The sequence below is a fragment of the Megascapheus bottae genome, chromosome X (genome assembly GCF_031878675.1).
Source record: "Megascapheus bottae isolate mThoBot1 chromosome X, mThoBot2.hap1, whole genome shotgun sequence".
In the NCBI taxonomy this organism is placed as follows: domain Eukaryota; kingdom Metazoa; phylum Chordata; class Mammalia; order Rodentia; family Geomyidae; genus Megascapheus; species Megascapheus bottae.
In genome coordinates, this window is record NC_143547.1 from 61,541,868 (window position 1) to 61,613,956 (window position 72,089).

The window sequence follows — 72,089 nt, forward strand, 5'->3', positions numbered from 1 at the left end:
TTTCTGTTTGCATATATATAAAAGCAATATATACATAATTATGTGATCTATTTTCCTCATGCAGAAATACATTTTTGTGTTAGGCACTTCCTCAGTGACTATTCAAGTAGACATATTTTGTGGATTTTTCCTATTTTATTTTTGTGGATATGGCTGTGTATGCAGTTTAGTCATAGAGAAATTGTCTATTATGTGTAAGGTCCTGAATTCAATCCTTACTAGCATATCCATATGCTCCCATCACATATCCACATCTGTTTATTCCCATAGCCAGACTTCTAAAAGAAGAATTTCTTAGATAAAATCAGCCTAGGTGCTGGAGTTTGGCCTCTGGCAGAGTGCTTGCCTGGCTTTCACAAAGCCCTGGGTTCAATTTCTTGATACCACATACAAAGAAAAAGCCTAAAGTGGTGCTGTAGCTCAAGTGGTAGAGCACTAGCCTTGAGATGAAGGTCTCAGGAACAGCACTCAGGCCTGGAGTTCAAGCCCCACTACTGACAAAAGTAAGGAATATCAAACTATTATCAAAAATGAATTCACTAGTATTCAGTCACATAAAATTTCTTGGTTTTACAAATACTGTCCTATCTAAAATGCCAGAATAATATATTAATTTTGAGCAAATGCTGGAGATACAGTAGAGATTAACCTCATGTATACAAAATGATTAGCATGGTGTCTGACAATCAACAAATAATTTTCCCTTATGAATAGTTAATATGAAGGGATATATTTAAGTTAGTTATAGACATAGTTTTTGTTGTTAGTTTGTTTTTGTCGTGGAGCTTGAAATTATGGGCCTGGTCACTGTCCCTGAACTCTTCAGTTCATGGGTCTACCACTTGAGCCACAGCACCACTTCATATACAAAGTTTTGTCTGAGAAAACCAGATTGAAAAAAATCAGCATTTTCATATGGATTAAGCAAGATCAACTTTATTTTTAAGTATTTCATGCTGATAATAAGTATTCATCTAGGATTCTATTAGCAGATGTTCACAACACCTCAAAAGGTATGTACATACAGTTATATAGGATGAAGCTAAGTGAAGTGAACTCCAGGATATGGAAACAAGAGGTTTATTTTTGTGATTGTTGTTTTTAAGGTACTATGTGAAGTTATGTCTCTTTTTTTGTCAGTCCTGGGGACTGAACTCCAGGTCTGAGCATGGTCCTTGGACTTTCTCAAGGCTGGAGCTCTACCACTTGAGGACAGCACCACTTTCAGCTTTCATCTAAGTATGTGGTACCAAGGAGTCTAACCTGGGTCTTTCTGCATGCTAGACAAACACTAGGCCAATCTCCCAGCCCATGAAGTTATTACTTTTCTCTTTTTTTCCCTTATGGTTTCTCTCATGTTGTTACTGTATCTGACATTGGAACTTGGTGTATTGTATATATGTGCATTTGTTAATTTGAAATAGTATGGGAAGGGGAAAACAAGATGATTGGGGTGGAAGGAGGAAAAGTGGAATAAAAATAGGGGAAGGGTTATTAATGTTCATGAAGTGTATGTACTACCTGGTAAGTTTAACCCCTCTATACATCACTGTGACAAAATACAATTAAAAAATTCATGCTGTACCTCTCTCATACAGTATGAAATCTAATTTGAGTTGTCCACGACTAGGTTGAGCCTAAAGCTAAACCCCTTACTCAAAGGAAAAGCTGTGCCAATTGGAGCCATTTGATGATTATGAAATCCCTGGTATTTGTAAACCAGTTTCACTCTAGGTAATTTTTACTCTAGCATTTTATTAGATCTCCATAAATTAACAGATTGCCATGTGTCTTGGTGCTTATATATACTTCTATTTTTTTTGGCCAGTCTTGGGCTTAAGCTCAGGGCCTGAGCACTGTCCTTGGATTTTTCTCAAGGCTAGAGCTCTACCACTTGAGCCACAGCACCACTTCCGGCCTTTTCTAAGTATGTGGTACCAAGGAATCGAACCTGGGTCTTCGTGCATGCTAGGAAAGCACTCTACCACTAGGCCAAACTCCCGGCCCTATATATACTTAAAATAGCAAAAATATTTCTATAAAGAATTTTTGCTTAGATTATTGAATTAAGAACAATCACAAAGATAAACCTATTGTTTACATATCCTAGAGTTCATTGCAAGAGGTTTATCTTTGTGATTGTTGTTCCCAATGTACTATGTGAAGTTATTTATTTTCTCCTTTTTTTCCCCTAATAGTTAATCTCATGTGGTTATTGTATCTGACTTTGTTACCTGGCATATTGAATATATGCTTGTTTGTTTATTTGAATTAGAGAAGTGAAGGGGAAAAACAAGATGATAGGGAGGAGGCAAGGGGAGGGAAAAGGGCACAAAAACATGAGAAGAGGTGTCAAAGTTCAAGAAGTAAAGCACCCACTACCTGACAAATGTAACTGTAACCCCCTCTATGCATTACCCCGACAATAAAATAGAATAAAACAGTTAAGAAAAGTAAAAAAAATATTCATGCTGATCAATGGTATTCATTAACAAAGAAAGAGTGGTTTTAGAAGTTTATCCATGAGACTGTTTTCATTTTGCAGTGCATTAGATAAAGTGATTGTTCTATCTTGTGTGTTGGTCATCCTTGTTTGGCTTCTGTAGTGCATATTCTTCTTATGAAGCATAAAAAAAACCAGGAGGAAAATATGGAGGTTTCCTAAGGCTACAACTTAGAGCTAGTCTACTATCCATTCTCCCAATACGACCAGTACTAACATCTAAAAACACGGAAATATATTTTGCTTACAATGAATCTAAGGTACAAGTATGAACATTGGGTTTGATTATTTAACCAATCACAATTAACTCCTCTAGTTATCATGAATCCTGCATTTTTTAGACAAAGTTGTAAGTTAAGAAAAAAAATGACATAAAACTGTCTTGTGTGTCACTTCTTCTTCCTCAATGTCTCAGTAACAGACAGGAGATAAATTTCTTCCATTTTCAATTATCATGTATCTTCTTTATATAAAAATCCAAAGATAAGGTCTGTCAATACTGTTGATTCGCATGAAACAAGGGAATGAAACTAATTTAGACAATCTTTTCTAAAGAAAACATTCTGTCTCACAAAGTATGTTGGTAAGAAATATTATTGTTTTTAAAAATTCATTCTGAGTATCATATATTCTACTCATTACAAGCCACCACCATCCCATCCTTAACTCATGGCAATCACTAATCTATCATTTATTTTTGCAATTTTATTATTTCAAAAAATATATAAGTGAAAACATCCAGTATATAGCCTTTCTGGATTACCCTTTTAAATTTAGAGTATTTATATCCAGGTTGCATGCATGATTAATATGTTACTATTTTATAACTCAATATGACTTTGTAATTTCAGTGTGCCATAATTTAACCATCTGTCTTTTGGAGAATATATTTCAATTGTGGCTTTTGTATTGTAAATAAACAATTTAGCTATTGTAAATAAACCACAATACATAGTTTTGTGAAGTTTTGTGTGAACATTCATTTTTTTCTGGAATAATTCGCTAGGATTACTTGTTGAGATATATGATAGTAACATTTTGAAAATTTTATTGTTATAGTTGTTATGTATTTAAAAGTACAAAGCATCATGTTTGGTATTATATGATGATATTTTAATATTATAGAAATATAATATCATACAATATAAATATTGTATAAATATAATGTTAATTAGTCATAGCCAGGACAATTGATGTTTGCATCACCTCATGTAGTTGCCGTATATGTGTTTTAAGATACTTAAGACATATTCTCAGAAATTTTCAAGTATTTAATACATTATTATTGACTACAGACAGCATGCTATACATTATAGCTCCATAGCTAATTTATCAAATGGCTTTGAATATTTGTTAGTAGTGGTACTAAATTAAGTATTGGGATTTCTTTCCCAGATTTTGGAAAGTTTGTACATACACAATGAGATATCTTGAGAATAGGTCCAATGACTAAATATTTAATTCATTTGCATTTCATGAATGCCTTCTTCATATAATCTGAGGGTATGTTTGTAAAAAATATTTTTAGTGCAATGCATTTTGAAGGCACATGATATCAAACTGTCACATGATGACATGTCAATGCTCAAGAGAGTTCAAATGCCAAAATGTTTTGCATTTTAGAATTTTGAATTTAGATGGTCAAATTTTGTTTTTCTGGATCTAGCTTATTCCATTTAACGTAATGTCCTCCAAATTTACCTAACTGCTACAATGTGTATATCACAATTTCTTTAATCATCTATTCATGGAGTTGTTTTTTACAACTAATTTATTGTGAATAATGTTGCAGAATCATAGAAGTGCAGGTTTCTCTTTAATATACTGGTTTCAATTCTTTTGAATATATACCCAATAATGGAAATTTGATTTTTGAGGGACTTCTAATTGGTTTTCACAACCATTGCTGCAACTAATATTTATATGAAGAGTATTGTTTAGCCCCAAACACAGGATAACCCAGTTCATTTTCCAGTGTACAGTGAGTATCACTGTTTTATTTGCTTGTCCTTATTCCACCTTTTATGTGTCCACTCATGCTTTCACAAATATAAACAACCACCAAGACATATGGAAAACAAAATAAAAACAGCAACAATGGCAACTAAAGAATATTTCTTGGAGTTGATTTCATAGATAATTATTTTATATGATTATCTATATTTAGCTATTGAGCCTTTGTCCAAAACTCCTATGCATGGACTCTTTTGGCCTTTGTTTATTAAAGACTAAGTTCCTATATAATTTATCATGTATCAGTGTGTCAGTGTGTGAGCATATATATTTGAGTATATATTTATGCATATACATTTTGTCATTCAGCATGTTTACATGTAGATTTATAGGCACATTCAAGTTATCACAAATGAAGGAAATCATGCAGGGCCTGTATTTCTTTGGATCTGACTTACTTCACTTAATATAATTTTTCCAGGTCTTTCCATTACTTACAAATGGGACAATATCATTCTTTCTGATACATGGGTAGAATTCCATTGTGCATATATGCCACATTTTTCTTGATTCATTCATCTACTCAGGGACATTTAAATTGATTCTATATCTTGGCTATGCTGCACTAAACATAGTTGTGGCTTTAATGCGGCTTGGTTTGTGATCCATTGGATAAATACCAGGAGTGGAATTGCTAGTCACAGGGAAGTGATATGTTTAATATTTTAAGTAACCTCCATACTGCTTTTCAGAGTGGTTGAATAAATTTACATACCCAACAGCAGTGTTATAGGGCTCTGTTTTGGCCACATCCTTTCCAGAATGGTAATTCAATGCAATAATCATTAAAATTCAAAATTTTCTTCAAAATTTCAAGAAATCATTTTAAAAATTCATATGGAAAAATAAAAGACCCAGAATGCAAAACAATCTTTAATTGGAAGAACAGCACAGGAGGAATATCAATACAAAACTTCAAGCTTTATTACAAAGCCGTAGTAATAAAAATAGCTCAGTACTGGTACAAGAACACATCTGAGGACCAATGAATAGAAGATTCCCAAATAATCCCACAAACATATAGCCATCTAATATTTTATGCGGGAGTCAAAAACACAGGTAGATCCGGGTGTGGTGGCAAACGCCTGTAATTCTAGGAGGCTGGGATCTGAGGATCCAGGTTCAAAGCCAGCCTAGGAACAAAAGGACCTGAGACTCTTACCTCCAATTAACCTCTAGAAAACAGTAAGTGGGGCTTTGCTCAAGGGCAGAATGGTAGCCTTGAGCTGAATTGCTCAGGGACATGGCCCAGACCCAGGGGTAGGGTGGTAGCCTTGAGCTGAAGAGCTCCATGTTCAATCCCCACAACCCACAAACACACACACACACAAACACACACACACACACACACACACACACACACACTCACACACACATACACAGGTAGGTGCTAGTTATATTGGCTATCTATATGCAGAAAACTGAAGCTAGGTACCCATATATCATCTTGTACCAGAATAAAAACTAAATTGATCAAGGACCGTAATGTAAGGCCAGATACTATGAAAATATTACAGGAAGGGGTAGGGGAAACCCTAAGCCTGCTTGGAACAGGGTGAAATTTCCTAAACAAAGAAATCAAAACACAACAAATCAAAGAAGGGGCTTCTGTGTAGCAAAATACAAAGATAGTGATATAAACAGAAATCCTAGAGAATGTGATGAAAATCTTCACTACATATGCATTAGACTAGGACCTCATATCTGAAATATTGTTTAGAGCCAAAAAATTGAAACCAGGTGTGGAAGGTTTTTCTTCTTCCCCCCAACCCCGTGTGGCTTTCGCTCGCACCATGGCTCGCTTCTGGATGACACTACGACCTTTCTGGAACCTGGGGGCCTCCGAACCTCTTTAATGTCAGATTCGGGGCCGCGGGCAGCTGGGACACAGCGCAGGATCAGCTCTTGAGCCTAGTAGGCCTCTAGGAAAGATGACCCTGCCCATCGGGATGTGCCGCCGGGCATTCAGCTATGACGATGCCCTGGAGGAGCCGGTGCCCACGACCCCCCCTCCATCTGACATGGGCAACATTCCCTGGAAGCCAGTGATCCCAGAGCGCAAGTACCAGCGCCTTGCCAAGGTGGAGGAGGGAGAGGCCTGTGTGTCCCCCACTTCCGAGGCCACCGAAGGGGCCCACAAGGTTTGGTGGTGAAGGCTAAAGCCACCCATGTCATCATGAGTTCTCTGATCACAAAACAGACCCAGGAGAACATCCACCGTTTCGAGCAACAGGCAGGGCTGAGAGATGCTGGCTACACATCCCACAGGGGACTCACCACAGAGGAAACCAAGTACCTGCGAGTGGCAGAGGCGCTCCATAAACTGAAGCTACAGGGTGGGGAGCTCGCAAGAGAAGAGAAGCAGCCCTCCTCACCCCAGTCCACCCCAAGCAACACGCCTCCATCTTCCCCTAAGCACAAACCCAGCCTTGCCCAGCCCAAATCCTAGCACCATGGATCTGGGAAGTGGGGATAAGGACAGACACATGTCAGACAAGTGGAGTCTCTTTGGACCAAGAGCCCTGCAGAAATCCGATTCTGGAGGGTTCACCATCCAGGCCTACTGGGGGACCCAGAAACCCAGCCCCATGGAGCTGATCCGAGCGCAGGCCGCGAGATTGGCTGAAGACCCAGCCATCTTCAAACCACCCAAGATGGATGCCCCCATGGCAGAAGGGAACAAGCCACCGCCACCACGGACCCACACCCTCAGATCCCGCGATTTCAACGTGCTCACTCCCACTGGCTTTTAGTCCAGGAATTCTCTCCTCTTGGTTGACATGAGTGGGATTTTCCTACCCAACCTGCTCAGCTGAGTCTGGAGCTAGACACAGGCAGTAATTTCTTTTCTGTTCTTTTTTTTTTTTTGAGCAAAGAGTAGTGCAACTTTGTCCTAGGCTAGAAAAGTTATTCAGTACTGATGCAAGTTAGATGTCAGCAGAGGAGATGTTTGAGGATCTCATGATGTCACTGACAATAGATTTGATCCTGTCTTACTAGGTAAATTATGTTTAGGAACTCCTGAACCCACTTCTCGATTCTTTCCCTGTAATCAACACAACCAGCAGTGTCCATGAGTGCCTGATTTGTTAGGGGCGGGGGCTCTTGTTTGAAACTGGGACAGTAAACAGGCAGACCTTGGCAGGGTCCCCCTTCTTTCTAGGCTGGAACTAGAGGCACCTTTTCTTTTTTTAATCAACCCTAGTGAATCATGACAAAACCACAGCCTGCTCTTCCTGCTTCTGTGTCATTTAAAGTGAAATCAGTCGGATGCCATTTGGTGGATAACTAAGGGAGAAACTAGAGTATTAGTACTATGTTGATGTTGATAAATGGATGCTGGTTCTTTGTGTGTGGGGGGGTATGCTAGACATTAACCAGGGTATTGTGTACTTTGAATAGATGTGTAATTAGTATGACCTCATTTTGATTTTTTTTCTAAGCTAGGGGCATAAAACTTTTTAAAAAATGTGGAGAGGCAATTCATTTTTCATTTTCCCACCAAAACGAGCCTCATACTTTGTGGGAAAACACATCCTCTATTTCTTCCTGCTGTGTTCATTACTGGCTCAGATTCTTGCTTTGTTTTGGGTGGTATTTTGTTTACAGAAGAGTTCCCCTCATAGAGAAGCCCTAGGGTCTAAAATTGTCAGAAAAATTAATTTATTAGTGTCTTTGTTATATCACTTGTACTGACAATAAAAATCCTTACTTTCCCCCCAAAAATAATTGAAACCAAAAAAATATACCCTCTAATTAATAAAGGGGCTTAATAATTAAAGAGAGACTTCTGAGATAAAGAAAAAAGAATGGCCAATAGACACATGAAGAAACACTTGATATCTTTGGCCATAAAAGAAGCAGAAATAAAAACATTGAGATTTCACCTCACTCTGGTTAGATTGGACATTATCAGAAAAACTTACAGTAACAATTACTTGAGTTAAAAAAAATTGTCAGCTCTTGGAATTGAACTTGGGGCCTGGGCATGGTCCTTCAGCATTTTTGCTGAAGGCTAGAGTTCAGCCACTTGAGCCACAGCAGCACTTTCTGCTTTTTTTGTGTATGTGGTACAGAGGAATCAAACCCAGGACTTTGTACATGCTAAGCAAGCACTCTACCACTAGGCCACACTCCTAGCCCTCCTTGAGGATTTTATTCGTATTTTTCCAAGCACTTATGGTGGTGGCCTTTTCCGAACATTATCAACTTATTAGGAAGTCCTAGAAAAAGTATCTATGAGAAAATAAAAACAGAAGAGAGAGAGAGAGAGAGAGAGAGAGAGAGAGAGAGAGAGAGAGAGAGAGAGAGAGAGGAAGGAAAATGAAATGAAGGAAGAAGGAAGGAAAGTTAAACTAAAAGTACCTGAATTAGAAATAAACAAAAAGTTGTTTGATGATTATATGATCTTATATATAGAAAATCCTAAATGAAATTATTAGAACAAGACAATTAATTCATTAAAATTTCAGCCTACAAAGTCGTTATTCAAAAATGAGTTGCATATACACAGCAACAATGAACTGTTTACAAGCAATATTAAGAAAATAGTCCCCTTTACTTAGAGTCTTCTCTGAAGAAGAAATAAAAATGGCCTATAGACACATGAAGAATGCTCATTATCTCTGGCCATAAAAGAAATGTAAGTAAAAACAACTCTAAGATTCCACCTCACTCCAGTTAGAATGGCCATGATTAAGAAATATAATAACAACAGATGCTGGAGGGGATGCGGCCAGGAGGGATCACTACTACACTGTTGGTGGGAATGCAAACTTGTTCAACCACTATGGAAAGCAGTATGGCAGTTCCTCAAAAGACTAAACATAGAGCTCCTCTATGACCCAGCAATTCCACTACTTGGCATTTACCCAATCATCCAGAAACAAGTACATACTAAATCAACTAGCACAGCGATGTTCAGTGCAGCACTATTTACCATAGCAAAGATATGGAACCAACCCAGATGGCCCTCAGTTGATGATTGGATCAACAAGATGTGGTATTTATACACAATGGCATTCTATGCTGCAGTCAGAATGACATTGCCCATTTGTAAGGAAATGGACAGACTCAGAAATAATCTTATTAAGTGAAGTAAGCCAGACTCAAAGGAACATAGGTTCTCTGGTTTCCCTCCTTTGTTATAATCAGTAGAAACCTATGGTGAATTTTTGGTAGCCGTCAAATGTAGTTCACAAATAATTACTATAGTATAATCAGTTATGCAATTTTGTTGTGGGGCTTGGCTCAAGGGTAGGTCAGTAGCCTTGAGTTGAATAGCTCTGGGACAGTGCCTAGACTGAGTTGAAGTTTTATAACTCTTTCACTAATTCATTTATATCTACTGAACACAATGAACAACAACAGTATTCCACTGCAATCTCTCCAGTTTCTCAAATTCAAAGAAACCAGCATATGCATTCATGTCATTGCTCCAGTCACTATCTGTGAAATGAGCACCAAAGAAATTTAAATTGAATGTCAAATAGTTTTTAAGAAAATGATTTCTAAGGAGATTACTTTAAAGAAACTGATTTCTGAAGGCACGACATAAAAAAGACCCATTTCCCAGTAATTTTCTTAATCTAATCATCTCCAGAAAGAATTGTTTCTTCCACAGGGTACATGTTTTAACAGAAAGATATATCATGATCACAGCCAAGAAAATGACAGTGTAAACTATGGAATGAATGTATCTGTACCAGTGTGTTAGAACATATTTTAATTATTACTATCAAAGCATGCTGTAGTTTGCATTACGCAATGCTAATTTTTTTATTAATTTTACTGTGCATTTTTACAGCTTAAAAGATAATCATATGGTATGCAGGTATGCATTTACACAATAAAATGATCACTATAAAGAGAAGGGGGAAAACAAGATGATTGGGAGGTAGTGGGAGTGGGAATTGGGAAGAAAATCAGAGAGGGGGTGGCAATGTGTGAGAAGTGATGTACCCTCTGGCAAATGTAACTGTGACCCCTCTATACATTACAATAAAAAATAAAATGGTTGCTATACTAAAGCATCTAATGCATTTATCATCTCTCATAGTTACTTCTTTAGAGACTTTAGCAACTAAAACCTATTTTAAACCTCTGAACAATATAATTGTATTAATTTTATTCTACTAGTAAACCTAGATCTCTAGACTTCTTCATTCCAATGTCTTTTATTTTCTGTCCTTTTAACTGTATCTCTTAAATTTCCTTACCTACCCTATCAGAAATAATCACTAATTTATTTTCTCTTTGTATATTTGCACTCTTAAATTTTTGTTCACATAATAAGACAGATCATAAAATATTTTTTCTTTAAGTGTCAGGCTAATATTTTCTAGAACTTCCTATGTTGCGGCCATCGGAGAAAATGCCCTCCAATGTATATATTTCATTATATACATGCACATTCACACATATATGATTTTGTACTACATAATTCTGCATTAGTAAAATTCCATTTTATCTATGATGATAACTCCGTCTGAGAATACTTAGTGGAATTGCCACCATATTATTGTGTGTAAGAACACTATGATATTTGTGTATTAATTTAGTTGCCTATGGATTTCTCATCATTTATTCAAAGTATTGAATAATTTGTGAATACCAAATGTTCTCTAGCCACTTGTCTGTGGATAAGCACTTGATTTGCTTTTTTATCATGACTATTGTAAATGATGCAAAAATGAACATGGGCTAAGATGTCTCTTGGATAAAGTTATTGCATTTTCATTGAATAGATATCTAGGAGAAAACCGAATAAATATGGATTACATGGTAGTTCAATTTTTAATTTCATTAGTATTCTCAAAACCATTTTCCACAATAACTATGCCAATATACCTTTCTTTGAACACTATAATCAAATCCTTTTTCTCCATACTCCTAAAGAAATTTGCTCTATTAGTGTTTTTTTGTTGTTTTTGTTGTTTTTGCTTTTTTGTGTTTGCCAGTCCTAGGCTTGAGCTCAGGGCCTGAGTACTGTCCTTGGATTTTTTCAAGGCTAGAGCTCTACAATTTGAGCCTCAGCACCACTTCCGGCTTTTTTTTTAATGTATGTGGTACTGAGGAATTGAACCCAAGTCTTTATGTATGCTAGGCAAGCACTCTACCACTAGACCAATTCCCATCCCCTCTCAGTTTTTTTTTGTAGTAGCTACTTATACTGTGTGTGACCTCATGGAGTTTAATTTCCCTTTATTTGTGGTATATATTGATTATCATATTCATTTTTCAAAAATATTTGTCCCATTTCTGATTACTTTTTGAAAAATTTACTATTCCATTTTTGAATGAGCTTTGAGTACTCCTTATGAATTTTGATATTACTTGTTATTAGATATGTGGCTTACAACAATGTTTCCCAGTTCATAGTTTGCCTTTTCATTCTCTTGGTTTCTTTGCTGATACACAGGAATCTTTCAGTTTGATATATATCTACTTGGTGATTTTTGTTTTTATGACATCTGCTATTAGTGAAATACTTCAAAGATCATTATAAAAGCCAATGTTGTGCTCTACTTTTATGTTTCAAGTCATACATTTAGGTGACAAGATTGAAAGGGGTGACATTCATCAAGATATATTGCATTAATAAACTGCTTTGTTAAATGGCAACTCATTTGTACAGCTACTTAAATATAGTTTTTCAAAGACGTATTTCTAATGAAAAGACTAACATAAGTCAGGAAATTTTAAAATTCATGAATCACACAGATAAATTGAACCTATATTTAATTCTAAACGCATGAAATTTTCTCACTAACAAAAGTATAAAAAGTTCTTATTTATTTCTCTGTGTGTTGCAAGGTTCCTTTTCCTCTTGTACCTATGTTGTAGAACAGGAAAGGTGATGTACTTTTTCTTACCCATCATCTGGGTCATAGTTTAAAACCCCTGCAACAAAAGACAGGTCGAGAAGAGGAAAGTCTAACAAATTTATTTAATCAAACTTTTATAGGACATGAGAGACTTCAGAAATAGAAACCAAAAACTCCCAGGAAAACTATTTTTATGCTTAGATACATTGAAGAATGGATAATTTTTAAAATGTGATAGGACAAAAGATATTATGTGATGGTAATAAAGAGAGGGAAAATAAAGCCAGAAAGGATTGACTGTTCAAATTATTGTTGTCCTGTCTTATAGCATTTCTTCCTCCCAGGGATGGGGCAGGACCCTGATGAAATGAATCTGCACTGGGGAAAGGAAAAGTGGAAGAAAGCGATTTTTCTATGTTTTGTAGGTTGGTTTTGGACAGAGGAGTAGGGGGCAGGAGTAAATGTGGCCTCTGCAACTCACTTCAGGTGGAAAAAGGATCAGGAGACAAAACTGAAAGAAAAGCAAAGGATACCTTGCTGAGGGTCTCCTAAAGTCTTTTAATTCAATTTACTCAGTATGCCAAGGTATGATATATTAAGATATCATATTCGGCATTCTCTGTTTCTCTTTCTCTGATTCTCTCTCTCCTGGCCTCTATCTTTCTGTCTCTATATCTCCTTGTTATTAATTTACAGACAGCTTCACTAAATTATTCCCAATGTAACAGCATGCCTAATTGATGAAATACTATGAGTATTTAACACATAAATAATGTATTTGGAATTTTGAATTATGAACAAAAAGAAATAGTATCAGATCTCCCTTAAACCATTAAAATATATGCGTGAAAAGAACTTTACACTGCCTGAAGTATTGATAATTTGAACCTATAAAACTATCATAATAGACTGGACATTAGTGACTCACACATACAAGCCTAACTCCTCAGGAAGCTGAGATCTGAAGGTTGCAGTTGAAAGCCTGCCTAGGCAGGAAACTCGGTGAGAATTTTATTTCCAATAAACTATTCATAAAAGAATGTAAGTGGTGCTATGGCTCAAATGGTAGAGTGTTAGCCTTGAGCACAAAGAGCTAAGGGAGAGTGCCCAGTCCACTAGTGCAAGCCCCACAACCAAAAACAAAATTATAAGACAAATAGTATTCAAATTTATTAATGTACAAGGGAAGCAGAGTCAAATAATATCAAACTTGAAGAAAGCTTGTAGTTGAAGTGGAAATATTCCTTTATAAAGGCAATGGAATCTGGGTCTGTAGGGAAATTGAAAGCATATTTCTGCTTTTAAAGTATTCTTTTGACTACTAAATGGTTTTGTGATACCCCATGAATGTTAGATTTTTATTTCTGTAAGTAAAGTTACTATGATTTTGCAAAGGTTTGTATTCAATTTGTAATGTTTGAGGTAGTATAGACATAAAAATATGGAGGGCTTTTTTCCCTAATCTTTCTAATCTACAAACACAAAGTATTTATTTCTGTGGATTTAAAATTTTTCTTTCATCTTTTCATCTTAGTGTTGTATTTGTAATGAACCATGCCTCTACTTATCTTGTAATAAATAGCTTAGCTTGTAACTATTTTTATTCTGCATGATTGTAAATGTAATTATTTCTGTAATTTCCTTTGCAGATATTTCACTTTGTATCTATAATCTACTCCTACTCCAACACAGAACAATTCAATTCATCTTTCTTTCTGTTACTAAATGTAGTAACTGCCCTTTGAAAATTTGTCCTTCTCAATATTAGTCCTTAATTTGTTTACCTTTATATGTGTTTATTAATATATTGTTGCAGTATATTTTAGCATATATCTAAATGCCTTTCTGCATTTTCTGAACGATTGAAAGAGGGCAGTTTGTCTATTAAATAATTCCAAATCAAATTTCTTTTAAGAAATATGTGTTTTTAAATTATTTTTTATTGCAATCAATAGATGGGATACACTATATTTTCCAGATAGAAGGTACATTACTTAACAATCATTGCGGGAAGATGGTGGCGGTTCAGGAAGAATCAATCCAAAACTAATCTCCAAAGTAACAACCATCCCATTAAAAGATGGGCCAAAGACTTAAGAGAGTCTTCTCTGAAGAAGAAACAAAAATGGCCTATAGACACATGAAGAAATGCTCAACATCTCTGGTCATAAAAGAAATGCAAATCAAAGCAACTCTAAGATTCCACCTCACTCCAGTTAGAATGGCCAGGATCAGGAAAATGAATGACAACAGATGCTGGAGGGGATGTGGCCAGGAGGGATCACTACTACACTGTTGGTGGGAGTGCAAACTCGTTCAACCACTATGGAAAGCAGTGTGGCAGTGCCTGAAAAAGCTAAACATAGAACTCCCCTATGACCCAGCAATTCCACTACTTGGCATTTACCCAATTATCCAGAAACAAGGACATACTAAATCCACCAGCACAACAATCTTCATTGCAACAAAGATATGGAACCAACCTAGATGTCCCTCAGTTGATGAGTAGATCAACAAGATGTGGTATTTATACACAATGGAATTCTATGCTGCTGTCAGAAAGAATGTCATTGCCCCATTTGTTATGAAATGGAAAAACTTAGAAAAAATCATATTAAGTGAAGTAAGCCAGACTCAAAGGAACTTAGGCTCAATGGTCTCCCCCATTTGTCATAATCAGTAGAAACCTTGGGCTCTCCTAGCAGAAATTTCCAATAGAGCAAAACCTTGATACAAAAGGCCATATGTAAGGATCTCTAGGATATAGAAACATAAGCCATATAATGAATGATTGTTGTCCTTAAGGTAGTATGTTATCTCTCATCTCTTTTGCTGTCCCTTGGTTATCTCATATTGTTACAGTATCTCACTTTTTGTCTGATATATCGGATATATTTGTATTTGGTTATTTGAAATTGGATAGGGAAGGTGGGAAAACAAATGAGGGGTGGGGGTGGGGTGAGGGAAATTGGGACCTAGACATGTGAAAGGGCATCAATGTATGGGAATTAATGCACCATCTATTTGGCAAATATCATGTAACCCTTTTATTAATTACAATAAAAATATATGAAAATAAACAATCATTGCTACCCCTTCTCATGTTTTTTGTTCCCATTTCCCTCCTCTATCCCCTCTCTTCATCTTTTTCCCCATTTCCCTATCCTATTTCAAATAAAAAATAAATATATATGCAATAGATCAGATAACAAGGTAAGATACTGTAACAATAAGAAATGTCTTACATATCACATTTTAATATGATATTTGAAAAAATATGTTTTAAATACCACATTATATTCAATTATGTGTCAGTCATGGCTCTCTGTACTGCCATAGTTCAGGAATCACACAATAGAAGCAACTTATGTTTGCAAAATGCTATTCTCACAGTGAAAAGAAAAGAGTAAGGATCTAGAAGAATATACTTACTGTTTCTCCTGAGAAGATGAATCAACTGGGTAAGTTAAATAGCAATTAGATGAGAAATGGGGCCATAAATATCACTGCAAGTACAATGTCAACAGGAAAAAAAGTATGAAACCTCTTACCAGAGAAGTTAACAAATGAGAAAAATATTTACCACTTCCTTAGTTACAAATATCCATTTTTCTTTGTCTTGAACCTGAAGATTTAGACTACAAGCATAACAGCAGTGGTTCCACATGCTCAAATTTGGCCCACCTTCTCTCTCATGTGTAGGTGAGAGACAAATAATGGTGAAAAACAAAGAGGAGTTTCTTATGTAGTCAGTACAGGTATGTTGCATGAAGAGGCAAAATACCCATTTTGGCTTATCTCTGGGATCTTTGGGAAATAGACAAGAGCTTTAGGTTTAGAGAAAGAATGAAGACAGTGTTGAAAGGAATGCATGAACAGTCCCACTCATGATGTGGCCTGTTGATCGCTCTCTCAGTTCTGGTAGTGATAGACATTCCAGAAAAATTATCTCTGCAAAATACATCACTTAAGTGAAGCAATCTGAGTCTCATGAGATAATTATACCTGCTCTAATATGCAGCTTCATCATTATAGATAATTACTCTCATTTATAGAGTGGTCTGTCTCATGAGGATTTGTTGACCCTTTCTTTGAAGGCAGTTTCAACTTTTTTTCACAAAGATGTTATTGACTAGTACTTTTCATTCTTGATTCAAAGGTAGCTGCATGTGACCGCACAGAGAATGTCTCAACATAAAGACATATGCAAAATGAATGCATGTAGAGATAGCAAGTTTCTATCTTCCATTTCACTAAGTCATGGATCCAAGGAATAGTCAGTGCTTTACAGAATAAGGCATTTCTAAGTAACTTCCATACTGCTAAAATGTAAAAAAAAAAAGAAAGCATTTTAAAACTGCACTGTTCTTGTCTTTTGGGTACTGGGAATTGAACCTAGAATTTTGCCCTTATTAGGCAATAATTAATTCCTTATAAAGGAAAAATCATAGTCCAACAACCAAAAAAGCACCAGGAAACATATACCTCCAAGAGATCGAGTGGGGCCAAAGAGAGGGAGGTAAACAAATGAAGAGGAGAGGTAGGGAAAATGCAGTCAGGAATCAAATTTATAAATTGAAAAATTAAGAAAAGTGACAGAAGAATTGAGAAAGCTGGATGAGAATGTTGAAAGGAATGCCATTGATAAAGATGCTCTGTAGTTATAAATTGCTCGGGTAATTGACACCTCCATTCTACAACTACCTAAAGGTAATTTTAAAAAAGGGGGGGAAATCCTCTCTCTCAAGGAAGCCTCCAAAGTCAACTACACTGTTGGTGGGAATGCAAACTTGTTCAACCACTCTGGAATGCAGTATGGCAGTTCTTCAAAAGACTACACATAGAGCTTTCCTGTGACCCAGTAATTCCACTCCTGGGCATTTACCCAAATGAGGTACACAAACAAGTCCATACTAAAGCTACCAGAAGAACTATATAAATGGAAGCACTATTTACCATAGCCAAAATATGGAATCAACCCAGATGAATCTTAATGGATGAATGGATCAAGAAAATTGGAACATATACACACTGGAATTCTATACACAATGAAACTGAACTCACCTATAAGAAAGAATAATATTGTACCATTTTTAAGAAAATGGAAAGACGGAAAAAATTGAGTGAAGTAAGCTAGAATCAAAGAAATATAGGTTACATGGTTTCCGTCATTTGTGATAGTTAGAACTTGTCTATAAATCTACAAGTAGAAACACTGGACAGGAATATATATATGTAATATGTTATATACTTTAATATATTATATACTCTATATTTGTTAGATTATATATTATATATACATACATATATACATACAGGATCATGTTAAATTGTACAAGTCTCTCAGAGTGAAAACAAAGGAAGATTATCTTACAAGAGGATCACAAAGACACAACAGTTACAGGCAACTGATTATATAAAATAATATTTAACAAATGATCTCCAAGAAATAGAAACAAGATGACTCCTTTATCCTTTGTCGCTGTTTTTGTTTTGTTTTCCTATTCTCTTTCATTTATCTATCTTTGGGAGTGTTAGGGGGATGCAGAAATGGTGAGATATAGAAAAGGTGGGACAAAGAAAGGATGAACAAATGCAGAAGTGATACTACATACTCGAAAGTGAACTTGTGGGTGGGAATGGAGGAGGGAAGAACCTGGGAAAGAGTCAGGGAAGGGATGTCATTGTTCAAAATGACTAATGTAACTGGCACCACTCTGCATATCACATTTACAATAACAATACTTTCAAAAGAAAAGTTTAAAACTTCTAATTATGTCTGAATCATGCTTTCAAAGTGGCAATCTAAAGCTTTCTGTATATCAAGTCTCTGTAATTTTTTTTGTGGATCATGGGGTTTGAAATCTAGGCCAGGATGCTGTCCCTGAGCTCTTCAGCTCAAGTCTACTGCTCTGTCACTAAGCCCGTGTGATGTCCCTGAGCTCTTCAGATGAAGGCTTACATTCTACCACTTGTGCCACAGCCCCACTTCGCATTTTTTAGTGATTGATTGGAGATGAGTCTCACCTTCCTTAGTGCCTGGGCTGGCTTTGAACCACTGTTCTCAGATCTCAGCCTTATGAGTAACTAGGATTATAGGTGTGAACTTTTGAATGATTTTTTTCTTAATACAGCAAACAAAATTGAAGACAAGTTTTCAAGTTTTATTTATAAAACACCTGAAACACAGTGACAGATCAACACATTTTAAAGGTAGAAAAGTAAAACTTTCACTCACTTCCTGGTCAATTAAAATTTTGAAGTTTTTTTCAAACTCTATTACAAAGCTATAATACTAAAAACAGCTTAATACTGGCATAAGAACAAGCCTAAGGACAAATGGAATAGAACTGAAGATCCAGAAATCAACTCTCAGACCTATGGCCACCAAATCATCAATAAGGGAGTCAAAAAAATAGGATGGAAGAAAGAGAGCCTCTTCAACAAATGTTTCTGGCAGGAATGGTTAAACCCATATACAAAATTAAAATCAGATCCTTATATATTGCCCTGCGCAAGAATTAATTCCAAGTGGATCAAAGACCTTGAGGTAAAAGCAGATACCATGAAGATATTACAGGAAGGAATAGGAAAATACTAGGGTTCCTTGGCACAGGTTGAAACTTTTTTAACAAAAGCCCATAAACACAAATCAAAGAAAGGTTGGATAAATGGGACTGAATTAAACTGCAGAGCTTCTCCTTAGTAAAGGACATAGATAGCAACATAAGCAGACAGCCCACTGACCAGGAAAGACCTTCACTAGCCATACAACAGACAGGGCTTCATATAAAAAATATACACAGAACTCAAAAAATTACCCCCCCCCAAACAAACCCTCAAAGAATGGCCAATATACACATGAAGAAATGCTCAACATCTTTGGTCATGAAAGAAATGCTAATCAAAAGAACTTTGAGATTCTATCTCCACCCAATTAGAATGGCCATTATCAAGAAATCTAATAAATTCTTGCAGGGATGTGGCCAGAAGAGAATGCTACTACACTATTGGTAGGAGTGTAAACTTGTTCAATCACTCTGGAAAGCAATATGAAGGTTCCTCAAAAGACTAAACATAGAGCTCTCCTATGATCCAGCAATGCCTTTTATGGGTATTTATCAAAATGAACACAAACAAGTCATACTAAAGTTACCAGCACAATCATATTCATTGAAGAATTATCTACCATAGCTAAGATATGGAACCAATCCAGATACTCCTCAGTAGAATGGATCAAGAAAATGTGTTATATATGCACAATGGAATTTTATGCTGCCATCACAAAGAATGGCATTGTTCCATTCATAAGAAAATAGAACAATTTGGAAAAAATCATATTAAATGAAGTAAGCCAGAATCAGGCTCCATAGTTTCCCTGTTTTGTAATAACTAGTATATGTCTAGATTTTTCTTAGCAGAGTATTGAAGAGCATAGAAAATATCTACACATATATATACTTAGATATATGTTAGCCATCTGTATTTTTTATATACTTGTATTATCTTTTAACTCTCCTTTCTGTTTCTGTATACTTGCTTGCTAAAACCTTGAGAAATGTATTGTTCTTGTGGCTAATTTACAACCACCCATCTGCCCTGGAGCCCCAGACACTCCCGGGTATGGAGACCCTCCACCTAAGCCTGGAATTAGAGATAGTGGCTACAGGGTCAGACATTCCTGGATATGGAGACCCTCCACCTAAGCCTGGAACTATAGATAGTGGCTATAGGGACAAACACTCCTGGATATGGAGCATGAGTTAACGACCCTCCCGGTAGGGAGAACGTGAATAAGTACCACAGAGACCCCCCTAAGGCTCCGTCCAATCAATTCAAAGCACGATAGCCCCCTAGACTACCAATGCTTAGCCTCTGCCCCTTCCTCCTACCAAAGAATGTATAAAAGGTGCTGTAATTTTGGGCTCGGGGCCTCTGGTCTGCACTCTACTGTCAGTGCACAGAGACCTGTGCTCGAGCTCGTCAATAAATGACTCAGTGCAGTTTGCATTGATCTTTGGCCTCTGGCAATCCTTCCAGGGGGGATTCAAGTTTTGGGGCAATACAAGTATCACAATAGCTGAATAACCACGAACATATGACCAAATATGATGATGGTAAGCAAAATGAACTGCAGGGTGTGGGAGCAAGACGTATTGCTTCGAGGTTTTTGTTTTTAATATAATATTTGAAGTTGTTGTTCTTTCATTCCACTTTCCATGGCTGTTGTTCTCGATTGTCACTGTATCTGATTTTTGTACTTGGTGTATTGTATATATGTTTATTTGAATTAGAGAAGGGAAGGGGAACAAGTAAATTGAGAGACCAAGGACAAAGGATAAACCAGTGTAACAATGATACTTACAAGACAATATATTGGAAATCAATTTTATAACTTGTGGGAAGTGGAGAAAGGGAAAGTGGGAGAAGAATGTGAACGAGAGTAACAATGTTTTACAAGAAATGTACTCACTACTTTATATGTGTAACTGTAACCACTCTATACATCACCCTGAAAAAATTTTTAAAAAATGCCCATTTGGTTTATAAAAGCTGATGTATATGACTTTGGTTTCAATATCCTGGAGGTCCTTTCAATTAGCTTCATACTATATGGCCTTATGTATCAAGATTTTGCTCTACTGCAGATCTCTGCTAGTAGAGCCCAAGGTTTCTACTGATTATGACAAATGAGGGAAACCATTGAGCCTAAGTTGTCTCTCATCTCCTTTGCTGTCCCTTGGTTATCTCATATTGTTATATTATCTCACTTTGTTATCTGATATATTGAATTAATTTGTATTTGGTTATTTGAAATTTGATAGGGAAGGGGCGAAAACCAAGACAGGTGGGGGGTGTGAGTGGGAGGGTAATGGGTAACAAGACATGTGAAATGGTATCAATGTATGTGAATTAACACACCTTCTACCTGGCAAATATCATGTAACCCTTTTACTAATTACAATAAAAAAAAGCTGATGTAGGTAAAGAACTTTCATGAAAAATGAAAATTTCTGTAAAACTTACAGCTGTTATGATGAATTATAAGTAAAAACATTTCTATTTAAGCATGCACATTCCAAGGAAATTATCTGATCACATTACTATCAGAGTAAATAATTTAATTATTTTCCTGTTTCAGAGGCCATATTATGTTGTTGTGACTAAAAAATGGGACAGGGAGTAATACGTAGGGCAATAAATTCTCCCTAAACTCCTGCAAAAGAAAAGAATTGTGAAATTTTGTTGGATGAAAGTTCTACTTAGGAATAATCCTTATTTATGCTCCAGTTATGTTTTGTTGAGGAGCTTTATAGGCTATTGTTCTTTATTCTGGATTCAACCTCACAGAGATTCTTTATTTTGCAGCACCCTTCCTTAGCTACTTCTTAGGATAACAGAAAATATAATATATTTTACTCTAGCCAGTCTAGCAAACTAATAGCTACATTTATAATTACTTTCCCTTTTCTAAACTTAGAGATAATTTGAATTTATCAGGCTTTTGTGATACTCTTTTTTCAATCTGTTTACTCTAATCTATACTTTTTAAAGGATTCATTGGCTAATATCTAAATTAAGAGTTTTTAAGCAAGGCATATAACCTTTGTTACCATACCTGTTCTTTTTGGTCTTGGTCAGAGGCTGAATCACAATTACCTTAAGTGGCTTTTGTTACTCAAGGCATTTCTTATGAGGGGAGTGGGAATTCTTTTTACATAGCTTTTTTAATGTGTTCAGATTTTTCAATTCAGGTATAAAGAGCTTAGCATAGATATGCAAAAAGCAAGCCCCTGAGACACATTTCAGCAGGATGAGATGGGATTAACTTTGTACTTCCTATAATCTTCTTCACAGAAAAATGCAATTTCAGTTTCATTGGCAATGCCTGCCTCTCTCAGAGTGCTGCCTTCTGTGAGCAGAAGTCATCATCCTCCAAAGTCAATACGATCTCACTCATCTTTGATTTATGTTCTTGATGCATAATCTTTAGTTTATCATATTTGTAATTTCTGAATGGTCATGGGAGGCTGGTCCTCAAAGGAATATGTTGCTTTGGAAATACTATAAAGTCTTTTACAGCTTGATCCAAACTAATTCCATGATATTCCAAAAATTTGAAATTGCGATGCTCAATGAATGAATGACGCGAATTGTAATGGTCACTGATTCAAGCAGGATGTGAAGCAATTCCTTTCAGTCCAGCAATTTCCTTCATTGGCAGAGACCTAGGGAATCTCTCAAGTGAATATGTAGGGAGAGCTGATCCCAGGGTGCCCCACAGTTTGTTTTTACTTTTTTAAAATTGTTATTACAAATGTGATGTATAAAGGGGTTACATTTTCATAAGTCAAGTAATAAGTACCTGTTTTGTTTTGTTTGGGAAAATGTCACTCCTTCCTTCACTCTTCCCATTTTTACCTCTTCTCCCTGCCAACAGATTGTATAGTATATTTTCAACAGTGTCTAGAGAGTATCACTTCTGCATTTGCTTACCTTTTTTCCTCCATCGCAAGGTACTTCCTAAACTTTTTTGTAGTTTTATGTAAGGATCAGGTGTACTTGTGTCATTTCTTTTATCACATATTTTTCATGTCATTAAATTATAGCACTTAACAAATCACCCTCCCCATATGCTCATTTCTGCCTTATTCACCTACAACAATAAGTTTATTACTGAAAAAATGTCTTCCTTCTAAGACATCACAGGAGATAAGTTTATAAAAAGTGTATCTTCATTCTGTGGATTGCCAATTTTCCATTCACTGATGATAGTTCTTTTGCTTCCTACTATCTGTATTCAAAGACAATGACACATATACAGTGTTTTGGCCCCACAGTAAAATTGATAACATCGACATCAGTCAGATTTACTAATAACAACGCAATTTGTCATGAAAGGATATGAATTTTACTCACATTTGATGTTGGCTATATTTATTTTTTCCAAGATTCAATCTATCGAGGAATGATAAAGTAACAATGCTCCTCCATCATTTAAACCAGCTCAGGACCTGGTTGCCATGGAACTAGAACTTCGGCCTGTATGAGCATCTGTGATGCCAGAACCTGACTCTGTACATTGAACTTTTAAAAGCATGTGTTGTACATTATATAATTAGGCTACCATCTTCTAAAATACTTGTGGTATGTCTGAGAAATTTACTTGAAGTCATCTGTGTCAATGTCCTCATCTATAAATTAAAAGTAACCAGGGCCCAGGAGCGTGGCATAGTGGTACAGTGCTTTTCTAGAGTACACAAATCCTGCGTCAATTCCTGAGTACCACATACATAGAAAAGGCTGTAATTGTTGCTGTGTCTTAAGTGACAGAGCACTAGCCTTGACAAAGGGTGTCTAAGGACAGTGCCCAGGACCTGATTTCAAGCTCCAGGACTGGCAAAAAAAGAAAAGAATATATAATCAATAGGACTAATTTCAGAGACTATAGCAACAAATGAGCAAATCTTGGCACATCACATGTAATATAGAATAAGCTACATGAGATGCTAGTGACATTTTGAGGAAAAAATAATGAAATCATCAACAGTATTAGTTAGTAGATTAAAATTAATCTGGATAATATCCAATGAGATGTTAGTAGATATTATAATTTAAAAGGTGAACACCTTTAGGGGAACAAACGTTGATCAGTTTCTTAGCTACAGGGTATATTGGTATATGAATCTGGTGCCTTCTACTTTGAAAACTGTCATAAGGATTTAGAAGATATGGCATGGGGATGTAATATGGTGAAAGAACACTAGGTGAGACCTTAATTTCAATCCCTCCCTCACCTCAAAAATTGCATATACTACGGGCTGGGAGTTTGGCCTAGTGGTAGAGTGCTTGCATAGCATGCAGTACCACATACATAGAAAAAAGACAGAAGTGATGCTGTGGCTCAAGTGGTAGAGTTCTAGCCTTGAGAAAGTCTAAAGACAGTGCTCAGGTCCTGAGCCCAAGCCCAGGACTGGCAAAAAATTTTATAAACTAACAAGATATGGCAATAAGAGAAGAGGGGAAGCTGAAGGCTGATGCCAGTTAAATTTTTCTGTAATAGGGTTAGTTTATACCTTTTAAATTCAAATTATGAAATTACCACTATGAAGCCAGTCTTATAGGAGAGATCACCCCCAGATGAGGATACTTACCAATAAGAATGAGGATTATCCTTGGAGACAGATAAATCATGTCATGTAAACCAGATTACTCTTTGCAAGTGATGACAATAGTATATTTGAAACTCATGAGAACCAGTGCTGAGATTATGACCAAAGAGGCCATACCTGTAAATGTTAAACTCTACATATCTTTCCTCCTTTCTTCCTCCATTTAAATTCTTCCTCTACTTAAATTTAAAACTCATGTTAAATCTTTCTCTGTCCTATTTCTTTTCTGTGACTTTCACTACATTTTCAGTTTGCTTTAATTATTCTCTTACTATATTCAAGAAAAAGGGTTGAAAAGCTTTTGTGACATTCCCATAACAAACACCAGTATAAAATTTTATTTGTTGTTCTCTTGTTTTTTAAATATTGTCATGATCACTTATATCCTTAAGTAAGACACTGTTGTTTTCTTAAATTTTATTGTTTGGCTAATGTATAGAGGGGTTACAATTACATTTTTCATGTAGTGGATGCATTACTTGTTGGAGATGGATACTTTCTCATGTCTTTGTCCCCCTTTCACTCTGCCCACTTCTTCCCATAGTTTCCACCCCTTCTTTTCCCTATTTCAAATAAGCAAATAAATGTATATACAATACAGCAGATAAGAAAGACAAATATGGTAACCACATGAGAGTAGCCATGAGGAGAATAATAAGAGAAAAGAAATAATTGCACATAGTACATTGAGAATAACAATCACAAAGATAAACCTCTTGTTTCCATATCCTAGAGTTTATTTTGTTTAGTCTCATTCTACATGACCATATGTACCTAGCTTTTGAGCTACTGTGATCCTCTGCTAGTAGAGTCCTAGATGTGTACGAATTACTTCAAATCAGGGAAACCATGGGGCCTGTGTTCCTTTGGGTCTGGCTTACTTCACTTAATATGAATGATTTTTTTCCAAGTTTTTACATTTCTTTACTACTGGGGTGATGTCATTCTTTCTGATGGCAGTATAGAATTCCATTGTTTGTTAAGTACCACATCTTCTTGATCCATCCATCTACTGAGGGGCATCTATGGTTTTTTGTACTCTAATTTATTTAACTCTAATTTAATTTTAATAGTTTGTTTCATTCTACTAGATTTAAGACTTGTTTGTTGCTCTTTTACTGAGAGTATACGGTGCACTACTAAATTATTGGTTTGAGATTTTTCCAATTTGTTAATGTAAGCACTCAGAGCTATAAATTTTTCCCTGGGTACTGCCTTTGTTGTGTCCCAAATGAACTGGTATTTTGTGTGCTCCTATTTGTTAAATGTCATAAACTGTTGAATTTCTGCTCTTATCTCCTCAGTGACCCTTTGGTGATTCAACAAATGTGTTATTCAATCTCCATGAGTTACAGGGTTTTCCCTGGTAAATGAACTGTTGTTCAGTTCCAATTTGATGCCATTGTGGTCTGAGAGAATGCAGGAAATAATTTCAGTGTTTCTGAATCTGCACAGGTTTGCTTTATGCCCTAAAATGTGGTCTCTTTTAGAGAACGTTCCATGAGGTGCTGAAAAAAAAAGAGTGTATTCTGGTGTTGCTGAGTGGAATAATCTGCAGGTGTCTGTTAGGTCTAGTTTGTCTATGCAATTGTACAATTCTGAGGATTCTCTATTGAGTTCTTTAGTTGATCTATCCAGAGATGATAATGGTGTGTTAAAATCATCAGCAATCCCTGTATTTGGATCTATGTGTTTTGGTGTACGTAAAATTTGTTTGATGAAGTTGGGTGCTCTGGCATTTGGTTTGAAGGAAAGATCCCTTTAGTAGTATGTAATAACCTTCTTTGTCTCTTCTCACTAATTTTACTTGAAGTCTATTTTATCTGATATTTGGGTGGCAACTCCAGCCTGTTATGGAGTCCATTTGCTTGTTAGATTTTATTCCAGCCTCACACTCTCAGAAGATTTTTTGATGGTGCGGGGGCAAGATGTGTCTCTTAAGATAGCAGAAAGATGGATCTTGCTTTTTCCTCCAACTAGTCAGTCTATGTCATTTAATTGGAGAGTTAAGTTCATTGATATTGAGTGCTAAGATTGAAAAAGTATTTACTAGTTCCTACCCTTTTTCCTATTTCATTAGGGCCTGTGACTTGTCAATTCTTGCTCTAATTACCTGGTATGCTTTTGAGATGTCATTTCTCTGTCAAATATAATTTCTGTGTTGATTTTCAATAAGTAGAACATCTTTGAGAATTTTCTGTAAAGCTGGTTTAGTCAATGTATACTCTTTCTATTTTTCCTTGCTGTAGAAGATTTGATTTTCCCCTTGGTTTTTGGATTCGTTGTGATCTGTGTCTTCTGTAGCCTACAGGATGGAGATTTCCACTAGTAGTCATCTGGTCTATACCGCAGGTAAATGAGGCACTGAGTGCTCATTCTCCGATGCCTTTGTCTTAGCACAGCTGCCCTGGAGAGTGGCATCCACCGTAATTGCTGCCATAGCCTCAGCCACCACTGCTGCTGCTGCCGCTGCCACAGCCACAAGTGTGGGCTCAAAACTATCTTCTTAAGCACTCTGCCTGACAGCAAAACAGATTTCTTATATGAGGAAGAATCCTAGAACAGGGTGTCTCTCCTAACTCCTCTTTTAACACTTAGAGTTAATAGTGATCATTTAAATACTGGCATGAAAAATCCAATATATCAATAAGTACACTTGCTATCACCAGCAGCCATAGCTTGAAGAAGTGAAATCCTTCACTTACCTTTTCTCAAATATTTGTTGTCAGAATATATCTAATTAGTGAAAATTAATTCACAGCAGAAACACTAACTGTGTGGAAGTGTAAGATGTATAGCTTTTAGTTAGCCAGCATGTACAATTCAGGAAGAAGTGTGAGACTGGATGTAATAATTAGCTGTTAGATATAAAAGCCTTTAGACAAAAATCTTACTGTTCTTTATTTAAACTGGAAGAATTAAGATAATACCATCTGAAGCCACTGATCAATCATTAAAGATAGCATAAGAAGACAGATGTCTCAGTACATAAGATGAAATGTATTGACAGTACATAGAAGCTTTCCCTCAAATAAAAGCAAAACCCATGGTTGAACATGGGGAGACATATGTATAAGTCAAGGTACATGGTAGACAGAGAAGTGAGAATCAGAATTTGGAAAAACAAAACAAAAACAAAAATAAAAACAAAACAAAACAAAAAACGGGTTGAAAAAAATTCATGAGACCACATCTCAACAAATTAGGCTGGCATAGTGGTTTGTATCCGTAATCCTAGCTATACACGAGGCATAGGTAGTAAGATTATGGTTTATGATTGGCTCAGGCATTGGGAGATCCTGCCTAAAAAAGAAGTAAGTAACACAGACTTGGGGTTTGGATAAAGTAGTGGAATGCTGAAAAATGCCCTGATCTCAAACCACAGAATTCAATTTTATTAAAACCACAGTTATCACTACAGTACAGAAAATCAGAGAGATAAGTGAGCAAGGAAACCAGTTGGTAAGTCCAGACTTTGGAAAGTACCCTAGGACTAATAAGCGATCCTTTAACGGGATATAGACTAATAAGTATAAGTGTGGGAAAAACCTGCTTGCTACCTGCCCTTAATCACGTACACAAGTGTACACAAGTGTACACAGTGTGTGTACATGACTGCAAGCAGGAGCTAGAGGGCGCCTTGCCCCATCCACCTGGAGCAAATGGGGTGTGTCTCAGGACACCATTGGCTGACAGTCGTCCCTACTTGATGACGTGGCTGCGACCGCTGGATCTGTATTTAGTGAGCACTCTTTGGAATAAAATTAGACCTGTGCCAAGAGTCATGGTCTCCGGAGTCTGTATTATTCAGAGGACCAGTGGCCATCTTACCCCTGCCACGTGGTCGTCCGAGAGGGACTTCCCACAAGTCAGGATTCATGCAGACTAAAGGAGACATAGGAAAACATAATAACTGACTGAAAGTCAAGTAAATTACTGTCAGAAATCGTTTTATTAATGTATTATATTCTTTCAAATGGTGAACTTTAATTGTATTTATATAAAGCTGTTAAGACTTAGGAAAGACATGGGAGTATAGACTTGAACTCAGTATTTCCTAATAAGGAAAGACCATTTTTAATTCTGTTATGTACCCTAAGGGTACTGTGATTATGTTAAAATGTGCTTATCAATTAAAGATGTATTGAGTTAATTTTCTATTATTGTGTATGACATTACCACACTATAGCTATAAATACAATAGTTTTAACTGATTGCTGAAAGGCAATGCCCTTTGCTTCCTGGAGATTCTGTGATTTGTTTGCAGCTTTGTGAGATAACCCATATATTTGTATTTGGTTATTTGAAATTGGATAGGGAAGGGGGGAAAACAAGATGGGGGGTGTGGGGGAGGGTAATGGGGACCAAGACATGTGAAAGGGTATCAATGTATGTGAATTAATGCACCTTCTATCTGATAAATATCATGTAACCCTTTTATTAATTACAATAGAAAATATCAAAAAAATAAAAAAGTAAACCCATTAACCTCTTGAAAGAATATTTCCATTGAATGGATACCCTGACCTTTTATCTTTATTAAGATTTTTAACAAAAGGCTGTTTTTGAAGTAAAATATTTTAGCATCTTTTGCCTTCTACTTAGACTGAGAAATTACTAAGAATTTTAACAGTTTTCAACCTCAGTTTTTCTCTATTAATCCACATTTTATCAGAAACCAAAACAAGCTGCTCCTTTAACGAGATGCTTGTGAATATTCTCAGCAAAATGCCAAAGTTTATTAATAGTATGTCTGCTTTCCAAAACACTTCAGGAGAAACTTTTGCTAATCTTTTTTAAATTATTTTACGAGGATTTTTCATCCAATTTCCTGGAAAACATTCCATTTTATTGTGAGTACTTACCAAGAGATTTCTTCTTTCTGTTTAAGATGAAGTGGGCTTCTTCTAAACCAATTTAATCATTCTTTATCTTCCTCTTCAAGAATTTTCAAGACATTGCTCACTGAACAAATTTTCAAGTATTTATTATAGTAACGTGCCACTTTTGAGTAGAAAATTTGAATTGGTTTTCCAAAACTGTATAGAAACTGATCACAAACGCCACTTAGTTCATAGATTTATAAATTCAAAAACTAGAGTTGGGCTTTTTTGTGGTTTACTGTTTTGGAAGAAGGTCTCACTATATAGCTGAGGATGGCCTTCATCTTCCTATCTCAGCCTCATGAGTAGTTGGTTGTAGGTAGGTACAACCATATCTGGCCAGCTGCTTTTTTGTTCAATATTTGGCAAGACTGAAATCATAAGATGCTGGCAGAGCTACTCTATGAAGACAAAGAGAAAGAATAAATTTTTAAGGATGCAAATCTTTATCAGGAGTGGAGGCACATTTAACTTTTTGTGATTACTCAAGAGGATTCTCAGATCCAAAAAGTATCTTTATTCTACAATATGGTTTACTCGGTCTTTAAAGCTTGTAACAAGAACATATACCTTGTGTGGAATCTATTCTTGTAGTTTCTTTTAAGGGGCAATTAGAACCTGTGGCACTCTTAACACCATCCATACAGATGTGCTTCAAAAGGCTCCCTATTTCAGAAAAACTTTGCTAGTGTTACTAGGACAATAAGATTCAGATTTATCAGGCCTCTCTGAATAATCCTCTCCAACTAGAAACACCAAGGGCCTTGAGTAAATCAATGAAGAGTTAAAAATATGTGTCTAATGTGGAATGGATTGCACAAATGATGGCCAACCTTCATGGGAGTAGATAAGCTACCATTTGGCTTCTACTAAATTACTGGTGTACACATAGTACGGATTGTTGGCAATAAAATAAATGCTATCCTATTTTACCTGACAGGCTGAGGCACTTGTCAGTCTTGTTAGCCTTGAATAACTTGATTTCTAGCAATGGTATTTTTGCCATGATTATGAACACAAGTTTCTTTTTCCAGGCTTTGTATGGCTATGCTCCTTATGGAATGCAAATTGCACCCAGAAGCTGGCCTTTGGTATATCTTTCTGAGAGTTTTGTCAGCCACTTTTTCATAACCTTGACCCCTACAGCCCTTTTGGTAATTGCTGGCATGGATATTCTCTCCTTCAACGCAAGGTAAGATGATTCTTCAACGAAATCGTTGTCTTTGAGGGTTCACAAAGTAATAAAGAATTCAGTAAAATTCAGGTAATATTCACCAGCGGTTTATTGTCAAAGTGTTGATTAGTTAGGCTAGCCACAACCTTAGTCACCTCAGCCATGTAATTGGAAGAAGAGGCAAAAACCTATATCCACAGTGCCAAAAAAATTCAGCAATATCTCTGTAAAAATGAGGATTTTTCCTTGTAATATTAGAGCAAGTTACTCTATAAGTGAACCTGTATTGAAGGAATTACATGATAATTTTTCCTACTGATAGCTTAAGATAGATCCAAGTCATTTGGTAAGGTGCACTATGAGGCATTATTTCTGGATAGCAAATCTATCACTGCTTAAGCTCAGCAATTTTATTATTTTATCACAGTTCTATCATATCATGTACAATGGAGGCTTTTGTGGAAAAGAAAAGAATGAAGGTTTATGTTTCCATACCTCTCTAGCTTCATAAAGCTTCATAAAACCAGAGATACTTTGTATTTATTCCAATTTATGTATCTCTTGTCCTATTTTTTAATTAAAATCTTTTATCTCCAGTTTTCTAAACTGGGAGTGAAGTTATATCATATATAAATTTGATACAGCCTTTAATATCATGCACTTAGATTATGGAGTCAGAGATCCCAAGAATGACAAGTGAAATCTCAGTATCCAAATGTTATGCTGTCCCTTGTGTCACCATGGCATCCCACAGAACTTAGATAGCAAATGGTTGCATTGCCTCTAAGTTTGAATTAGAGACTAAAAACCATCTGATAAGTACATTCCAGTGGGGGGGAAAAGAATATTAAATTGCATGGAGAATGAAACTTCACAGGCCCAGCCTCATCAACAATGGCTTAGACTTCAATATTGCCCGTGATGAAGTATGATGTCATATTTCCTTCAGCTAGAACACATCATTTACTGTTCAAATATCCTTTGTTACATAGAAAGTTGTCACATTAGTCTGAATTTTTATAACAAAGTATCATAGTCTAGGTGCTTTATCTCATAGTTCTAATAGCAAGGGAGTCCAAGAGCAGTACATTCAAAGATATTGTAGCTGAAGTCTTGTTGCCTGGTACGTAGATAGCTTTTTGTTATATGATAGAAGGGAAAATGGATCTTTATGGATTATATAAGAGCATAATTACCATTTTTAAAGTTCAAATCTAATTAGCCAATCACCTCTTAAAGGTGTCAACTCTAAGCTGGGTGCAGTGGCTCTTACCTGTAATTCTAGCCACTCAGGAGACTGAGATCTGAGGATAGTGCTTCAAAGCCAGCCAGGCACTAAAGTACATGATACTCTTATCTCCAATTAATCACTAGAAAGTGGGAAATGGTGCTGTGGCCCAAAAGGTAGGGAGGTAGCCTTGAGTTGAAGAGATCAGGAACATCACCAAGGCCAAGTTCAAACCCCATGAGGATGATAGAGAACACTACAGATACGTCTTATGTTAGAATGTCAAACCGTTTTGTTGACATTGTTTTATTTTCCAGAGGCACTAAGTAGGATTTATTTTTGCTGGTCCTGGGGCTTAGATACTGTTCCTGAGCTCTTTTTGCTAGCCCTCTACCACTTGTATCACAGTACTATTTTCAGCTTTTATTTTAGGTTTGTTTGTTTATTTGATTATTTATTTATTGGTGGGTTGTAGGGCTTGAACTTTTGGCCTAGGCGCGGTCCCTAAGCTCTTCAGCCCAAGGCTAATGCTCTATCACTTGAACCACAATGCCACTTCCGGTTTTGTGGTGGTTAGTTGGAGATAAGGGCTTTGGTGCCCCTCGGGCTTTGAACATTGACCCTCATATTTCAGCCTCCTGAATAGCTAGGTTTATAGGTGTGAGCCACTGGCACCAGCTATTTTCAGCTTTTTTTCCTAGTCCTGAGCCTTGAACTCAGAGCCTGGTCACATTCTTGGGCTTTCTCAAGGCTAGAGCTCTACCACTTGAGCCAAAGCACTATTTCTGGATTTTTGCTATGCATGTGGTACCGAAGAAGTTAACCCGAGTCTTCATGCATGCTAGGCAAGCACTCTACCACTAGGCTAAATCCCTGGCCATGATTTTCAACTTTTTTTTATGTTTAAACAGAGATAAGAAGCTTAGGGACTTTTCTGCTTGGGCTGACTTTGAATCGGAATTCTGATGTTTCAGCCTCCTGAGTAGCTAGGATTACAGATATGAGCCACCAGCGCCTAGCTGGTGAATCATTCATTTAGTTGCCATTTTGTAACCAGATGAGTAGACCATTTGTTATATATGAGTTGGTTAAAATAAAGCAGAGCATTATAATAGAAGTGACCCCTATCACTATCATCACAGAATATATGACAGGTTATATATTGGAATATCCAAATCTAATAATCTTAGCTAAAAGTCATCTATGTGCTGGTGAAATAATATCTGTGTCTCAATGTAATCCACATCTTTAATTTTGTAGATCTGTAAATACCATATAATGTTGTTGTTAAATGCATCTTTGAATCTTTCTTTCTTTTTAAATTTTTTTTGGTGTTATATATAGTGGGTTTATAGTTACATTCATGAGGTAATGGATGCATTACTTCTCACATTTTGATACCCACTCATGTTTTTGTCCCTGTTTCCTTACCCCCAACCACTCCCAATCATCTTGTTTTCCTCCTTCCCTTTCCTATTAAAAATAAGCAAATATATGTATATACAATATACCAGGTAACAATGTCAGATACAATAATCATATGAGATTAACCGTAATGGTAGAAAATAGACAAAAGAAATAAGATAGTACATTAAGAATAGCAATCTCAAAGACAAACCTCTTGTTTTTTTTTTCCTAGAGTTCATTTCATTTAGTCTCATCCTATACGTATAAGGCTTATCTGCATAGTTCTTTTTGGGGGAGCTCATGAGGCTTGAACTCTGGGCCTGGATGTTGCCCCCAAGATCTTCATCTCAAGGATACCACCCTACCTCTGGCCTGGCCCATTTTCAAGAGGTTAATTGGAGATCTAGCACAACAAAGTTCACTGCAGCACTATTTACCATAGCAAAGATATGGAACTAACCCAGATGTCCCTCAGTTGATGAGTGGATTAACAAGATGGGGTATTTGTACACAATGGAATTCTATGCTGCTGTCAGAAAGAATGACATCGTCCCATTTGTCAGGAAATGGAAAGACTTAGAAAAAATCATATTAAGTGAAGTAAGCCAGACTCAAAGGAACATAGGCTCAATGGTTTCCCTCATTTGTCATAATCAGTAGAAACCTTGGGCTCTCCTAGCAGAGATTTGCAATAGAGCAAAACCTAGATACATAAGGCCATATAGTACCATGCTAAATGAAAGGACCTCTAGGATATAGAAACAAAAGCCACATAATGAGTGACGGTTGTCCTTAATGTACTATGTTATCTCTCATCTCTTTTGCTGTCCCTTTGTCATCTCATATTATTACAGTATCTCGCTTTGTTATCTGATATATTGGATATATTTGTGTTTGGTTATTTGAAATTGGATAGGGAAGGGGGGAAAACAAGATGAGGGGTGGGCGTGGGGTGGAGGGAAATGGGGACCAAGACATGAGAAAGGGTATCAATGTATGTGAATTAATGCACCTTCTATCTGGCGAATATAATGTAACCCTTCTATTAATTACATTACAAAATATATGGAAAAAAAAGAGCCTGACATTTTTTAGTGCCTGAGCTGGCTTTGAATAGAGATCCTCAAATCTCAGTCTCCTGAGGAGCTAGGAGTGCAGATGTGAGCTTTTGAGCTATTGTGAGCCTCTGCTAGGATAGTCCTCCATGTGTACTAATTATTACAAATGAGGGAAACCATTGGGCATAAGTTCCTTTGGGTTTGGCTTACTTCACACATCTTCAAATCTTTCATCTCAGGTAGTTTCAAGAGGAGGCAGTAAATTCTGTAAGGGTCTGTTTACCATTTCTGGTATGCTAGCTTTTGGTTTCTTAGGGCGAGTCAATCATGGAATTATCATTGGATATGACAACTGAATTCTGTTGATGTTGGCAAACTGGTAGTTTTTAAGTACTTGAGGATGAGAAGTTCATGTCACCTTGCCATATGTGGCACCCAAGCTGCAAGATATTCCATTTTCCTTAGTACTCAGTGTCAAACAAGGAGCTTTTATACAAAAGAGGTATATCTGAGGACTACTTCAGATAACAGTGTACCTCATTGGAAGCGTTCTGTTTTCATAAATCCCAGTCAGTGTTTCTGGGGATTGTTGACTCTTATAATTGCACAATGGGAACATTTTAAAACAATCTCAAAGGCACATCTGGGGTATAGGACATGTTGAACAACTCCATATTATGCTGATAGAAATATCTCCAGGCAGAATTGTCTTTTGGGATTGCTTTAATTAAGTGTCCCAAGATAACACCTAAGTGGTGCAAATGTTGCCTCCAACACTCAGAATTTTACCAGCTGTTGTCTCTTTTTCAGTAGTTGAAGCACCCCTTGAGTTTATATTATAACTTTGTCAGGAGTATAATCTTTATTATCAGTCCATGTGACAGGGTTCATAGCCAAACCAATGCCAATTACTGCATCACCAACTAAATACCACAGTGATATCATAAGTTTTTCAGTAAGCATGATAATGGTATTAGCCAAGTTAGTAATTATGTATCAGTATCTCATATCTGATGACCTGTGTTTCACACATTGCCACTGTCTCAGCAATATTTTATACTACAGAAAGAAAAGAAGAGACTTTAGCATTCACCCCGTTTTCAGTTTCCATACCCTACATAATACTTTCTTTAGTAGTTGGATTTGAACGCTATTCCTTAAGTTTACTGGTGACTACTCTTACCACTGAGCCATACTTACAGCTTGGAGTTTTGCTGGCTATTTTTGAAATAAGTTCTTCCTAACTTGGTACATGTTTGGACACAAGTCCAAACATCAGACTAAACATGCAGCTAGTATAAGACATATGTGAAACTAATTATAGGACTTTGCTGAGTAGTGGTCTTAGGAGTTTACTGCCTGGATTGACCTCAAACTATGACACTCTGAGTCTCATCTTTCAAGCTATCTGTGACTGTATGTGTGAACCACTGGTTCTCAGCAACTTGAGTAACATTTTGATTACCAAAGCTGGATATAACTTGTGACTTAATTTATGATTTCCTGTCTGCATAAAGTCTTGAATTAACGAAGTACTGTCTCTCTTTGACCACCTATGTGAAGTCCTTCTTTTATGGAGCAACCCACTAGAGATTGAGTGATTTTGGTGGCAGGCAATAATGGATATCCCTTCTATTGTGGCTGAAACAATTTGCTGTGAGATGAAATATCCATTCAGGGATATTTATGAATAGTAACCAGCCAAAATTCCATTATCTACTATGTATTCACCAATAATCACTGGGTGCCCTAAATGTTGCCAGAAACCCTCATCTACAATGCATGAACAATTGTCTGTTATAGGTTATCACATGTACTCCAAAATATCCCGAATACATTGATTTAATCTCACCCCTGAGGGGACCTGGAAATACTGTCATGTTGATCCCAGTATCCAAGAGTTCCCATAATGTCTGAATTTTCCCTTTTTCTACCTAGATCATTATATGAATCCCTCATGAAGCTCTGGAGTCCTTGGATGCATTTCTTTCTGGGATACTTGATTCAAGACATTTGTATATGCCATGATCCTTCATCAAACTGCTATGCAAATGAGATTTTTCTCATTTTGCTCCATATGTCTCATTTCTCTGCATGGGGCTTTCCTTTCCATGGACATTGTCTGTGATCCCTGAGATGAGGTGGGAGATGATATTTTCTTTTCTTTTTCAAGATTGGAATTTGAACTCAGGGTCTCATAATTGGTTGGCAAGCAATCCAACTTGAGCTATGCACCCAGTATTTTTCCTTTTCATTTCTTTTTCAGACAGGGTCTCCTAACTTTGCCCAGGAAAGTTTTGAATCATGGTATTCCTATCTCCATTTCCCAATTGTAAGAGTTTGCCAACCCCCTAGGCAATACTACTTTTTGTTTATCCTTACATAACAAAATGAACTTCAGTATCATAATTAGTCCATCTTACCTTGCTTTTCAGGACTGCTAGCCTCAGCTAGCAACTGTAGATTCATGTTTTAACCATCCCATTGTAAGTTGGATTAGTGATCTTGAATTAGTTACTGTCAAGTCAGTGACAGCTGGTGTGTCTTTAAGCATTTGTGTGAACGGAAGACTGATATTCACATTTCCAAGGCAAACACAATGTAGTTATGCACTCAGTGGAGCAATGCTCTATTCATGATGCTTTTCTCACATTTGTCTCTCATGGCAATTAATTCCTCTCACTACTGGGTAATTGGTCTGCATAAGAACCACACATAATTTGAGAACCACACATCCTTTCTCAACCCTCAGAAATAGAAGTTGAATAGGCCTTTGTGGATGTGGAATTTATTTTAAAATGTAGTGAACATTGAATCTGAAATAAGGGAGAATATATTTTTTGTTTCTGGATATGTTTAGTAATAGAAAACCATTTAACAATAACAAAGAAAATATTCAGTAAACACAAAGAAATAGAATAAGTGAAGTTATTACAAAGTAAATGGACAAAAATGGATCTAAAGAGATATGTTCCTTTTTAGTCCTAGAGTTGTGTATAAAGCTATTGAGGAGAAATGTCAATGAAATGACAGGGGAGAAAGTCTCTTGTACTGTTTTCCTCATATAAACATCAGTTTTACTATCATCTATGATAGGAGTTTGGGGATCCAGATAAATGCTGTAACACTGTCATGGAGCCAAAGGCCAAGGAAAGCTGCCTTGATATTATCAGTTAAATACAAATAATGGGTATTTGGAATCTACTTTAATCATCAACATCAGAATAAATATGAAGCTTTCAAGGTCACATGAAAGAACCACCAAAATTTACATTAGTCTAAACCATAAAGTAGATCATATTAAAGGGAATAGAAATCTCACAATATCTGTCTCAAAGTAAAATGGATGTAGAAGAAATCAATTAAATAAATAGAACTTGGTTCACACTTTGTCCTTTTTCTCACCGTTTCTTTGGGGTATTCATGCTTTCCCTTGGTGTTTCAGACTGAACCAATGCAAGAGTGATAATTACAAGACATTAGGTCAGAAATAGACTTTACAGCATGGGTGGGGAAAAACATGACTGGAAGGGAGGGATAGTAGGAGAGAACTAGGGATAGCGTAACAATGATGGACAAGAACTGCACTCATTTCCTTACTTATGTAACTATATCCTCTCTGTACATCACCTTTACAATAAAAAGTAAAATAAAAAACATAGCTGGGAAATCCTCTTATCTATGAAGATTAAATAAAGCAAATTTAGATAGTACATAATTCAAAGAAGCAATCTCAAGGAAATGCTATTTACTTACTTTAAAAATGTATTATCTTGGACGAAGGAAGATGGCGCCGAGACAATAGGGACGCTGCCTAGCTTTCTCTGACAAAAAGAGAGAACCAGGGAGTCCCACGAGCCAACTACCTAAAGAAATCCACAACAACAAACTCAAAAAGCAACGGAGAAGGACTCAAACCGGAAAAGAAATCCCAATAAAGCTCACATTCAACTTTCTCAAAGAATTCGGAACGCGAGGACCCCTCCCCCACCTCTCGCCCAAGGCCGCGGAAAGCCGCGATAAGCAGCACCTGGCACCGGACCAAGCCGCGAAAAGCGGCTTGAGCGGGCGCCGGCTCCACGCGGGGAAAGCAGGGGCGGGCTCCGGCTCTAATCCACGAAAAGCAGCGGCAGTGGAGGGCACCAGGCTGGGAGCCCAACAGCTGCAGAAACCAGCACAGAACCAGGCCAGCGAACGGCAGAAGCAGCGGAACCCAGACGAGGAACCAGAACAGCAAGCAGTGGAACACAGACGCAGAACACAGGCGGTGGCGGAGAACCGAGGGGAATGAAAGACTCCCCACCACCGTGGAGCACTCGCAGACGAACGCAGAGGCGTGAGTAATACAGCGCGTCCCCAAACACATCGGGAAAGCGGAGCGGGTGCCAAGCAATAGAACTTAACTCAGACCCCAACACCCCGCCGAGAAAGACTGGCAGGAGCAGGGGGGCAAGGAATTTAGAATCCTGTCCCTTCCCTCAACAGCCCCCTCCCTCAGGCCATTGACTGGAGATTGACAGGCGGGCTACCCATAAGACCCAGCACCCCACCAAGGGAGGCAGGGCTGTCCCAACTCCCACCCGCCCAAGGGGCTCAACCCCCAGCCCTCTGACTGGAGACTGACAAGCGGGTGGACCCTAAGACTCAGCACCCCACCAGGGGAGGCTGAGCTGTCCCAGCTCCCACCCACCCACCAGGCTCCTCTCCCAGGCCACTGGATCTGGAGAGTGAAGGGCTTTGGGACCCTGCCATACAACAGTGGGTAGGGGGTGGGGGTAAATAGGAGCCAGCATCTGCCCCCAACTCAATTCTCGAGCAGGGCATACTCCAGCTGGGAATCCTGGGCAAGACACCACCGAGGGCCCCCCCCCCACAGTCACAGACTCTGACAAAGCAGTGGAAACACAGCAGGAATCTGAAGGGCCGACCAGCAGCCAAGCTCCCCTTCTGAGAACCAAAAAGGCGCGGCTCCGCCCTTGGAGCCCACGTCCCCAGCTGGGCCCCGCCCCTGGGAACAGAGGGGCCTCCTGCTGGTCCTGCTGAGAGCTCCTGAAACTCTCAATCCCCAGACCCTTGGCTTGGGGCCGCCCCTGGAAGCAGCACAGGAAAACGTCCGCCAACCATGCTCAGACGAAAGCTCGCAGATCCATCCCATGGTTCACTGTGAGGCCACTGGTTGGGCTAAGAGCTAGTCGCGCAGCAACACATAAGTTTTATTCTAATACTTTCCAAACTTTGTACTCAAAAACTCTACCTACTTACCCCCTGACCTCTCTCATTCTATTTTTCTATCTCTGGACCTCTGCTCCTCTTTCAACCCTTATACTGCATGGATCTACACTTGATGGCTGTTGAGCAACATTGTATATCTAGGTGTTTAATTATTCTCTAGGCTCAGAGGGACTTAAAGACAATAGAGATTGGATTGAGAGGCTTATTGTTTTGGATATAAATCGCTTATCAGTGAATAATTAGACTAGTCGATAACTGCACAAAAACAAAGAGTGATAACACCAATCAAAACTTGTGAATATCTAGAGTCTGCCAGCTACAGAGGTCTAGGTTGGTTATATCTGAAAAACTATAATCGTGTTTAGTATTAATCTTGCTCCCATTTTCAAATGGGCACAACAAGAAATTCAAGAAAAATGTCAAATCAAGAAACAACATCTCCCACCACACCCCCCAATGTAAACATCCAATGGAACAGCCACTGGCAAACCTAGAGGAGAGTCTTCCAAGTGCTGTACAAATGCAATTGATAAACATCATTAATGAAAAATGTGAAAATATAAAGAAAGAGATAAGGGAGGAAGCCATAGCTGAACAAGAGGAAACCATAAACAAGGTGATAAGTGAAAAAGAAGAAGCCATAAAGGAGGCCATAATAAAGGCTGTTCAAGGAAAGATTGATGAATTTATAGAATCCACAAATAAAAAGGTGACCGAACTTCAGCAAATGTTCAAAGAAAGTAAAGCTACTGAGCTAACCACTCAAATGGAAATCAAGGAGCTAAAGAAATCCATACATGATCTAAAAGAAGAGATGCAAGGCATCATAAATGAGCAATTAGTAGCAAGGGAGATGAAAAAAAAAGTAGATAGCTTTGATAGCAGGTTAGATATTGCAGAGGAGAGAATTTCCGGGGCTGAAGATAATTTAGTTATTATAGAGAAAGAACAGAAAATGAGTCAATCCAAATCTAGGAAAAATGAGAGAGCGCTTCAGGAGGTCCAAGATACAATTATGGAAGCCTAATTTAAGGCTCATTGGTATTGAGGAGGGGCTGGAGAAAGAGGACAATGTTATTGGAAATATTCTTCAGGGAATCATCTCAGATAATTTCCCAAATATCCAGAAGGGCAGACCCATCCAGATACAAGAAGCTTTTAGAACCCCAAACAGAACTGACCAGAAAGGAACATCTCACCGCAACATTGTAATCCGAACTGTATCAGTACAAACCACAAAAAGGATCCTAAAGGCAGCCAGGGAAAAGGGTTCAGTAACCTATAAAGGCAAACCAATCAGAATAACCCCAGATTTCTCAGCAGAGACCATGCAAGCAAGAAGTGACTGGAAGCATATATGTCATGCCCTTAAGTCAAATAACTACCAACCAAGAATACTGTACCCAGCTAAGCTCTCATTCATAACTGAGGGAACAATAAAAACATTCCATTCCAGGGAAAAGCTGCAACAATATGTCGCAACAAAGCCAACACTACAGAGAATTCTGAAAGATGTTCTATACATAGAAAACCAAAATAAATGCAATATAGGGAAAGAAATGGCACCTAAACAGCATACCACCTACGGACCACAAGAACTGTCAAGACACAGGCCCAAATAAAAGCTTGTAAAAATGGTAGGACCTAATAAATACCTCTCAATCATAACTCTCAATATCAATGGACTTAACTCTCCAATTAAATGGCATAGGCTGTCTAGTTGGATCAAAAAGCAAGAGCCATCGTTCTGCTGTCTTCAAGAGACACATCTTACCCAAAAAAACAAGCATCTTTTGAAAGTGAGAGGTTGGAATAAACTCTGTCAAGCTAACGGCCCCCATTAACAGACTGGAGTTGCCATCCTCATATCAGATAAAATAGACTGCAAACCAAAATTAGTAAGAAAAGACAAAGAAGGTTACTACATACTACTAAAGGGATCTTTCCTCCAGGAAGACATAGCGATCCTAAATATTTACACACCCAATCCCGGAGCTCCGAACTTCATCAAGCAAACTTTACTTACACTGAAACCATACATAGATCGAAATACAGTGAATGTCCGTGACTTTAACACACCACTTTCACCTATGGACAGATCAACAAGGCAAAAACTCAACAGAGAAACCTTAGAACTGAACAACTATATAGACCAACTAGATCTAACAGACATTTGCAGAATATTCCACCCAGCAACAACACAATATACGTTTTTCTCAGCAGCACATGGAACATTTTCCAAATTAGATCACATCTTAGGCCATAAAACAAACCTGGACAGATTCAGAAACACAGAAATTATTCCATGCACACTCTCAGACCACAAAGGCATCAAACTGGAACTGAACACACATCTCCACCAACGAAAACCCTGTAACTCATGGAGGCTGAACAACACATTGTTGAATTACCAATGGGTCATCGAAGACATCAGAACAGAAATCCAACAGTTTATGAAATTTAACAGTAAGGAGCACACAAAATACCAACTCCTTTGGGACACAGCAAAGGCATTACTCAGAGGAAAATTTATAGCGCTGAGTGCCTACAACAACAAGTTGGAAAAATTGCAAACCAACAAGTTAATGTCTCACCTTAAGCTCCTGGAAAAAGAGCAACAAACCAACCCTAATCCCAGTAGAAGAAAGCAAATAATTAAAATCAAAGCAGAATTAAATAATTTGGAATCCAAAAAAACTATAGAAAGAATCAACAAAACAAGGAGTTGGTTTTTTGAAAGAATTAACAAAATTGACAAGCCCTTAGCAAATCCTACCAAAAAAAGAAGAGAGCATACCGAAATAAACAAAATCGCAGATGAAAATGGTAATATCACGACAGAAATTACCAAGATCCAGAATATCATGAGGGAATACTTCTCAAATCTTTATGCCAACAAAATTGAGAATCTAGATGAAATGGATGAATTCCTAGCCAATATTAACATATACACACTGAACCAAGAAGAACTAAGCCAACTCAACAGGCCTATTTCAAGCTCTGAAATAGAAATGGCAATTAGAGAACTTCCACCTAAGAAAAGCCCAGAGCCAGATGGATTCACAGCTGAATTCTATAAGGTCTTCAAAGCAGAGCTCACACCAATATTCCTCAAGCTCTTCAACGAAATTGAAAATGAAGTTTCCTTACCAAACTCATTCTATGAAGCCAGTATAACCCTCATCCCCAAACCAGACAGAGATTCATCAAAGAAAGAGAGCTATAGACCTATATCTTTGATGAACATCAATGCAAAACTTCTCAACAAAATACTGGCCAACCGTCTACAACAACTCATCAAAAAAATTATACACTATGATCAAACTGGATTCATCACAGGGAGGCAAAGCTGGTTCAACATACGCAAATCAATTAATATAATTCAACACATCAACAGGAGCAAGGACAAAAATCACATGATTGTCTCAATAGACACAGAAAAGGCATTTGACAAGATCCAACACCCCTTTATGTTAAAAGCTCTGGAGAAACTAGGAATCCATGGAACATTCCTCAATGTAATAAAGGCTGTGTATGAGAAACCTACTGCTAGTATTATACTTAATGGTGAAAATCTAAAGCCATTCCCTCTAAAATCAGGAACGAGACAAGGATGCCCACTCTCTCCACTACTCTTTAACATAGTACTAGAATTCCTAGCCAGTGCAATACGGCAAGAAGCAAGCATAAAGGGGATCCAAGTAGGGAAAGAGGAAATAATACTATCCCTCTTTGCAGATGACATGATTCTGTAGTTAAAGAATCCTATAGACTCTACTCCCAAGCTCCTTGAGCTGATTCAAAGCTTTGGAAGAGTAGCAGGCTATAAAATCAACCCTCAAAAATCAACTGCCTTCCTTTATGCCAACAGTGAGAGGAATGAGGCAATAATCAGGAAAGAAACTCCTTTCACAATAGCCTCAAAGAAAATAAAGTACCTAGGAATTAGCTTAACTAAGAATGTAAAGGACCTTTTTGATGAAAACTTTAAAACCCTACAAAAGGACATTAAAGCAGAACTAAGGAAATGGAAAAACCTCCCATGCTCCTGGATTGGGAGAATCAACATTGTGAAAATGACAATCTTGCCAAGAGCTATCTACAAATTCAATGCAATACCCATCAACATTCCAATGTCATTCTTTAAAGAAATAGAAGAGGCAATCCAAAATTTCATATGGAATAATAAAAGACCCCGTATAGGAAAAACGCTTCTTAGCAGAAAGAACAGCGCTGGAGGAATTTCAATTCCAAACTTTAGACTCTATTACAGAGCTATAATTCTCAAAACAGCTTGGTACTGGTACAGGAACAGGCCTGAAGACCAATGGAATAGAACTGAGGACCCAGATATTAAACCACAGACCTATGGCCACCTAATCTTTGACAAGGGAGCCAAAAAAATAGAATGGAAGAAAGACAGCCTCTTCAACAAGTTGTGCTGGCAGAACTGGTTAAGAACCTGCAGAAAACTAAAGCTGGATCCTTCTTTGTCACCTTGCACTAGAATTAACTCCAAATGGATCAAAGACCTGGAGGTAAAAGCTGACACACTGAAAACTTTACAGGAAAGAATAGGAGATACACTAGGCCTCCTTGGCACAGGTCGAAACTTTCTTAATAAGGACCAAGAATCACAACAAATCATAGAAAGGCTCGATAAGTGGGACTGCATTAAACTGCAGAGCTTTTGTATGGCAAAGGACATAGCTAGTAAACTAATCAGGAAGCCTACAGAGTGGGAGAAGATCTTCACCAACCAAACAACGGACAAAGGCCACATATCTAAAATATATCAACGACTCAAAAAATTGAATCACTCCAAAGCGAACCTCCAAAGTAACAACCATCCCATTAAAAAATGGGCCAAAGACTTAAAGAGAGTCTTCTCTGAAGAAGAAACAAAAATGGCCTATAGACACATGAAGAAATGCTCAACATGTCTGGTCATAAAAGAAATGCAAATCAAAACAACTCTAAGATTCTACCTCACTCCAGCTAGAATGGCCAGGATCAGGAAAATGAATGACAACAGATGCTGGAGGGGATGTGGCCAGGAGGGATCACTACTACACTGTTGGTGGGAGTGCAAACTCGTTCAACCACTATGGAAAGCAGTGTGGCAGTGCCTCAAAAGGCTAAACATAGAATTCCCCTATGACCCAGCAATTCCACTACTTGGCATTTACCCAACCATCCAGAAACAAGGACATACTAAACCCACTAGCACAACAATGTTCATTGCAGCACTATTCACCATAGCAAAGATATGGAACCAACCTAGATGTCCCTCAGTTGATGAGTGGATCAACAAGTTGTGGTATTTGTACACAATGGAATTCTATGCTGCTGTCAGAAAGAATGACATCGCCCCATTTGTTAGGAAATGAAAAGACTTAGAAAAAATCATATTAAATGAAGTAAGCCAGACTCAGAGGAACTTAGGCTCAATGGTTTCCCTCATTCATCATAATCAGTAGAAACCTTGGGCTGTACTAGCAGAGATTTGCAATAGAGCAAAATCTTGATACATAAGGACATATAATGTGAAGCTAATTGAAAGGACCTCCAGGATAGTGAAACAAAGCCATACAATGAATGATTGTTGTCCTTAATGTACTATGTTGTCTCTCATCTCCTTTGCTGTCCCTTGGTTATCTCATATTGGTATAGTATCTCACTTTGTTATCTGATATATTGAATTTATTTGTATTTGGATATTTGAAATTTGATAGGGAAGGGGGGAAAACCAAGACGGGTGGGGGGTGTGGGTGGGGGAGGGAAACGGGTACCAAGACATGTGAAAGGGTATCAATGTATGTGAATTAATGCACCTTCTATCTGGCAAATATCATGTAACCCTTTTACTAATTACAATAAAAAAAACACACAAAAAGATGTATTATCTTTTGGTAGTTGTACGGGGGGGGTTGAATTCAACATATCTTTCTGAGTACAATGCATCTTGATTAATATCATCCTTTCCATTGTTCTCTCTCCTACCCCCAATATCTATAAAAAATCCACCTATTCCTTCAAGTGAGGAAGAATATTTTCATGTAAGGTTGCAAATACAGAAAAATGGTGGAGATATTTTATGTCTGTCAGTGATATTAAACTCAGGGATCATTTTTTGGCAACTGAAAACTTATGATTACTTCTGACAACAGTATCTCATTAAAATCTCTAATTTTAAAATTTAAACACAAAACACCTCAGGTTCAGCAAATGCCTTTAAGGTAAAAATAAGAAATATTAGGAAATGGGATACATGACAGTCATCAGCCTTCAAAAGCAAAGACTACAGTACCAAAAGATGTAGGATTCTGTAAATTGTTCACCTTTCTTCTCTCCCTGTGGACCATAAAAGCACACCTGTACAGTTCTTTAGGCTTCCCATAGCCTTCATGGGCCTTGAAGCCCCATACCTTATACTGCTACCATTCTCAGCTCTCACACACCTGCATTCACACCAGGGCTAACTGTCCCAGGACAGTTGTAACTTTGCCTGTATTACAACTGTTGCATGTTGACATAAGTCAGTTTGTATTCATAAAGTGGACACTTGCATGTCTGATTTACTCATGAATTTTCAGGTCTCCAACAAGCTGGTGGATCATGCCTGTAATCCTAGCTACTCAGGAGGTTAGATCTCAGATTCGTGGTTCAAAGCCAGCCCAGGCAGGAAAGTCTCCATAAGACTCATATTTCCAATTAACCACTGTAAGTGGTGTTATGGCTCAAGTTGTAGAGTGCTAGCCTTGAACACAAAGAGGCTCAGGAACAGTACCCATGCCCCGAGTTCAAGCCCCACAACCGAAAAAAAAGCAACAAATGAAACAATAAATTGTCTAAAAATATCACCCCAGATTCAGTAACTGCCTTTAAGTTTAAAAATGATAGTATTAGGCTCAGTTGGCTTCTCTGGGATCCTGGTTTCACCACTGTTCAATCTTTGGGTATGTCTTGTTTTTCCTTGGTGCTTTCAGTTTTACCTAACAAAAATTTTGAATTAAAATTTGATATATATGAGGGATAAAAACTTCAGTTTGTTTTCCAGATTGATTTTACATAGTCTACTACTGCCATCAATTCTCCACAAGGTGGCAATGCAGACCTTCAGAATTAGAGAGACAGACAGATTTTTCTTAGATTAAATCAATTATTGAAAAACTAGTAAAGAATGAAGCTGTACATTTTTAAAGCATCATAAAGAAAAGGGGACACAGAAAAGAATATATATTTAAAAATATATAGGTTGCTATTCTTCAATTCTTTTAAGTCCAGAAGATCTCATGGGATTTGTGGTATTGGGCTCTAGATGTTTGCTGAATAGACAGTACTGATAACTACTCAGTGCCATGATGAATGAAAGAATTATGTAATCTAGGATGTCCAGTTGGTTGAATAACAAGATAGATAATCTTAAGTCTTAACTCCATAGAGCAGAAAATTCTTTGAAACATTTCAAAGGATCATTGGAAATTTTTCAAAGATTTATTTTCCCCTTTTCAGTTCATCGCAGGGACTTAATTTCTCCTTTCTCCAGTAGGAAAAGGGGGACATTATGACCACAGGATTTTTTTGCCAGTTGTGGGCCTTGAATTCAGGGCCTGAGCACTGTCCTTGGACTTTTCTCAAGGCTAGAGCTTTACCACTTGAGCCATAGCACCACTTCCAGCTTTTTTCTATGTATGTGGTACCGAGGAATGGAACCTGGGTCTTTGTCATGCTAGGCAGGCACTCTACAACTAGGACAAACTCCCAGTCCAACCATAGAATTTTTGAACTACAATGATTCCTAAAGATACTGTGGTTCGCAACTCAGAAGCCCTTCAGTTGATGGTTGGATCAAGAAGATGTAGTATTTATACACAATGGAATTCTATGTTGCCATTAGAAAGAATGACATCGCCCCATTTGTAAGGAAATGGAAAGACTTGGGAAAAAATCGTATTAAGTGAAGTAAACCAGCCGCAAAGGGACATAGGCTCAATGGTTTCCCTCATTTGTAATAATTAGTAAACACCTAGGACTCTCATAGCAGAGGATTACAATAACACAAAATCTAGATGCATAAGGCCATAGAGAATGAGGCTAAATGAAAGGATTTCCAGGATATAGAAACAAGAACTTTATCTTCAGTGATTGTTGTTCTTAATGTGCTATGTTATTTCTCTTCTATTTTGTTGCCCTTTGGTTAATCTCATATTGTTACAGTACCTGACTCTGTTACCTGTTATATTGTATTTATGTTTATTTGTTTATTTGAAATAGGAAAGGGAAGGGGGAAACAAGATGATTGGGAGGGGATGTCGGGAGGAAAATGGGGACAAAAACATGAGAAGGTTATCAATGTGTGAGAAGTAATGCCCCAACTACCTGGCAAATGTAGCTGTAAACCCTCTATACATTTCAATAAAAGTAAGATGCTGTGGTTCAAATTATTCACTCTGTCATTTGTAAAACTAAAACAAAAATTGTTAAGAAAACATTTGCAAAATTATATATCAATATTTCCAGCTATCAACTTGACAGTCTTAGCTTTCATATGTAGACTATAGTGAACACAAATCCTTGATGAAGGCACAATGGTAATCTGACACTTTTAAGACAAAAATAATGCTATATCAAGAGAGGGAAAATAAAGCTACGTACAAATACTAGAAAATGAAGAGTGTAGTAATGAATCCTCCATTCTACTAGGAAAATTAATGTCAAAGTATCTGCCTAGCTTTATACATAGGTAATCCTTGTGTCTACCAACGTAATTTTGAAATCAACCTTTGGCCATATTTTTCACTGGATAAAAACAGGTTACCTAAATATCTTGTACATAGTTTGGGGGTTTTTTGGGGGGCCAGTTCTGGGGCTTGAACTCAGGGCCTGAGTACTGTCCTTGGGCTTTCTCAAGGATAGAGCTCTATCACTTGAGCCACACCATTTCTGTCTTTTTCTATGTATAAAGGAATCAAACCTGGGTCTTCATGCATGCTAGGCAAGATCTCAGCCCACACCTAGTTGTTATACCTTTTCACCCTTCTTGATTATTAATTCTTTACTGACAATGCTGCATATAAATTACTATTACCATAACATTTTAGAATATGCTGGCATATAAGAGAATTTTATCTACTGAATAAAAAATCAATAAGCATTTCAAATCAGTTCATCCATTTGTGGCATATTAACTTTTTTAAAAAACTGACTGACCACCAGTATTTTACTAAAAACATTAAAATATTACCCGAGTCTGATCTGTGGATATAATAGCTAGGAATGCAGTAATGCCTCACAGAGCCTTCACTTTTATTATTATCTGGTATTTGCTTGATTATTGCCTATGTATTATATAAACACTAATCTTATTAGACATAATAAAGTTTTAAAATAATGCGTTCTTTCTCAATTTTGTTTCAGCTACTGTTTCAAAAATTCTGAAATGCCAGCAATTAAATCAATGTATTTATTTAACACCTTCATTTGTAGGGTGAGAATCTGTAAAAGCTGTTGACAACATGATCTTCCTCTCATGAGATTTACACTATTAACAAGAAACTGGCTAATGGGCAGAGATAAGCCAAAATGTGCTACAAATGTGTCCCCAAATCCAGCCTGTTAATATTATATTTATTTTTCATACATGCCAGACATCCTATGGATAACAATGACATACTATTGGTGAAAATACTTAAGAGGCACAAGTTGATGAAATTTATTGGTAACTATGCAAAAGAGAAAAATACTCATGGAAGATCTCACACAGTCAAATGTATGTTCAGGTCCAGAAGCAACACCTAATATCATTTGTGCTTACTGAACTTCTTATAGAAATTTTAATTTGCAAGTGCGAGTCACAGAGTTTCACTCAAGCATAAGGTGCTGGAAAAATCCCAAAAGATAGGGAACTAGGAATACTTAGTGATCAGCTAATAACTACTACAGTTGGAAACTTCACAAATTACAGACTTGCCAGTTATCAGAACAGAGACCTATGAAATCATTCTTGAATCCCTAATTTTGTAGATGAAAACAAGGATGTAGTAAGGCCACCAGCCCAGTGATGTTCCTTGCAGCACTATTTACCATAGCGGAGATATGGAACCAACCGAGATGCCCCTCATTTGATGATTGGATCAACAAAATGTGCTATTTATACACAATGGAATCCTATGCTGCTATCAGAAAGAATGACTTCATCCCACTTGTAAGGAAATGGAAAGACCTGGAAAAAAACTTCTTAAGTGAAATAAGCCAGACACAAAGAAACACAGGCTCAATGGTTTCCCTCATTTGTCATAACTAATATAAACCTTGGACTCTGCTAGCAGAGGTTTATAATAGAGCAAAGCCTAGATACCTAAGGCCATATAAGATGAGGCTAAATGAAAGGACCTCCAAGATGCAGAAACAAGAGCCATATAAGGTGTTACTATTGTTTTTAATGTATTATTTCTCATCTTACCTTGTTATCTGATATATTGTATATATGTTTATTTGTTTATTTGAAATAAGATAGGGAAGGGGAGAAAACAAGATAAGGGAGGGGTTGGGGGAGGGAAATGCGGACAAAAACATGAGAAGGGATTACAATGATTGTTAAGAAATGTGCCTTCTATCTGATGAATATAATGCAATTATATTAATTACAATAAATAAATAAATATAAAAAGAAAAAAAGAATGGAATGAAGCTTGGCACAGTGGCTCACACCTATAGTCCTAACTACTCAGCAGGTGAGATCTGAGGGTGACGATTCAAAGCCAGCCTGTGTACAAAATCATATGAGACTGTTACGTCCAGTTAATCACTAGAAAGGAGGTAGTAGGGCTGTGGCTCATTAGGTAGGGTGGTAGCCTTGAGCTGAAGAAAAGAAGGAGTGTTCAAGTAGAGAGCACAGAGCAATCAATAAGATTGGGTCAATACTAAGATCTCAATCATAGGTTGCACTCTACCCACTAATTTTAATTTGAAATGCAAGTATTTGCTTCACAGTCATCTCAATGTTTTGCCAGTCTTGCTAGCACACATCTACTTCAGGTAGATTGACATCAGTTCTTAAGAAATGAAAAATTGAAAAAATACTAGCTTAATTTTACCTCTAATAACTGCACTTTATTTATTCAATTCAAACTCTTTAACTCCTCCAAGTTTTTCTGTATGACCCTGCATTACCTTTAATCATACTACTTTTCTTTTAACTTCCACTAAGCTGTTCGCAAATTTATAGTAACATAAAAATGATCACTGACTTTTTATCCCTCCCACTGAAGTAAAATGTTAGAAGGAACTTAAAGCAAAGGCAGTTCTCCACATGTAACAAAAATTCCTACAGTGAAGTGTTGGCGACTTTATTTCCCTTACTGAACACAGGAGCTACAAAGGCAAAGGGTCACATTGTATAGATTCAGATGCTGAGCCAACAGCAGGAGAAGCCAGCTAGTGGTCACTGTAATAAGAGGGGAAGTATTGGTTATGCAGTACTTTATCTGAATGTGAATATAATCCCTGCACATCTCAGGGGTTGGCATTTGGGGCTGCAATAAATTCAAAGGAACTCTTTGTTTTAATTTGCGACTCATATGGAGAGAAATAAAAGGTAGATTCTCCTGAGGCTTGAAAGGTTCTATTCTGCACTACATCAAGTGTTCCCATTTTCAGGCTCCCAGGGTAGAACTTATTAAGCAACTATGTCACAGAGTCTGAAGGCCTAAAAAAATGCATGCTTAATGTACCACCCACCTGGAGTAGCTTAGGAGAAGCTGACTCAGCATGTTTCAGTACTGGGCTCCAGAGGCTGTGGTGTACACCATATTATACCTTAATAATGGAGAAAGTCAGAGAGAGACAGGAAGAGAAAGAGAGAATACTTTTTATTTATTTTTCAATATCAAACAATTTTTGGAGTAATGTCCATTGTTGCTCCACTGCTTTAGAAGACAGAGTACTCATAAATTTTCATTTCATTATTTTTTTGTTGGTTGCGGGGCTTAAACTCTGGACCTGGGTGCTATCCCTGAGCTCTTCAGCTCAAGGCTACCACCCTACCTAATGAGCCACAGCCCTACTACCTCCTTTCTAGTGATTAACTGGACGTAACAGTCTCATATGATTTAGTACACAGGCTGGCTTTGAATCGTCACCCTCAGATCTCACCTGCTGAGTAGTTAGGACTATAGGTGTGAGCCACTGTGCCAAGCTTCATTCCATTCTTTTTTTCTTTTTATATTTATTTATTTATTGTAATTAATATAATTGCATTATATTCATCAGATAGAAGGCACATTTCTTAACAATCATTGTAATCCCTTCTCATGTTTTTGTCCGCATTTCCCTCCCCCAACCCCTGCCCTTATCTTGTTTTCTCCCCTTCCCTATCTTATTTCAAATAAACAAATAAACATATATACAATATATCAGATAACAAGGTAAGATGAGAAATAATACATTAAAAACAATAGTAACACCTTATATGGCTCTTGTTTCTGCATCTTGGAGGTCCTTTCATTTAGCCTCATCTTATATGGCCTTAGGTATCTAGGCTTTGCTCTATTATAAACCTCTGCTAGCAGAGTCCAAGGTTTATATTAGTTATGACAAATGAGGGAAACCATTGAGCCTGTGTTTCTTTGTGTCTGGCTTATTTCACTTAAGAAGTTTTTTTCCAGGTCTTTCCATTTCCTTACAAGTGGGATGAAGTCATTCTTTCTGATAGCAGCATAGGATTCCATTGTGTATAAATAGCACATTTTGTTGATCCAATCATCAAATGAGGGGCATCTCGGTTGGTTCCATATCTCCGCTATGGTAAATAGTGCTGCAAGGAACATCACTGGGCTGGTGGCCTTACTACATCCTTGTTTCTGGACATATGGGTAAATGCCAAGTAGTGGAATTGCTGGGTCATAGGGGAGCTATGTGTTTAGTCTTTTGAGGAACCACCATATTGCTTTCCATAGTGGTTGAAGAATTTACACTCCCACCAACAGTGTAGTAGTGATCCTTCCTGGCCACATCCACACCAGTATCTGTTGTGATTAGATTTCTTGATAATGGCCATTCTGACTGGGTTGAGGTGGAATCTGAGAGTTGTTTTGAGTTGCATTTCTTTTATGACAAGAGATGTCGAGCATTTCTTCATGTGTCTATAGGCTTTTCTTATTTCTTCTTTAGAGAAGACTCTCTTTAAGTCTTTGGCCAATCTTTTAATTGTATTGTTGTTTCTATGGAGATTAGTTTTGGGGTGATTCAATTTTTTTCATTGTTGCTATGTTTTAGATATGAGACCTCTGTCTGCTGTATGGTTAGTGAAGATCTTCTCCCACTCTGTAGGTTTTCTGTTTAGTTTAGTAGCTCTGTCCTTTGTCATACAGAAGCTCTGAAGTTTAATGTCCCACTTATCCAGACTTTCTCTGATTTGTTGTGTTTCTGGATACTTATTAAGAAAGTTTTGATCTGTGCCAAAGAACCTAGTATATGACCTACTCCTTTTGTAAAGTTTTCAGTGTATCTGCTTTTACCTCCAGATCTTTGATCCATTTGGAGTTAATCCTGGTGCAGGGTGACAAAGAAGTATCCATGTTTAGTTTTCTGCAGGTGCTTAACCAGTTCTGCCAGTACCACTTGTTGAAGAGGCTTTCCTTCCTGCATTCTATTTTTTTGGCTCCCATATCAAAGTTTAGGTGGCCATAGGTCTGTAAGTTGATTTCTGGGTCTTCAATTCTATTCCATTAATCCTCCAGCCTGTTCTTGTGCCAGTACCAAACTGTTTTGGTTGTTATAGCTCTGTAATAGAGTCTAAAATTTGGTATTGAAATTCTTCCTGCACTCTTTTTTCTGCTAAGTATTGTTCATTCCATTTTTAAAGCCTACAGAAAAAAATATTTTGGAGCCACATTATGAGTCTTTCTTACTGTTTATTCTAAAGAGGATAATCTTTTGAATTTCATAATGGGTCATTTGTGTATCAATAACACTTAGAACAGGTACATATGTAGTGCTGAAAATCTTGTCTTTTTATCATAATAACATTGTGTGTTTACATGTCAGACAGACAGGCAGACTGGGTTGGACTTGGAATATCATTTAGTAATCACCTCTATTCCAGGAAGCTTCAGAATTGCCCTTTTAATGGATAGTGTTTCTATGAAAGGATCTCCAAAACTGGAGACAAAATGCCTTTCTACCCCAGGCCTTCCTGACATACTGTAGCAACCTGGAATATTTGGATTGGAGTCTCCAAGCATAATCAAACCAACTGCCTCCTTTGTTATTTGTTTCATTTTCCTTTTGTTTGACAGTCCAGAAGCAATGCTTTATTACTGCTGAGTGGTCTATAGCAGCAGGCTTCTGAAAGTAGTTTTCACCCACATGGATAATACACACACAAAAAGAGAGAGACAGAAAGAGCAAGAATGAGAGCAAGTGAGAACAAAAGCTAGTGAGAGAGAGAGAGAGAGAGAGAGAGAGAGAGAGAGAGAGAGAGAGAGAGAGAGAGAGAGCCAGCCAGCCATCCAGACAGACAGACAGACAGACAGACACAAGCAGAGAGAGAGGAAGTGTATGAGAAATTTAAATGGCAGTGACTATTGCAGAAACTGTGTGAAAAATGGAAATGACAAAGACTATTATAAGCTTTCCTCATCATCACATATAACTGAAATGGCTGCTGGTAATCTGAACATTTGAGAGGTGACAGAACTAAAGATATTGCTATCAAGGCTGACTGTCCCTACTGGAATCCTACAAAGGTCAGATTGAAAGAAATTCTGGCTGGCTCTTAAATCTATAAAGCTTAAGACATCACACTAAGAATATCCTAGTGCTTTTCACTACCCAATAAACTGCGAATTATTTAGCTCTCAGTATTGATTTTGTGTAACTCTGATACTAATAGCTTTATAGACATAGAAAAGTATCAGAATGATACTCAGAAAACATTTAATTCCTCAAGGAGAAAAATGAAATAATTTTGTAAGACACATTTAGAATCTTATTGAAATAACTTAAAATATCATATGTTCATGTAAACAAATACTGAAAGGAGAATATGGGAAATGAAAATAATTAAAAACTTGGGCAAGCACACCATCATTATTTTATATCACAATAAATACACACTAAGAAAAGATTAAGAATTCCATACCACATGTACTCATCTACATTACAGTTACAGGAAAATATTTGAAAAAAGCTGCAGATTAACCCATTTTCTTGTGATTACAAAAGCAAGCACAGCTCTCAGCTACTATATCAGTAAGGATATTAAATATATCCTGGGTAAGGAAACGTTAACAAGTTCTACCTCACTCTCCTGGACATACAAATAGAAAAATTTAGATTTTTATTAATATAACCTATTTTCCAGTATTAGCGACTATGTTGATACTGTTAATAATAATGACATAAATAATAACAAAATAAATCACTTACTAGATTACTGCAATGTGTCAGGAACTTACTTTAAATATTCATTATCTTGCAATTTCCTTCAATGAAAATTCTTATTTATTCATTTATTTATTTATTTTTTTGCCAGTCCTGTGCTTGAGCTCAGGGCCTGAGCGCTGTCCTTGGACCTTCTCAAGGCTAGAGCTCTAACACTTGAGCCTCAGCACCATTTCCAGCTTGTTTTGTACATATGTATGTGGTACCATGGAATCGAACCCGGGTCTTTGTGCATGCTAGGCAATCACTTTAACCACTAGGCCAAACTCCCGGCCCCTGAAAATTCTTTTATTTATTTATTTTTTGGCCAGTCCTGGGCTTGAGCTCAGGGCCTGAGCACTGTCCTTGCACTTTCTCAAGGCTACAGCTCTACCACTTGAGCCTCAGCACCATTTCTGGCTTTTTTCTATGTATATGGTACCGAGGAATCGAACCCTGGTCTTCGTGCATGCTAGGCAAGCACTCTACCACTAGGCCAAACTCCCGGCCTCCTTCAATGAAAAGCTCTATTCCAGTTTCAAGATGAAGAAAGTAAAACTCAAAGCCATTAAGAACTCTCCTTAAAATCTCACTGAAGTCACAGTCCTCGAATGTTTAAAACCCTAAGCTGTTGCTAATAAACCTAATTTGCAGTTCATAAAATATCCTCTGGAAATATCCATTAAAATGTTCAGCTTGAAAATAGTGGTGGAGGGAAAATCTATATGAAAATTCAGTATGTATTAGGAGAAGAATGGGTCTAAGAAATCCCAAGGAAAAATCTAACTTAAATCATGATACAAGCCTTAGTTTAATTTATTTTGCATTTATTACTTGAAAGTATTCTGAAAATCAATCACTGGAGTAAAGTAAATCCACAATGTAGTAAACCATATCATGATTCTTTTTTTTATTGTAATTAGTAAAAGGGTTACATGATATTTGCCAGATAGAAGGTGCATTAATTCACATACATTGATACCCTTTCACATGTCTTGGTACCCATTTCCCTCCTGACCACATCCCCTCCAGCATCTGTTATTATTCGTTTTACGATTCTTTAATTGTATTTCCAAATACAATTTTCAAAATGCTTCCAAAGCAATTATCTCATTTAATCCTTAGAATAAGTTAAGGCATATTTAGTAGCATTATTCACATTTCCCTAACATATATAATTACGTTAATTGAGACTATGAATTAACAATCTCACAACTAGTTAAGTGGTAAAATTCTTGCTTCTAACTTCTAATCCAAGATTCTTCACATTATAATATATAATATTCTATGTTGCTAAAATATATTCTTTCCTCTAGGTATCTGCATCAATGTAAAAGTACTGTTTGTGTAGCTTACAAGCACAGAAAAGCATATTTAAAGTCTTGAGGCACAAACTAGAAGAACAAATTTGAAATGCTGGGAAAAACACTGAAATAAGCAATGATATGCACTACACAATATGTTGAAAATGAAATATACAACTTGTGGAGATGGAGGTCAGAAGAGGAAAAAAAAACTTGAGAAAATGATGGTGACACTGTTCAAAAATTAATTTACCCAATACATGATTTGTGTGACTGTCACATTTACAATAAACTTTTATAAAAAAACAAAATTGATGCACTGACTACATGAAAATATGTCTTTTCTGAGAAGTGCACCACTCATATCAATATTGAAACAAGATATATCTATAATATATAATTAGTGAAGGATGAATGTATTGATGCATATACATGTATACAAAATAAAAAAAACACAAGGAAGTGCCAGAATGGAGGAGCCCAGTATTTTTTTCATATATTTTTATTAAAATTAATAGAAGGGTTACATTATATTCACCAGATAGAAGGTGCATTACTTCATATACATTGATACCCTTTCTCATGTCTTTTTCCCCATTTCCCTCCCCCCACCCCCACCCCTCATCTTGTTTTCCTCCCTTCCATATCAGACTTCAAATAACCAAGTAGGCATATATACAATATATTAGATAACCAGGTGAAATACTGCAACGGTATGAGATAACCAAGGGACAGCAAAAGAGATGAGAGATAACATAATACATTAAAGAAAACAATCACTCATTATATGGCTTTTGTTTCTATATCCTGGAGGTCCTTTCATTTAGCATCATTCTATATGGCCTTAACTATCTAGGTTTTGTTCTGTTATAAATCTCTGCCATGAGAGCCCAAGGTTTCTAATGATTATAACAAGTGAGGGAAACCATTGAGCCTATGTGCTTTTGAGTCTGGCTTACTTCACTTAATATGATATTTTCTAAGTCTTTCCATTTCCTAACAAATGGGGCGATGTCATTCTTTCTGACCGCAGCATAGAATTCCATTGTGTATAAATACCACATCTTGTTGATCCACTCATCAACTGAAGGACATCTGGGTTGGTTCCATATCTTTGCTATGGTGAATAGTGCTGCAATGAGCTAGAATGAACATCGTTGTGCTAGTGGATGTAGCCTGTCCTTGTTTCTGGACAGTTGGGTAAATGCCAAGTAGTGGAATTGCTGGGTGATAGGGGAGTTTTATGTTTATTCCTTTGAGGAACTGCCATACTGGTTGAACAAGTTTGCACTCCCACCAACAGTGTAGTAGTCATTCCTCCTGGCCACATCCGCTCCAGCATCTGCTATTAGATTTCTTGATCCAGGCCATTTTAACTGGAGTGAGGTGTAATCTCAGTTGTTTTGATTTGCATTTCTTTTATGAGGCGCCCAGTATTTTGTGGGTAACTAACAGCAACAGCTTAACTAAACAGGACATTTTGTACAGTTACTTTTTCAGTACCTGGATTTGAACATGGGGACTTTAATTATTTGTTTGTTACTCTAGTGCTTGATCCATGCCTTTAGCCCCTTTTATATTAATGATTTTTGAGGTACTTCTCACATTAGGCTTGGGCTGGCCTGTGCTGTGGTTTTTCTACATGTGCTGTCTTTAGATGCTCAGATGACAGCTGTGTACCACTGTGCCTGCTATTGGTTTAGTTAAGTCACAAGAACTTCCAAAAAGAAGATAGGCCTCAAAATGTGTTTTGCCCACTCTCTACTTCTGAAATAACTAAGATTATAGACTTCAGCCACCATTCTATTTGTATACTATACTCACCAGTGAATATGTTCATCCTCAGACTAAAGAAAAATAGAAAGCTCTGATTTACAAGAAATGGCAGGACTGTGGACTGCTAGAATGAGTTGGACTTATGCTGTCATGCTTGTTCTGAAGCTTGTTTGTGCCACTTCTCATGTTACATCAAGGAAGTGACTTACCTTCACTCCTCAGCTGCCCCTTCTAAGCAAGGATTATAATAAACTGCAATTTGCAATTTTAAAATTGTTGTATATATACTAACATATATGAAATGTTAGAATATTCAGTGCCATATGGTATTAGTTTTATAGATATTAGTGATTCATATACAACCTAACAGACCTGGAAAAGTAATGATGTTAAACAATAGTCTATGTGTATCTATAGATTATGCTAAAAAGGAAGATGAACAAATTCTTTTTTTTAATATTTTTTATTGTAATTAATAAAAGGGTTACATGATATTTGCCAGATAGAAAGTGCATTAATTCACATACATTGATACCCTTTCACATGTCTTGGTACCCATTATCCTCCCCCCCACTTCCCCCACCCGTCTTTGTTTTCCCCCCTTCCCTATCAAATTTCAAATAACCAAATACAAATATATTCAATATATCATATAACAAAGTGAGATACTGTAACAATATGAGATACCCAAGGGACAGCAAAGGAGATGAGAGATAACATAGTACATAAAGGACAACAATCATTCGTTATATGGCTTTTGTTTCAATATCCTGGAGGTCCTTTCAATTAGCTTCATACTATATGGCCTTATGTATCAAGATTTTGCTCTATTGCAGATCTCTGCTAGTAGAGCCCAAGGTTTCTACTGATTATGACAAATGAGGGAAACCATTGAGCCTAAGTTCCTTTGAGTCTGGCTTACTTCTCTTAATATGATTTTTTCTAAGTCTTTCCATTTCCTAACAAATGGGGCGATGTCATTTTTTCTGACAGCAGCATAGAATTCCATTGTGTACAAATACCACAACTTGTTGATCCATTCATCAACTGAGAGACATCTAGGTTGGTTCCATATCTTTGCTATGGTGAATAGTGCTGCAATGAATATTGTTGTGCTAGTGGATTTAGTATTCCCTTGTTTCTGGATGGTTGGGTAAATGCCAAGTAGTGGAATTGCTGGATCATAGGGGAGTTCTATGTTTAGCTTTTTGAGGCACTGCCACACTGCTTTCCATAGTGGTTGAACGAGTTAGCACTCCCACCAACAGTGTAGTAGTGATCCCTCCTGGCCACATCCCCTCCAGCATCTGTTATTATTCGTTTTCCTGATCCTGGCCATTCTAACTGGAGTGAGGTGGAATCTTAGAGTTGTTTTGAATTGCATTTCTTTTATGACCAGAGATGTTGAGCATTTCTTCATGTATCTATAGGCCATTTTTGTTTCTTCTTTAGAGAAGACTCTCTTTAAGTCTTTGGCAAATTTTTTAATGGGATGGTTGTTACTTTGGTGATTAGTTTTGGAGTGATTCAATTTTTTGAGTTGTTGATATATTTTAGATATGAGGCCTTTGTCCATTGTTTGGTTGGTGAAGATCTTCTCCCACTCTGTAGGCTTCTTATTTCATCTAGAAGAGCAATAATTATTTCATTTCCTAAACCTGAGGCCCAGATGAGGGTGATATCAACCTTAAGTATCTCCAAAATATTGCATTCTTTCAGTACTGCAGAAGTTATAGTTTGAGAACATGTTGGCTCTTCCAATAAACAGTTGGGGAAGTAGACAGTCAATTGGACATTTTATTGATCTCTATTTCTTCCAATGGAGATTAGATAGTAAGTTGGACCTAGTTCCTCACAGCTTCATTCACTGTCTCCCTCTCTTTATTATCTTCCTCTGACTGGTCAAACAGAAAGTTCACCAGCATGGTGAACATTTTAAAAAGGTGAAGCAAGGAATCCAGTCCCTGCTCTGAGTCACTGAAGATATCACCCTTAGGCAAGTCCTTCCCTGTTGGGGGTAAAACAATCATCCCTTTTTTTCCTTACAAAAAATAGTCTTATCTTCAGAGCCAGACATCATAGAAGTTGATACTGGGATCTTCTATGTCACTCTAGAAGCTAGTTAGGTAGTTCAATGTTCATTTAGTAATGACAACTTATGGTTATGGCCAAAAGACCGAAGAGTTCTGATTACATGTTAAAACATATTTTGTAAGCTTTTTGGCAACCTAAAAATCTACCTCTGATAGCTCTATGAAAGATAAAGAAAAACAAATCATGAATCAAAGAGCACTTCTAAAAAATTTAAAAGAAGATAGAAATATTAAAAAACAGTACGAAATAGTCAAAATGATAAAAATAGCTTAAAAGTGTACAAATTTACCCTTTCAAATCATACACTCCTTAAACTAATGTTAAAAAAGATTCTAAAAAAAGATTCTAAAAGATACTACTTACAAAAGACTCACATTAACCTTAACAGTGCACCAAATCTGAAAATAAAAGAAGAAAAAATGGCCACACAAATGCTAACTAAAAAAGACCACTGGTACTAGACTTCTATCAGACAAGTGAGGGAGCCAAAATCTGCCACAAGAGGCAAAGAAAGTAAGTTATATGATGATAAAGAGGGCAATTAATCAAGAAGATCTATCAATTGTTAAGTATAGACACACGTAGTATTGTAGCATCTAGACATATAAAGCAAACATTAAGAAAAACATCTCCCTATCAAAAATGGAAAAAAGATACAGACAGAAAATGTTTAAGAAAAAACTTACCAAAATTACTTTTTAGCTCAAACAAACCTAGCAGATAAATATAAAGCATCAGCGCCAGAATATATATTCATTTCAAGCATATATATGACATTATCCAGGACAAATGATCTGTTGAAATGAAAATTACTTCTGAATACACTACAGACTAAAGTCATGTCAAGTATTTCTTTTTGTAACAATTATAAAAATCTAGTGATATACAATGGGAGAACTTTGGAAAAAGCACAGCTATGTGAAAACTAAGCAACAGGATCTGGGACAAAAACAAGTCAAAGAAAAAAATCAAAAGGAAAATAAAAAAGTACTTGAGATAAAATATTAAACAAACCAAAATGCAAGGAATTTAGCAAAAGAAGTACTAAGGGGAAACATATTAAGTACCTATATTAGTACAAAAAATTTCAAATAGACAATTTAGTGGTATATGAAAATATGAGATAATTGAAAAACAAAAGTCAACATAAAAAAGAGAAAATACTAGGACATTTTTAAAGAGTAGAAAAAAATAAAATACAAACTATAAAGATAACTCATATCTGTAACTCTACTCAGGAGGCTGAGCACTGAAGATAACAGTTTGAAGCCAGTCTGGCAATAAGGCCTGTGATACTCATTTCTACTTAGCAATGGTTTTTATAAAACCAAAAATAGACCATTCATTAAAGAAATGTGGGACAGTGAGGTACAAACTGCCAAGAAAATACATGAAGGATCACCTCAGAACTCCTACAGACACAGTGACTAAGGAACAAATCTTTTGAAGTTTTTCAGAGACCTTCCTGGAAATTTTTAAGTTAATTTAAGCACTGGATCTTCAACTCAGGGCCTCTTCTTTTGCTTGGCTTTTTTTTTGCTCAATGCTGGTGTTCTGCCACTCATACCAACTTCTTACTACTTAATTGGAGAGGAGAGTTCTCACAAACTTGTTTGTCCCCACTGGCTTCAAACTTTGATCCTTACATCAATCTCCTGGTAGCTAGTATTATGGGTATGAACCACATGCCTAGCTCAAATGGTTGGGAGGAGATCTGTGGAAGATGGCAGCAGTTCAGTATGAGTGTTTCTGAGCACTCGCCATGATACCAGTTCCAGCATCATAGGGTAAGTTCATACCCAAAGATCAATCCTAAGTAAGCTTTAGCACCACAAAGATCTCAGTCAGAGGGGAAACAGGCAGAAAACCGGAACAAGAAGAAAGCTTGGAGCTATCGCGGAGACAAAGCCTCCCTCTGGCACCTGAGCAGACAGCGTTTCTCAACAGCACAGACTTGCCAGCTCCAGACAGATTCAGACAGAGCTTGCATGAGGCTGAGAGCTGTTACCTGGTGGTGGCGCAGACTTGCCAGCTTCACAGAACTGGAAATCCAGCAATTTGTGAGTACCTCCATGGACGTTTCCACTTCTCCTCGCAGAATGGCATTGGGAAGAAATCCCCTCACCCAGTAGCCGAGAGTAGTGTCATCTTGACTGCTGGCAAAGACCCTACCAAACCAACTGGAGACTGAGAAGAATGGCAGGGCCATCATTCATAAAGGCAATGGTTTTCCCAGAGGCAGCTTAGCTGGACATCCGCCCCCAGTGGTAGTGGAAGTTGCTACTCCTGGGCAGAGCCGCAGTCCTGGTAAACAAAGCCTCTTGTGACTCCACCTGTTTTGTTTTGTTTTGTTTTGTTTTTCTGCCCAACCAAGCAAACTGATCAGAAAAACCGCAAAGCCAAATCGCAGGAGAAAAGACTGAAGTGTTTGGATCCCAAATTTAGTGGAGACTCAAGTTTCCTATCCTGTCCCACCACCCCCAAAAAAACAAACTGAGGAAAACCCTTTTTCTTTCTTTCTTTCTTTTACATTTTTCCCTTTTTTTCTACCCTTTTTCAATTGCATTTTCATGTGTTCATACTTTTTTTTCCATTTTATCTCCACCTATTTTTTTAATGTTATGATTCTATCCATTTTCTTCCCCCCCCCCGCCCCCCCTTTCTTTCTGTCATTGTGGTCATTCATAGAAACATAGTGACAAAACTGGGTACAGACTGGATACAAATGACATTTATATTGATTTTATATTGATACAATCACCTGCTTTTTAATCTCATGGTGTTTAATCCTAGTATTTCTTGTCTAAAAACTCACAATTATGTGGGATCTCCTCCCCACCTTTTTTCTTGCTTTTCTTTTTCTTTTTTTGTTTATTTTTACTTTTTAAAATTTTTATCATTGAACTCACCTATGTATACCTTCCTCTTTTCTTTATATATTCTTTTTATTTCTCTTCTTATTTTTGTAAGTTTTATCTAATTTTTCTAAATTTTGTATTTATTTAACCTTTCTATCAGGTTTATCCTTCCCTATCTCTTTTCTTCATTAATATATTAATCTTGAACTCCTACATTACTCTTTTCTTACCTCTCCTTTTGTCTTTCGTAATATTTTTCTATCTCAGGTCCCCTGTTCATCCTTCAACGTTTATAATGCATGGATCTACAGTTGATGGTTGCTGAGCAATACTGAATATCAAGGTGTTCAATTATACTGTAGGTCCAGAAGGACTTAAATCCAATAGAGATTGGATTGAGGGTTTTTTTTCTTGGTCATAAAACGGTGATTGGTGGTGGTATTAGACTTGTCTGTAAGAGCACAAAAAGAGAGCGAGAGAGGATGATAATACCAATCTAAAATTGTGAACATCTATTGTCTGTCAGGCTAAAGAGCACTAGATTGGTTGTATCTTAAAAACTATAATATTGTGCAGTATTAATATTGCTCCCATTTTCAAATGGGCAGAACAAGAAAATATAAATGGCAAATCAAGGAGTAGCATCTCCCACCCAATATAAACAGGCAATGGAGCAGTCAATGGCAAAACTAGAGGAGAGTCCTTTAAATGCTATACAAATGCAATTGATAAACATGATTAATGAAAAGTTTGAAAACATACATAAAGAGATTCGTGAGGAAGCCATATCTGAACGAGATGAAACCAAAAAGAGGGTGATACATGAATGTGAGGAAGCCATAAAGGAGGCCATAATAAAGGATTTACAAAGAAAAATGGACGAATTCATAAAACCCGAAAACAAATGGTGACAAAACTAAAACAAATCTACAATGAGAGAAAAGCTGCTGAGATAACCACTCAAATGGAAATCAAGGAGTGAAAGAAGTCCATACATGATCTAAAACAAGAGATGCAAGGGATAAAAAATGAACAAATGGAAGAAAGGGAGATGAAGAATAAGTAGAAAGTATTGATTGCAGGTTAGACAATGCAGAAGAAAGAATCTCACGGGTTGAAGATAACCTACTTGTTATAGAGAAAGAACAGAAAATGAGTCAAACCAAATCTAGGAAATATGAGAAAATGCTTCAGGAGGTCCAAGATACAAGTAGGAAGCCTCAAATAAAATAATCACATATGAGAATGGTAATATCACAAGAGAAATTACCAAGATCCTGAGCATCATGAGGGAATACTTTTCCAACCTTTATGCCAACAAATTTGAGAATCTAGAAGAAATGGATGAATTTCTAGCCAATATTAACATATACACACTGAACCAAGAAGTCCTAATCCAGATGAACAGACCTATTTCAAGAACTGAAATAGAAATGGCAATAAGAGACCTTCCACCCAAGAAAAACCCAGGGCCAGGTGGATTCACAGCTGAATTCTATAAGGTCTTCAAAGATGAGCTCACACCAATATCCCTCAAGCTTTTCAACGAAATTGAAAACGACGGCTCATTATACAAAGCCACAATGAACCACATCCCCAAACCAGAAAGGGATTCATCAAAGAAAGAGAATTATAGACCCATTTCTTTGATGAATATTGATGCAAAACTTCTCAACAAAATACTGGACAAATGTCTTCAGCAACTCATCAAAAACTTATAACTATGTTCAAACAGGATTCATCACAGGATTGCAAGGCTGGTTCAACGTACGTAAATCAAGTAATATAATTCAACCCATTAATAGGAACAAGGACAAGAATCACATGATTGTCTCAATAGATGCAGAAAAGGCATTTGACAAGATCCAACATCCCTTTATGCTAAAAGCTCTGGAGAAACTAGGAATCCATGGAACATTCCAGTATAATAAAGTCTGTGTATGACAAACCCACAGCTAGCATTATACTTACTGGCAAAAAGCTAAAGCCATATCCTCTAAAAACAGGAATGAGACAATGATGCCCACTCTCTCCATTCCTTTTTAACATAGTATTAAAATTCTTAGCCAGAACAGTAAGGCAAGAAACAAGCATAAAGGGCACCCAGATAGGGAAAGAGGAAACTAAACTTTCCTTCTTTGCAGATGACATGATTCTGTATTTAAAGAACCCTATGGACTCCACTTCCAAGCTGCTTGAGCTGAGTAAAAACTTGGGCAGGGTAACAGGATATAAAATTAACCCTCAAAAATCAACTGCCTTCCTATAGGCCAACAATGAGAGGAAAGAGGCAACAATCAGAAAGTTACTCCTTTTGAACTAGCCTCAAAGAAAATAAAGTACCTAGGAATTAACTTAAAAGAATGTATTTGTACACAATGGAATTCTATGCTGCTGTCAGAAAGAATGACATCGCGCCATTTGTTAGGAAATGGAAAGACTTAGAAAAAATCATATTAAGTGAAGTAAGCCAGACTCAAGGGAACTTAGGCTCAATGGTTTCCCTCATTCGTCATAATCAGTAGAAACCTTGGGCTCTACTCGCAGAGATCTGCAATAGAGCAAAATCTTGATACATAAGGCCATATAATGTGAAGCTAATTGAAAGGACCTCCAGGATATTGAAACAAAAGCCATATAATGAATGATTGTTGTCCTTAATGTACTATGTTGTCTCTCATCTCCTTTGCTGTCCCTTGGTTATCTCATATTGGTATAGTATCTCACTTTGTTATCTGATATATTGAATTTATTTGTATTTGGATATTTGAAATTTGATAGGGAAGGGGGAAAACCAAGACAGGTGGGGGGTGTGGGGGAGGAGGGAAATGGGTATCAAGACATGTGAAAGGGTATCAATGTATGTGAATTAATGCACCTTCTATCTGGCAAATATCATGTAACCCTTTTACTAATTACAATTAAAAAAAGAATGTAAAGGACCATTTGATGAAACCTTTAAAACTGTGAAAAAGGAAATTAAAGCAGAACCGAGGAAATGGAAAAACTTCCCATGCTCCTGGATTGGAAGAATCAAAATCGTGAAAATGACAATCTTGCCAAGGGTTATCTACAAATTCAACACAATACCAATCAATATCCCAATGTCATTCTTTAAACAAATAGAAGAGGCAATCAAAAATTTCATATGGAATAATAAAAGACCCCATATAGCAAAAACAATTCTTAGCAGAAAGAAAAAAAGGCAGGCGGAATTTCAATACCAAACTTTAGACTCCATTTACAGAGCTCTAGTGACCAAAATAGGTGAGTACTGGCACAAGAACAGACCTGTAGACCAATGGAATAGAACTGAGGACCCAGATATTAACCCACAAACTCATGGCTACCTAATTTTTGATATGGGAGCTAAAAAAATAATATGAAAGAAAGACAGCCTCTTCAACAAGTGGTGCTGGCAGAACTGGTTAAGCATCTGTAGAAAATTAAGTTGGATTCTTCTTTGTCACCCTGCACCAGGATTAACTCCAAATGGATCATACATCATGAGGTAAAAGTACAAGAAGGAATAGGAGATACACTAGGTGTCCTTGGCATAGGTAGAAACTTTCTTAATAAGGACCCAGAAACACAACAAATCAGAGAAAGTCTGGATAACTGCCGAGCTTCTGTATGTCAAATAACTAGCAAATTAACTATAAAGCTACAAAGAGGGAGAAGATCTTCACTAACCTCACAACGGACAAAGGCCTCATATCTAAAATATATCAAAAGCTGAAAAATTTAATCACTCCAAAATGAATCTCCAAAGAAACAACCATCCCATTAAAAGATGGGCCAAATCTTAGAGTCTTCTCTGAAGAAGAAATAAGAATGGCCTAAAGACACATGAAGAAATGCTCGACATTTCTGGCCATAAAAGAAATGCAAATCAAAACAACTCTAAGATTCCACCTCATTCCAGTTAGAATGACCCAGCAATTCCACTACTTGGCACTTACCAACCGTCCAGAAACAAGGACAGACTACATCCACTAGCACAACGATGTACATTGCAGCACTATTTACCATAGCAAAGATATGGAACCAATCCAGACGCCCTTCAGTTGATGAGTGGATCAACAAGAAATGGTATTTATACACAATGGAATTCTATGCTGCAATTAGAAAGAATGACCTTTTCTCATTTGTAATGAAATGGAAAGTCTTAGAAAAAAATCATATTGAGTGAAGTAAGCTAGACTCAAAGGAACATAGGCTCAGTGGTTTCCCTCATTTGTCATAATCAGTAGAAATCTTGGGCTCTCCTAGCAGAGATTTACAACAGAACAAAACCTAGATACATAAGTTTATTTTGTATGACGCTAAATGAAATGACCTCCACAGTAGAGAAACAAAAGCCATATAACGAGTGATTGTTGTCTTTAATGTACTGTTTTCTCTCATCTCTTTTGTTGTTCCTTGGTTATCTCATATTGTTACAATATTTCAACTCGTTATCTGATATATTACATATATGCATATTTGGTTATTTGAATTTGGATTGGGAAAGTGGGAAAACAAGATGAGAGGTGGAGGTGATGGGAGGGAAATAGGAACCAAGACATGAGAAAGGGTATCAGTGTATGTGAAGTAATACACCCTCTGTCTGTTGAATATAACGTAACCCTTCTATTAATTACAATAAAAATATATGAAATAAAAACAAAAATAGAGCTGTGGCTCAAAGTGGCAGAACTCTAGCCTTGTGCATACAAAGCACAGGGACAGTGCCCAGGTTCTGAGTTCAAGCCCCAGGACTGGCAAACACACACACACACACACACACACACACACACACACACACACACACACACACACACACACACACACAGCAGAAAACTAATGAAATCAAGGAAGTATTTTTTTCTATTATTACTTTTTGTTTTGAGACCATCTGACTAGGTATCCTAGTCTTTTGCATAATTTTCTTTGCAGAAGAATGTGGCAGTGGAAAATCATGATTGTAATTCTAGCTACTAATGAAGATGAAATTTAAAGATTGTCATTAGAATGTATCTGGACAGAAAAGATTTTTGAGACTCTTAAACCAGCAAATAGCTGGAAATGAAGGTTTGATTCAAGTAATATAGCACCTGCCTTGATTGAAAAAGCCAACTGAGAGCACTAGGTCCTCAATTCAAACCCTAGTACATGCACAGAAAAAAAGAGAGAAACAATTAAAAAGTCATGAATAATGATTTTCACCATAGTTTTAGAGTTACCAGCTCCTAGAGGGCAAATTCCATTGTCCTATGCATTTAATGAGGCAGAGAATCCTAGTAGATAGTTTATAATGGATTAGATCTGCTCACCTCATGGAATCCAGGAAGAAATCTGATGAAAAAAATCGTCTGAGAACAATATTAATTTAATTGTGACCTTCTTCCAACTAGGTACTATTCCTTATTCATCTATTCACTTATGAACTCATCATGGATTAATCCATTAGTAAAGGTGGAGTTCTTATTATTCAATTACCTCTCAAAAGTCCATCAGCTATCATGGAAGTCTTTAATAGATGTGCCCTTAGGGATACTTTTAGATTCCAGCTGTAACAAATAGGCTGGCCTTGAACTCACTATTCAGCTGAGGTTGTCCTTAAACATCCCGTTCTTTTTTCCCTGCTTTGAATTACCAATTGTATTTGTGTTGGTAGGTTTAGTATGGCCTTGTTCATGGATATTTGAGTTCTAAGTATATTTTAGTAATGAAAGATAAATGACAATAAGAGACCTCCCGTTCAAGAAAAGCCTAGGACCTGTTGGATTCACAGCTGAATTCTATAAGGCTTTCAAAGCAGAACTCCCACCAATACTCTTCAATTAAATTAAAAGCGAAATTTTGTACCAAACTCATTCTATGAAGCCAGCATAACTCTCATCCCAAAACCAGACAGGGACTCATCAAAGAAAGATAACTATAGAAATATTAATGCAAAACTTTTCAACAAAATACTGGCCGATTGACTTCAACAACTCATCCAAAAAATTAGAATGTTTGCTCTCTCCACTCCTCTTTAACATAGTATTAGAATTCCTAGCCAGAGCAATAAGGCAAGAAGCAAACATAAAGGGGATCCAAATAGGCAAAGATGAAGTAAAACTTTCCCTCTTTGCAGATGACAGGATTCTGTATTTAAAGAACCCTATAGACTCCACTCTCAAGCTGCTTGAGCTGATTTGAAACTTTGGTAAGGTAGCAGGGTATAAAATTAATACTCAGAATCAATGAATTTCCTACATGTCAACAGTGAGAAGAGTGAGGCAGCAATCGGTAAAGCAACTCCTTTTGCAATAGACTCAAAACTGGCAAAAAAAATTAAAAATGATTGCTATGAGAGAAAGGAACACTGGAAATATCTTAATGAAGAGTAGCCAAATATTCATGGCCATGTTTTAAAAAGAAAACAATATCAACACAAGAATGAATTGTCAGGAGGAATTGCATAGTGCAAATAGATGATGATTAATGCCATAAGGAGAGTAATACATTGAATGAAAGATAAGTTTTGTCTCTCAGTTATTTCTTATAACACAAAAAGCATATTTAAAATATATCAAATATTCATATTTTAATGTTCATTTATATATTTTACATTATTTAGTCAAGATTACATGTTAACATTTACCAACTGTTTTAAGTGTGTACTACTTTAACCTTCATATAAGCAGTTGAAAACTTAGTAATCAAATTTGGCTCATCTATGTATTGTGTACCTATTGTTGGAAAAATCATGGAAGAAGCACATTGCATGAATTACTTCCCTGATTATCAAGTTAATGCTCTGTCTAATATAATATTGGTTATTATTGTATGTTGTTGAGTTTGGCTGTTTCTGTTAGTAAGCTGTATTTTTATAGGTGATGTATATTAACCATAGTTCAGTTTTCTAATCCACTTCTCAAATCAATGCCGTACCATGCTGTAATTGTGCATCTTATATCCTCAGCACCCTCAAACAATTATGTGGAAACTGCTTTTTAGGTACAGTAGTGTGATTAATGTGAAAGAAAAAATAACATTATTTTAAAACTCATCCTCATGATGTTTAAATCATGAAGTATATTTTCATAGATATTTATATTCAAACATTAGTTAACAACCTATTACATTTGATCATTAATTAATCCTGGAGTATATAGGTTTGTAGCTATTACATATAAATCTGTGGAAGCATTATACTCAGGATACAAATATGAGTGATTTTTATAATATTAGATACAATATATTTTGAATATTTCATAATTTGTGTAATATATTGATTGTTGTGAATAAAATCAATTATGTAATCTACTCTTTACACATGCCCACTAATGATATATTTGCTTTACTACCTAATGCTAAACTCATGAAACATATAAAACAGTTAACTATTTGTAAAATCTTCTAAAAAGAACTTATTTGAAAGCTCTCTGACACAAACTATTATATTGTTTGCATACTGAGGATTAATTGGACTCATTTGTAGCAAGATTGTATCAAAATCATATTATTACTGATTGTAGAAGGAAATGGTATTGCAGGAAAATTCTAGGACCAAGTACCCACACTGGATTAAACTTAGAATAATTGTATGACATTGGCAGTAGGGGGTTAGGGGAGTTTATTTCTTTCTTCTAAAAATGAAGATAATGATGTGCAAATGCCCAAATTGTTGATATACTAGCACCTAGTCATGTGTTTAAGAACATAACAGATGTTCAAGTACTGACTAAATTAAAAGTATACAACTCTACCTAGAACCAAAATATGTGGAGAATATCCAGAAGAATGAATTTATTTTTCATTGGTATATATGAATAATTTAAAATTCGAATTTATTCTTATAATAAATTTGTAGTAGTTGTAAGGAAATAAAACTGTGATCTGACTCATTTGTAAAACAAAATAATCCTACATTCTATTATAATTACATATAAAAATATGAATGTGGGGCTGGGAGTATGGCCTAGTGGTAGAGTGCTTGCCTAGCATGCACGAAGACCCGGGTTCAATCCCATGGTACCACATACTTGGAAAAACCCAGAAGTGGTGCTGAGGCTCAAGTGGTAGAGTTCTAGCCTTGAGAAAAATCCAAGGACATTGCTCAGTCCCTGAGCCTAAGCCCAGGACTGGCAAAAAAAAATGAATGTGACTAATTCCTTTAAAAATTAATTAAAATTAAATGTTAATAATTAAACCAATGGAAGTGTGATTTATATGCTTAGCTTACTGCAATTTAATTTGAAGTCTTTTATTTCCAAATAGAATACAACGATGTTTTAATATTACAAGATTCTAAATGAGTAGCCAAATTATTTATAACCTAACTGATGTCCTTGGTAAAAGTGTTGAAATGTCATAGGGTGAAATTAAATACAATTTTTTATTCATTTTAAGTGACTATTATTTTTTTATCAATTTTGCCTGTATTAAGGACCTTATCTAAGTATATGTTTTTGCTAAAGTATTAAATAAATCATTGTTTTTATTGTAGAAACTATTTTAGATTAGCATCTGCTACAATCATTGCTCAAGTAAATAATTACCAACATATTGAAACAGGTACAGGAAGACTTGGCATTGCTTGAATAATTTCTTCCATGCCTAATGCTTTTCGTTGACTAGAAAATTATCTGGACTACCCTCTTATTTTTCTATGCTGAACACCTTATCTAGGAGAATTTATAATTTTTTTTTACTTTACATTGTATAGACTAATTTTTTACTTACTGAAGATAATCTGCTTCATTAGATATTAAAACTCTTTGATATCATTACTTTTGTAAAGTAAAAAATAGTGTTTCCAGTGTTTCTAATTTTAAATGAATTACCTCAGTGATTGCACACAAACAGAATGAGATAATAGTGCCTTTGGGTATAATTTCAAATGTATATTGGCAACTCCCTATGTATCTTCCAATAGAATAAACACCTTGAACAAACATTTTGACATTATGAATCTGTTCTTTCTCAAAATGCTGTTAATATTTTAAGTGAAGCACCAAATTTTACTTTTTCTAATTATTATCACTACTGTGCATTACCTGTACCCCTTGTATATGTAGTTTTGTTTTGTTTCCACACATGCACACAATATACTTGTGGGGAGTATGTCTGTAATGGAGTATGATCAAACTCAATTCCTTTAT

General features: G+C 36.7%; 2 pseudogenes; one reads left to right on the forward strand and one right to left on the reverse strand.

Annotated features, from left to right (window-relative positions):
- Window positions 1-6,786: 6,786 nt before the first annotated feature.
- Window positions 6,787-7,269, forward strand: LOC150041177 (putative monooxygenase p33MONOX pseudogene; annotated as a pseudogene).
- Window positions 7,270-22,148: 14,879 nt separating this feature from the next.
- LOC150041178 (UPF0538 protein C2orf76 homolog pseudogene) lies at window positions 22,149-26,955 on the reverse strand (annotated as a pseudogene).
- Between the last annotated feature and the right edge of the window lie 45,134 nt (window positions 26,956-72,089).